The sequence below is a fragment of the Chenopodium quinoa genome, unplaced genomic scaffold, assembly GCF_001683475.1.
Source record: "Chenopodium quinoa cultivar QQ74 unplaced genomic scaffold, ASM168347v1, whole genome shotgun sequence".
Taxonomy (NCBI): domain Eukaryota; kingdom Viridiplantae; phylum Streptophyta; class Magnoliopsida; order Caryophyllales; family Amaranthaceae; genus Chenopodium; species Chenopodium quinoa.
In genome coordinates this window covers 978,947-1,051,035 of record NW_018743503.1, presented here as the reverse complement: position 1 = coordinate 1,051,035, position 72,089 = coordinate 978,947, and the positions used below count along the sequence as shown (strand labels likewise).

Below are 72,089 nucleotides of genomic sequence, written 5' to 3'. Positions count from 1 at the left end.
AACAAAGAGGTAAAGGCTGCAAAAGCTATGGCCGCCTCTGACTGTGATAAGGCAATGTTTCAAATTGCCCAAAATGAAGTTCTGACAATTGATATTCTTTATTATAAGGCGCAGGCTACCGCCGCTATCCGGGCTCAGTTAGAGGCGGCCCAGAAGAGGAATAGCGAGCTGGAGGCGACCATCAACAACCTCAAGACCGAGCTGAGACCTCTTCGCCAAAAGATGTCCTCATACGAAACCTTGGAGAAATCCTTGGCGAGCGTAAAGGAACGCCTGGTGACTCAGGAGAAGAGTCTTACTCAGGAGCTCTCGGAAAAGGCCGAGCAAGAAAAGAAAGAGCTGGTCCGGGAGATGATGGAAGACTCTGCTCAAATCCAGCGCATGACTTGGGGCCGCCTCTTCCCCAATGCCGACTTTGCTTCCTGGGAAAAAACGTACCGCCAGTGTTCTAATAGATATAATCAAGAGATCCTGGCGGCTGCTGAGGAAGAGGCGTTGGAGGAGGAGGAGCAGCCGGTAGTGGCGCTTGTGCCGCTTGGGGGTAATGCATCGAAGAAGGATGCAGCTGAAGCCGAGTCCAGCAAAAAGAGTGCTGACCAGGCGGCAGCTGCTAATAATGAAGATCTGTCCCCTTCATAAGCTTTATGTCTTCTTTCCCCGGCCTGCGTGCCGTTTGTTTGTATTTACCCGGCCAGGGGGCCGGGGCTCTGAATATTTTGCCGGTCTTTAATGACCGGCTTCCTTTTAATGAATATTTTTGTTTTGCTTCAAATTTGTTTAAGTATTGAATATTCTGATATCCAATTGTACACTATACTGACTGTTTTACATGGCCGATAGTTGCAGACAGGTACGGATAGTTAGTTACGCCGCCTATGCCCCTGGACGACTGGTTGTCTGTTTCCAGGCTAGACGATCAGTCGGCCATTTATCCAATCGGTAATCGAACCATTCAAAAGACTGGATCCCCTTTAGGCAGACGGTCCTGTCATTTGTAAAATTAGGCTAGAGACTTTAGGCCGTCTAGGCCGACTGTTCCCCGCCATATTTAATCTAGTGTGAACAGGTGCTGTATGAACACCTTTTTAGTTTCATACTAAATTTTTAAGGAGTGACCAAGTAAACATGATTGTTACCTAGTCGCCAAGTAATTGAGTAGTAGAGGTATCAAGCGGTGGGTACCGGTTGTTCCCCTTTATTCGCCAATGTTTGTTGGCTTTTAACTCATAGGTTGTTAACCTAGCAGGAGTAGTGGTTGAGAGCCCCTGTTTGCTAAAAACAGGCGGACGACTCATACCCTTTAGGCTCCATACTAAGTTTGAGAGAGTGACTATGAGTTAACTTTGGTGTTACTCAGTCGCCGTCACTCCTGCTTGAGTAGTAAAGGTACCAGGCGGCGGAGGCCGGCTGAACCTTTTGATTCGCCAATGTTTGTTGGCTATTAACTCAAGAGGTACCCCCTGCATTTATCCCAAGTAATACAGGCGGTCATCTGACTCAGATGTCAACTGCTACCACTGGTTTGGTTAGTGATAGAGTTATCCTTGTCTCAAAAACGGCTATGTGGTTGCCCTTGGGGACAGTCGTATAGGTGCCGTGTAATTAGTTTATAGAGCAATGTTCCACCCAAAAGGGAGCTGCTCTCTGCGACGAATTTCATCCGAAGGGATGCCGCCGGACGCCTGCTATGATGTTGGGACAGGTCGTATTAGTTTAAAGATTGGATCAGTTGGCTTGGCGCCTGGACTGCTCATTCGGCTTGTGGCCTTGGTTAGTTCTTGGTGAACGTAGGTGCTAAGTAAGAGGAGGGTAGCCGCCTGTTTAGGCACATGGTCGGCCAGGCCCTGATCATTTTTAGCTAAGTATAAGGGGGTGGCTGTGTGCTTTGGAACCAGTCGGCCCTCTTCTATGGAGAGTAGCCGACTATATATCCAGACGGCATGCCCCTATGGTGATAGAGTAAAATATTCAATGGAGAGTAGCCGACTGTAAAGGTACAGGCGGCATGCCCCTCTGAAGATAGAGTAAAATACTCAATGGAGAGTAGCCAACTGTAAAGGTACAGACGGCATGCCCCTCTGAAGATAGAGTAAAATACTCAATGGAGAGTAGCTGACTGTAAAGGTACAGACGGCATGCCCCTCTGATGATAAAGTGAAATACTCAATGGAGAGTAGGCGACTGTAAATGTATAGGCGGCCTGCCCCTCTTAAGTAAGAATAAAAATTAAACATGGAGAGTAGCCGACTGTTTGTCAGTAGGCATGCCCCTCTTAAGTAAAAATGAAAACTGAGTATGGAGAGTAGCCGACTATTTGTTAGTAGGCGTGCCCCTCTTAGTACAAAATTGAATATTAAGTATGCAAACTTTTATTAAGTTGCCCTTGACTATTTATATCATTCAAAAGAAATATTTCTTAAGATTATCTACATTCCAAGTTCGAGGCAACGGTTGGCCGTCTGGTGTTTCCAGACGGTAGGTACCATCCCTGACCTCTTCACAGATTCGGTAGGGTCCTTCCCAGTTGGGAGTTAGTTTGCCAGACTCATTAGCCCTTCCAACTGCTTCCATTTTTCTAAGTACAAAGTCCCCCACTATGAGTGGACGCCTGTGTACTTTTTTGTTGTATGATCTAGTCATTCTCAGGCGGTAAATTTCATGGCGCAAGACAGCATTGCCCCTCCTTTCAGGAAGTGAGTCTAATGTCAGGCGCATGGCTTCCCAGTTTGCCTCTTCGTCATATAGCATTACTCGAAGAGTCGGCTCGTAGTGTTCTATTGGAAGAACAGCTTCCGCACCATAAGTTAGGAGGAATGGAGTTTCTTCAGTCGCCCCTTTTTCAGTCGTCCTAATGGCCCAGAGAACATGTGGTAATTCATCCGCCCATAGGCCGCCTACTCGTTCAATCTTTTTCTTGAGACCATCTGAGATGATTTTATTAAAGGCTTCTACCTGGCCGTTTGCTTGTGGACGACCGACAGATGCAAAGTAGGGTGCAATTCCTTGGTCACCTAACCAGCTTTTGAGAACAGGCGTCTCAAATTGGGGACCATTATCAAAAACCATAGACATGGGAACCCCGAACTGAGTGATGACATTTTTCCAAATGAATGAAATTACATCCTTCGTCTTGATTCCCTTTACAGCCTCCGCCTCCACCCATTTAGTTAAGTAGTCGACTGCAACAAGTATGTACCTCCTTCCGCCTGTAGCAGGCGTATATGGACCAGAATATCCATGCCCCACTTAGGAAACGGTAGTGGGCTATGAATGGTAGTGAGGTCAGTAGCTGGACGGTGAATTAGCTTGCCAAACCTTTGGCACTTGTCACATTTTTTCACCATCTCCATCGCATCTGCTTCTAAAGTAGGCCAAAAGTAGCCCTGCCGCCTTGCCCGTTGAGCAAGCGTCCTACCGCCTATATGGGAAGCACAGTAACCAGAGTGAAGATCATCTAGTATCTCTCGCCCCTTTTCTGGAGTAACACACTTTAAGAAGGGTTGAAGGTACCCCCTTTTGTGAAGTTCTCCCTTTATTATTTCAAAACTGGTTGCTCGTTTTTTCAGTGCTGCCGTCTGTTGATGATCATCCGGCAGGGTACCGTTTGTCAAATATGCCCTGATTGGATCCATCCAGGTTGAGCTTCTGTCTAGGATTCCAATAGGGTCTTCCTCGATGCTTCTCTTCTCCATTACTTCCCAAAAAAACAGTTCGAGGAGTATCACAAGAAGCGGATGATGCTAATTTTGAAAGTGCATTCGCCTGGTTGTTTTCTGATCTCGGCACTTAGGTCAGATGGAAATCCTCAAGGGAGCCAACTGCTTGTCGGACCGCCTGTAAATACTTGATCATGGCCGGATGGGTTGCTTCGTATTCGCCATTGTACTGACTCACTATCAATTGTTAATCGGAACAGGCGTCTATTTTTCTTGCCCCTTCCGCCTTGCACATGCGGATTCCGGCTAGTAAAGCTTCATATTCTGCCTCATTGTTTGAGGCCTGAAAACTGAAGCGTAGCGCATACTCGTACATGTCGCCCTCTGGCGACTGACATATGACGCCTGCTCCACAACCATTTGAAGTAGAGCTTCCATCCACATATACCTTCCAGACTTGGTCTGCAACTTGAGAGTCAGGAGGACGAGTCATCTCAACAATAAAGTCAGCAAAGGCTTGCCCCTTCACTGCTTTTCTAGGCTCGAAGGTAACTTCGAGGCTCTGTATTTCTATGGCCCATTTGATCATTCGGCCTGACGACTCCATGATGGTCAGTGGCCGCTTGATAGGTTGGTCTGTATACACGACGACTGCATGTGCCAAAAAGTAGGGCTTCAATTTTTTAACAGCCATGAAGAGTGCAAGACCAAATTTCTCCACTAAGGGATACCTCAACTCGGCCTTTTTGAGTACGTGACTGACAAAGTAGACCAGGAGCTGACAACCGTCTCTTTCAGCAAGGAAAACAGCGCTTAACGCATGATCAGAGACGGCCAGGTACATGTAGAGTACTTCTTTGGGCAAAGGGTTGACCAGCCTCGGCAAGGAATGCAAGTGAACTTTCAATTTCTGGAAGGCCGCCTCAGCATCCGGCCCCCATTCAAACCTTGCCTTTTTCTTAATTTCCTGGAAAAAAGTATAGGCATTTGTCGCCTGATCGGCTTAGAAATCTTCCCAAGGCCGCTAGACAACCTGTTAACTTCTGAACCTCTTGGATGGTACAAGGCGACTGCATGTCGATGACCGCCTGCACCTTCTCAGGGTTCGCCTTTATTCCTCTCTGATTGATAAGGAATCCGAGAAATTTCCCAAACTCAACTCCAAAGAAACATTTCTTGGGATTGAGCATGACATTGTGCCGCCTGAGTGTGGCGAAAGTTTCTCGGAGGTCCGACAGATGATCTTTCTGAAGTTTAGACTTGACAATCATATCATCAATATATGCCTCGACATTTCTCCTAATCTGATCAAAGAACACAGTGTTTATCATTCGTTGGAAAGTGGTCGGGGCATTCTTAAGACCAAACGGCATGACCGTGTAACAGTATAACCCCTGATCAGTGACGAAGGCCGTCTTCTCCTGATCTTTCTTCCATAAAGGAATTTGATGGAAACCAGAGTAGGCGTCCATAAAGCTCATCAAAGCATGGCCGGCTGTTGAGTCGACCAGGTTATCAATTTTAGGCAGAGGGTAACTGTATTTGGGGCACGCCTTGTTTAAGTCTGTGTAGTCTACACACATTTTCCAGGTGCCATTCGGCTTTTTAACAAGCACCACATTTGCAACCCAGTCTGGGAAGTAACATTGCCGAATGAACCCTGCATCAAGTAATTTTTTAACTTCGGCGGCTGACGCCTGACTTCTTTCTTCGCCATGGTTCCGCTTCTTCTGCCGTACCGGCTTCTTTTTCAGATCCACGGCCAGTTTATGTACCGCCAGATCAGGACTAATGCCTGGCATTTCATGGACTTCGAATGCAAAGATGTCCTTGTATTCTCTCAATAGTTTGTGCAAGTCGTCACCCAGGTCCCTTAGAGCAGTCGTCCCAACCTTGATTGTTCTGTCAGGACGCGAGTCATCTAAGATCAGGTCCGTATGCTCACCATCTGGCTGAGGGCGGAATTCATCCGACCGCTCCTCTGCTAATGATTGCTATTTTCTGTCTTTTCTTGCGGCCCCTGTCTGGGATGCCTTTCTCTTCTTGCCGCCTGCTTCTTGAACCAGGCGCACTCTCCTTTGACATTGTCAAGGTCCATTTTTCTACCGCTCGACATAGTGGCCATAACAGTGGGCTTTGACATCCGAGAGATAGCACTCTTAGGCCATCCTCTGATCTCCCCTTAGGACCCGACTGTTCCATTATCCCTCTCAAACTTGAGCAACATAAGAGATGGGATTATAACATCCTTGGAATTATTCAGGGTTTGGTCGTCCCAGAATCATGTTGTAGGCCGAGAGTTCTTCTACTACCAGGAACCGGACTACCATGTGTCGTCCTTCCCCTTTTTCGCTTAGGCGGATGGGTAAATCCACTCGTCCCACTGGGTGGACGACTCCTCCTCCAAACCCTACTAAAGGGTGGATGCCGGATGTATGCAATCAGTCTGATATTTTAGTTTTGACAGACATTTGCTACTGATGAGATCTGAGGAGCTTCCATTATCTATGTGGATTCGGCCAACTCTCTGGTTGGCCACTTTACATTCAATAACGATAGGGTCGTCATGCGGCCCTCTTACCCCTCCTAGATCTTCTTCAGTAATGACAATCTCAGGAAATGAATATTTGGAGGGCCGTTCTTGATGAACGGAATTTACATCTAGCCGTCTGATATTGTCTTTGTTGCCCCTAATAGTGGGGCCGCCTCCTGAGAAGCCGCCTGCAATGGTGTAGACGACTGCATCATCTGTATCGGAGTTGTCGGCCTGTTGATTCTTTGGCCGACTGCTTTTTCGAGGAAGTGTTCCCCGTATATTTCTTGACATAAGTGTCAAGATCACCTTGCTCAGCCAGGCGGTCCAGATACCGCATGAGACTGATGCATTCATTGGTGTGATGACCAACATCTTCATGATAATCACAGAATTTTTCTTGGTTCCGGTTGTTTGCAGAACCCTTCATGGGGACCGGCTTCTCAATTGAGATCCGTCCCTTGATTTCCTTTAGGATAAATTGGCTATCCTTGTTAAACGCATACTTTGGGAGTATGGTTTGAATTCTTTTTTCTTCTTCTGGGCCGGCTGTTTAGAGGAATCAGCCGCCCAGACCTCTTTTCTCTTCTCGTCTTTTTTGACGACTGTTTCTATCGTCCTTCTCTTTTGTCGGACCTTCTCCCGTCTGACTGTTTTACCGTACTACAAAGATCAGTCGCCTGTATATAGGCTTCCGCTTCAATCAAGCCTCTTGAAGAGTCGCCACCCTCTTTCGGACCAAATCAAATTTGAAGGTCGACCTGTCTTTGAGACCTCTGAAAAAGTCAGTATAGGCTTCTTCATCCGGTAACCCTTGAATCTGTATTCTCATCAGGTTAAACCGCCTGATGTAAGAACGAAGCCCCTCCTTCTCGCCCTGCTGAATTGTTCCTAAATCAAGGTCTGAAAAAGTCAGTATAGGCTTCTTCATCCGGTAACCCTTGAATCTGTATTCTCATCAGGTTAAACCGCCTGATGTAAGAACGAAGCCCCTCCTTCTCGCCCTGCTGAATTGTTCCTAAATCAAGGGTCGTCTTCTTCGCAGGGATGTTCATGGCGAAGTTGGAGGTGAATAATTAAGCAAGCGTCTTGAAGTTATTTACACAACCAGTCGGCAGGTTGCCGAACCATTGTTGTGCGATTCCTTTGAGAGTCGCTGGGAAACACTTGCACCAAGTGGGATCATCCAACCCTTGAAGGTACATCAGGTTGGTGAATGCTATCAGATGGTCTTCTGGGTTAGTAGTGCCGTCATAGGCGCCTACTAATACATTTTTCACTTTGGCCGGCTGAGCGGCTTCAGTAATTTCCTTGGAGAAGGCCGACGGCTGTTCACCAAGTCTAAGCAACCGTAGCTGCCAGTCCATAGGTTGGACATTTTTTGCTGCATGTCCACCAAACGGAGGTGGCTGTAAAAAATACTGTTGTTGCGGTACAAACGGTAAGTTTGGTACCGCCTGGTCGCTATGAAAGTCGGACTGACGGGAGGTGCCGCCTGACTGACCCTCATGATACGACTGAGTATGCCTCATCGAGGTATTTCGCAGACTGTCTTGGAAGTTTGAAGTAGAGGCCGACTCTGACAATCGGTCACTCTTCTTCTGCTCTAGCAGTAGCCGAGCGTCTGTGTATGTTTTCCTCGACCCGTCCGCCTGAATATGACGAACAGAATTCCTATTTCCTGGAGTAGGAAAACGGTATTTTGTGAAATCAAGGGCAGGTGGCTCCCACTTCCTAGATTTAGGATGAGGGGTCGCCTCTCGCCCTTGAACTGGCTTCCTCTTCTGTGAAGTGGAGGGTTTCTTAGCCGACTGCTCCTTGTCCAGAGCAGACGGCTTCTTGTTGATCAACTCTTGAATTTCTCCCTTGAAGTCCCTCATGAAGGTCATGAGTTCGTTCCTTGTGATGGGAGCAGACCCATTAGTCGGCTGCTGCCGAACAGGCGGTGCGCCTGCTGGCTCGCTTCCAGTTTGAAGATGTTCCCGTTACCTCCTTTCAGTATGACGGGTACGTCGGGCCCTTAGGGTCCCGTCTGAAGCTGTGTGAGCTTCAACTTCAAATTCATTCTCAGTATCGTGGTCCGACTGAACTTGAGGGTCGTCTAGGGACGCCTCTCTTCAGGAGTCGGTACAGACGTGGATGCCATCTCAGAAGTACTCTCCCCACAGACGGCGCCAAAATGTTTCGGGGTTTTCTGATGTCCTGCGGGAGAGTTACAATTCCGAGACTGGAACCGGACGCCTGTACCTGCAAAACAACGGAGACTCCTTGTGGTGGGAGCTCCGCCTCCAACGATCAAGTTAGTACTTGATTAAGGAGTAATTAATGCGGAAATTAAAGTGATTGGGTCTCTCTAGGTGAGAGTGTTTAATGTATGTAATCTGCGTTCTCTGCGTAATCTCCCTTAATGAGGATTAAGGGAGGTATTTATAACCTCGGGAAACGTGCCAATCTAGGTTTAGGTTAACCTTGGGCTGATTGGGCTTCCCTCGGAAGTTGGGCCTAGGCGACCGGCTTCTCCATTAGGCATGGAGTATGCCACGTGTCATGACATAATAATTCTAGGGTGGACGAATAAGCGTGTGCCACGTGGCAAGCCCTGAGAGGTCCAACTGGGGGACACTTGGCATGACCTGATTGGCCCACGTGGCGCATTCCGATTGGTGGGAGCAAAATCCCCTAATCAATAGTGATGCCGTTTGGGTTAAAGAATGCGCCTGCTACATTTCAGCGAATGATAAACACAGTTTTCCTCCATCAGATAGGCAAGAATGTAGAGGCGTATATCGATTACATGATAGTCAAATCCAAGCTACAGACGGATCACCTAGCTGACCTCCGAGAAACAATCACCTCACTCAGGCGGCATAAGGTCATATTTAACCCTAAGAAGTGTGTCTTTGGTGTTGAGTCTGGGAAGTTCCTCGGATTTCTGATTGATCAAAGGGGGATTGAGGCTAATCCGGAAAAGGTACAGGCAGTAATTGACATGCAGTCACCCCGCACTGTAAGAGAAGTCCAAAAACTCACTGGTTGCCTGGCGGCATTGGGGTGATTCCTCAGCCGGTCTGGTGACAAATGCCTCTATTTCTTCCAAGCAATTAGGAAGAGGTCAAGGTTTGAATGGGGAGAAGAGGCTGAGGCGGCATTTCAGAAGCTCAAGCAGCATATGCATTCTTTACCAAGGCTAGTGAGTCCTCTGCCCCAGGAGGCCCACTACATGTATCTAGCCGTCTCAGATCACTCCCTTATTGTTGTTCTCCTTGCTGAGAGAGACGGCAATCAACTCCCGGTGTATTTCATCAGTCATGTCCTTAGAAATGCTGAGCTCCAATACCCTATGATCGAAAAATTTGTGTTGGCCCTCTACAAAGCAGTCAAGCGGTTGAAGCCCTATTTCCTGGCTCATCCGGTAACTATATACAGTGATCAGCCACTTAAGTGCCCAATGACCACTCAAATGGGCTGTTGAAATGCAAAGCTTGGAGATAACTTTCGAACCTAGGCGGGCAGTGAAAGGTCAGGCGTTCGCTGACTTCATTGTTGAGATTACTAGGCCAGTGCAACCGGAAAATCCTGATCAAGTTTGGAAGCTGTTTGTAGACGGTAGTTATACAGCAAACGGCTGTGGTGCAGGCGTTATTTACCATGCTTTGGAAGGGGATAAATTTGAATATGCACTACGGTTTAAGTTTCAAGCCTCAAATAACGAGGCAGAATATGAAGCCTTGCTAGTCGGCTTGCGTATGTGTAAGGTAGCTGGAGCAAGGAAAGTTGACGCCTGCTCAGACTCTCAATTGATTGTTAGCCAATACCACGGTGACTACGAAGCCACCCATCCGGCTTTGATCAAATATCTAGGCGGTCAGAGAAGAGGCTGCGTCACTTAACGAATTCCATTTGAGTCAAGTGCCACGGTCTGAAAATAATCAGGCAGATGCGCTCTTTAAATTGGCATCATCCGCCTCCTGCGATGCGCCCGAGGACAGTCTTTTGGGAAGTCATGGATAAAAGAAGCATAGAGCATGATCCCATTGGAATTTTGGACCGAAGCGCCACCTGGATGGACCCCATTCGGGCTTATCTGACAGACTGCTCTTTGCCGGATGTCCTTTCAAATGCCGGATGTCCCTTCAGATGCAGCTGCGCTCAAGAAGCGAGCTTTAAGCTTTGTTATGCACCAAGGAGAACTTCTCCGGAAGGGATACTTACAGCCGTTTCTGAAGTGTGTAACCCCAGGAAGGGGAAAGGAAGTCTTGGAAGATCTGCACGCGGGTTTTTGTGCCTTGCATATAGGCGGCAGATCCTTGGCTAAAAGAACCAGGCGGCAAGGATATTTTTGGCCCACTCTTGAGGCAGACACCATGAACCTGGTAAAGAGGTGTGATAAGTGCCAACGGTTTGGCCGGTTGATACATCGTCCGGCAACGGACCTTGCAGCTATACACAATTCGGTCCCGTTTGCAAAATGGGGGATGGATATCTTGGGACCTTACATGCCTGCTTCAGGCGGTTGGCGCTACATCTTGGTAGCCGTAGATTACTTCGCAAATGGGTTGAAGCAGAGGCGGTCAAAGGCATAAAGACCAAGGATGTGATCTCCTTCATTTGAAGAAACATTATCACCCGGTTTGGGGTCCCTATGTCTATGGTCTTCGACAATGGTCCTCTATTTGAAACGCCTGTGCTCAAGGGCTGGTTGGGGGATAACGGTATCTCCCATTGCTTTGCGTTTGTAGGCAGGCCCAAGGCAAACGGATAAGTTGAGGCCTTCAATAAGATTATCTCAGACGACATTAAGAGGAAAGTTGAAAGGGCTGGTGGTCTATGGGCAGAGGAGTTGCCTCATGTTCTTTGGGCTATCAGAATAACTGAGAAAGGGGCAACCAGTGAAACCCCGTTCCTTATGACATACGGCACTGAGGCTGTTCTCCCTATTGAGCGCTATGAACCAACTCTCCGTATCATGTTGTATGATGAGGAGGACAATTGGGAGGCCATGCGTCTTGCCCTGGATGCTCTTCCAGAGCGAAGGGGCAACACCGCCTTACGACAAGAGATATACCGTCTGAGAATGACTAGAGCCTACAACAAACGGGTACACAAACGGCCCTTAAAAGTAGGGGACTTTATACTCCGCAAAATAGAGGCATCCGATAGAGCAAATTAGCAGGGTAAGCTAACCCCAAATTGGGAGGGCCCCTACCGGATTTTTGAAGAAGTTAGAAATGGCACATACCGCCTGGAGACCCCAGACGGTAGGAGGTTGCCTAAAACTTGGAATGTAGACAACTTAAAAAAGTACTATTTCTAAGAATTGTAAATCTCTTGTAGTTACCGTATGATTAATGGAAAAAGTTTGGTTCATTACATTTCTGTATACCTATGCCATGTCTTGTGCTTAACACAAGCGGCTTTCATCATTTAATTTTTATATGCCAGGTCTTGTGCTTAACACAAGCGACTTTCATCATTTAATTTTCGTGCGCCATGTCTTGGACATTACCCAAGCGGCACATATATCACAAAAACACATCCAGTGACGCCCATACGGGTGAATTCCCTGAAGAGAGCATCTCCCTTCTGGGTGGTAAATTGTTCTAGTGGTCAAAACTCAGGCGGATATAACAAATGAAAATCAAGTCGGTTATTTCTGCCTGAATGATCCATTGCATCAAAGAATAGCTGACTAGCACTCCCAAAAGTACAGCCGGCTTACTCTTTAAAAAGCAGTACCAGCAGAAGCTAGCCCCGAAAAAGGCAGTCGGTACTCCCAGTACATCTAGTCCGCCGTCTGTCCCTTCTGAAGAGGCAGGCGCAGGATAAATATGTTAATGCTAACCCAATTTTACGCAAAAGCATCACATGCGGTTCGCTATCAATGTTAGCAAGGCCCTAAGCTTTGGGCACCTAACGAAAAAAGGCAGCCGGCAATCAAGGCAAAACAAAATCTACACGGGGCTTAGAAGCCGTCTTTTCACCCGGGTTGTACGTGTAAATATTAACGGTCCCTAACCGGGGGCATACGGATAGCCGCCTGGCTGAGTGTAGCTCTACCAGTCACCTATCCGGGGGGCAATATTCCTAACCCCACCCCGTCTCTGTTTCACATGGCAATAGTACTTGAAGAAATCGAAAATTATCCCTAATCAAGGTCACTTAAATGATGGACGATTAATGATCACTTGAGATTACTGTGTTGTATGATTTATAGCACCGTTTTTTGTGCTACGAGGACATGATAGTCATAAATCATTTGCACAGGTACTAGTTTGGAACTGTACCGGATCGACCTATGAGAGTACTTTAAGAGATTTAAAAACCTTCATAAGTACATTTCTTATTATAGCTATCGAAACCTCTTTCCTCGACCATGAGTATTGTAAGTTCTCTTGTTTGAGTACTAGTCATTTTGATGTTGTCAAACATCTGTCGTAATACTGGATTATAATGGCAAGACTCGGGCGGCTAGGTCATCTCAGTAAGGGAAGCTTACAGTACAAGACTGAGAATATGCCCGTGTTAACAATAGGAACTATGTCTTTGTAATTTACAAGGCCTCTCGAGGAGCGAGACTGTGAAAATGCATGGTCGTGCTCAGATGGATTTTAATCATCTGCTTATTGACAGTCAAACTCGAAATCGAGAAACACTTCTGGATGTAATAAGGATGACAAAGAATCTTACCTTATAGTTCATGAAGAGACATTAAGCGACATAGGAAATGGGCTATACACTAACTGCATACTTGTCCTGAAGGACAAGTGGGAGATTTAAAGGAATGGTGTCCTTCCAACAAGTGTATTATTCCGATAGAGGGTTCAGAATAATTAGAATTCTAATTCTTTAGTAAGGTCAAGTGATCGGAATGCCTAGGTGGAGGCCGCTTCTAATCAGTAATATTAATGCATAATTAATATTACGGCTTAATCTTAACTGAACCCTTCGGTTTGCACCCCTATCGAATAACCGATCCGAAACGATGTATCAATTAGAAGGATTAGATGAGTCATTAGAGTAATAAGAACAAAGACGTCGGATGTCGAGCTTAGAGCGTCGAAACCGAGCGTCGCAAGTCATGTCGAGTTTAGAATTCGACGAGATGAGAAATCAAGCCATGCAAGTGCTAGGCTAGCTAAAGTTACCATGCATACCTCAAGCCAAGCATGCATTGCTTACTAGGCCAAGCTTGCAAGCAAGGCTGATGCACGAGGCCGCAAGCATTTTAGCAGCTAGCGCATGCTAGCGTGCTAGTGTGTTGGGCCACGCACCTAGCTGCAAGCATGCAACGCATAGCAGCACGCTATGCGTGCTTGTGCTATGGGATGTGCATGTGTCCGTGCTAGCGAGCAGCACCAAGCAGCAGCATCACGGTATCGCAAAACCGTGCAAGCTGGCTGGGCTGTGCGTGCTTGCGTAGCAGCACTAAGCAACAGCATCACAGCATCGCATGCATGCGTGCTGGCTGGCTGCGCATGTGATGCGTGCTAGCCAGACAAGGGGAGGGGACTAAGGGGTTCGTGTTTGGCTTGGGGAGTAAGGTGATTTGGTCCCCCTCTTTGGTGGTCCTCACCAACTCTCTCCATCCATGTGACACTTGGAGCTTGTTAATTTCCTTGCATTTTATTTTGTTTTGATTAAAATAAAATAGAGGAAAATTCAAATCTCCCACATTGATGGGAGAAGGGAGATCAAGTCTCCATTCCCTATATATACCCAAGTTTTGGGTTTGGAAAAAATTACTTAAGTTGAACTCAATAAGGCATCTCATCATTAGTGAGAAAACCATTAAGTTCGTAATACTCTATTTTTGTTTATTCATTTCCTGACTAACCTTCGGGATTAAGACCGTTCGGGTCGGGTCGAGGGTGTGAGCCGTTGGAGGACGTCGCACTTCATGGCTCGAGCTTTGAAGTAAGACCTCGTGAATTGAGCGAAGCACGTGTCAAGGGTTAAGAATGTCTTTTCTCTTTCTCTCTCTTATTTTGTTAATTATGTGATTACATGTTTAGTTACTTTAATTAGTCGGCGGGTCTTGGGCGGGTTTCTCTTCTGCGTAGCATTGGACGATACGAAACCTAGCAAACCATTCATAAAACTAATAAGTTTGAAATTTAAAGCATACGTGTAAATTTTCAATCATATTGAGCGTTTTATCCACGCATTAAAATTTGTCCCTTTTAGGCGAAAATAAAATGATTCCAAAATCCCAAAAATCAAAAAGTGATTTAGCATGCTTTGGCTTGTCTTAACACTTAATGTTTTAGTGTAAGCAATCCAATTGCCAATAGCTCTAAGCTACTCTTGGTTCGATAAAACGTCGCATCTAATATTTTCTTGACATTTTATCTCCATTGCCATGACATCTAAGGACTCCTTACTTATAACATTAAGCTTAACCAAAATCAACTTGTATACCTAGTATACCTTACGTTCCTAGGGAGATAGTGATGTCTTGCTTTGGCATAGCCCATCACTATTCACATTAGTTCGGTAAGTGTTATCTTGGAATGGCTAATTTGGCTCAATTTTATAGGGACCTAGGGTGTCTATGTTGGTTAATTAAGTAAACTTAATAAAATCATCGTAACATTCGAAATCCTAAACATGCATCGAACATATCATTCATAAATATGAGCATAACTTTATATAGAAAACATGAGTAACAGATGCATTTGGCAAGACCCCTTGATTCTTCAAGTCTTCAACGGTCTTCGTTACATCCTCTTGACTTGTCTTCTTAGAAACGCTGTCTTCGAGACATCTCCAACAATTTTGCAACTACTAGTAAGACTAGGACTAATCTAAATATTAAGTTACAAAAATACGCATCGGCACGCAGACCGTACTTTAGATTTACAAAAATACATAACAGATCCCAGTCCGTATTGACTATCCTAATCGGGCCCCACTAGTTGCCATTTTCATAAAACTTGTGATAGAATATTCATGTTGGGTTTCGTAGAGTCCGACTCTACGTGGAAGGGATGTAGGGTTTCGTAGTGACCCACACTACGCGGAATGAAACCCGCCAAGACCCGCCCCCATAATAAATGCAATTAACAAGCAAAACATAATTAAAAGCATAATAAAGGATAAAAGATTATACTTTTGACGCGTGCTTCGCTCAACTATGAGCTCTTACTTGAACCCCGAAAATACGAGGCCTCCGACGGGACCAAACCCTCGAACCCGACCCGAGCGTCCTAAGCCTTGAAGGTTAGTCGAGGCCCGTACAAATATATAAACTTGGAGTTTTACGAATTTCAAGGTGTACTGAACAATGGAGTTGCCTTTACTTTTCCACTCAAGTGTGTTCATTCCCAAATACCCAAGCTTTGGTATTTATAGGGAAATGAACCCTTGATCTTCATTTCCCAACCAATGTTGGAGAATGAATAATTTTGATAATTAATTTAATTCCAAAATAAATTAATAATCAAATCAATCACAATGCAACAAATGTCAAGGGGAGAGAGAGAGTTAGGTGAGGACCATGAACCTTGAGGGGGGACCATTGCCTTGCTCCCTAAGGCATGCTCCAAGCCTTTGGTCCCCACTCCCTCAAACCGCCTCAAGCAATGGCTGTGCTGGCAGCTTGCTTTGCTGGCCAGCTAGCACAGCCAGCCTAGCATGCCCAGCTAGCACGCATCACCCATCCCAGCACTTGCGTGCTGCTAGCGAGCCACGCCTTGTGCTGGCGCTGGGCGCTGCTGCCTGGCTATCGCACACACACGCACAACATGCACAGTGGGTTGCTTGGTGCTGCCATGCGAAGGCTAGCACGCAAGCCAGCCCGTATGCTGCTGCGATGCAAAGCAAGCATGCATGCCAGCACTCGCATAGCTAGCATGCACTAGCACTTGCACACGCACAGGGCGATGCCTGGCATGGTGCTACTGTGCGAGGCTGCTGCTGCGATGGTTCGAGACACACACGCAAGGCCCAGCATGCGTGCTGCTAGCGAGCCACGCATGTTGGATGGCTTGATGCTTGGCTATGGTGCTAGGCGCACACGCACACGCACATGCACACACGCAATTGGCCAGTACTACGATGGTGCGATGGTGCTGCGATAGTTCCTAGGCACCCATGCAAGCACGCCGCTGTGCTGCTGTGCCATGCGAAGGCACGCACACACGCAGGTGGTGCTGCAATGGGCAGCCTAGTGCGCCTAGCACGCATGGCGCGCCTAGCACACCATGGTGCGCTTAGGCTTGCGATGAGCTAGCCTAGCCTAGCTACGGCTATGCTCGTACTTGTTACTTGTGATTTTGCGATGCTTGGCCTCGACGCCCTAGGCTCGATATCCGATGTTTATGTCCGTAAAACTCCGTCGACTTATTAAATCCTTCGGATTAATTTGTCGTCTCGGATCGATTGTTCGATTGGGTTCGACCCGAAGGGTTTAGTTAAGATTAAGTTGTAGTATTAATTATACCTTAATATTACTGATCGGAAGCGGCCTCCACCTAGACATTCCGATCACTTGACCTTACTAAAGAATTAGCTTTGTAATAATTCTGAACCCTCTATCAGAATAATACACTTGTTGGAAGGACACCATTCCTTTCAAGAGAAACCTGCCCAAGACCCGCCTTTTAATTAAGGAAACTAAGCATGTAATCACAAATTAAACAACAATAAAGAGAGAGAAGAAATGACATTCCTACCCTTGGCACGTGCTTCGCTCGAATCCCGAGCTCTTACTTCAAAACTTGAACACCGCAAATGCGAAGGTCTCCGACGGCTCGTACCCATGAGCCCGACCCGAACGGTCTAATTCCCGATGGTTAGTTGGGACCCGACCAATATAAACTAGAGTGTTACAAACTTAAGGTTTTCTCACTTTTCTAAGGAGATGCCTTTTTAGTTCTACTCAAGTGTTCTTCCCAAATCCCAAAAACTTGATATTTATAGGGAAATGAACCTTGATTTCCCATTCACAATCAATGTGGGAGATTTGCGAATTTCCCATTTGATTTTAATCAAAATAAAAATAAAATTGCAATTCAATCAATAAGTTACATGGCACAAGGAGGATGAGAGATTAGGTGAGGACCATTTCCGGGGGAGGGGGGGACCATAGCCAGCCAACAAGCACACACGCACACAGCCCACATGCATGCGTAGCCAGCCAGCACAAGGCCAACTAGCACGCGATGCTTCGCCGATGCTTAATTGGTGTGTGGTGTTTGGTGTTGTTATGCGAGGCACACGCACACGCACGCACATCCCAACATGCCTAGCACGTTGCTGGCTGGTACGTGTTGCTTGCGATGCTGTGAAGCACTAGGCTGCTGCTATACGAGGCACATGCACACATGGTGCACAACGATGCCTGGCACAGCTAGCACGCTTGGTGCGTGACTGCGATGGCTAGGCGCCAGCACGCTAGCAAGCACGCAATGGCTGCGATGCTTGCGAGCAATGCTAGGCCATGCTTTGCGCCAGCGCCTTACATGCTAGCAAGGCCTAGCCTTGTGATGGTTGAGCGCATGGCATTCTAGCACACACGCAAGGCTGCGATGCTTTCGGTGGCTAGCTAGCATGCATGGGCCTAGCACGCCTAACATGCTAAGCTTGCGGCTAGCAATGCGATGCACATGCTAGCTCGAGATAGCCTAGCCCTCGCATGGCTAGGCCAATGCGAGGCTGCGGCTTAACTCGAACTTTTAACTTTATTGATTTCACGTCTCGTCGAATTCTAAATTCGACTCGACTTGCGACGCTCGGTCCCGACACTCTATGCTCGATATCTGACATCTTTGTTCGTAAAACTGTAACGACTCATCAAATCCTTCGAATTGATTCGTCATCTCGAATCGGTTGTTTGATTGGGTTCGACCCGAAGGGTTCAGTCAAGATTAAGCTGTAATATTATTTGTTCATTAATATTATTGATCGGAAGCGGCCTCCACCTAGGAATTCCGATCACTTGACCTTACAGAAGAATTAGCTTTCTTATAATTCTAAACCCTCTATTGGAATAATACACTTGTTGGAAGGACACCATTCCTTTCAATCTCCCACTTGTCATTCCGGACAAATGTGCAATTTGGTTATAGCCCTTTTCCTATGTCGTTTAATGTCTCTTCATGAACTATAAGGTAAGATTCTTCATCATCCTTAATACGTCCAGATTGAAGTGTTTCTCGATTCTCGAGTTTGACTATTAATAAACAGATGATTTCTAAAATCCATCTGAGCACGGCCATGCTTTTCCCCCAAGGCAAAGCTCCAACCCTTGGTCCCCACAAGCAAAACCGGCCCTCCCTTCCAAGTGGCTGGCTGGCAGCCTGCCTTGGCTGCCAGCTAGCGCCTAGCACCAAGTTTGGGTAGCTTGGCCAGCCAACTAGCGCACACACACACAGCCCGCATGCATGCTTGGTGCGTGGTGCTGCTTGGTGCTGTTATTCTCACAATTAATTTAACCAAACATAAATTAATAATGAGATTTGATAAAACAAAAGGAGTTGGAAAAATAACCACAATCATCCAATGAAAAATTTCCAACACTAACTTGTGTAATCTTGAAAATATTTCATCTTCCAATATGAAGATTAATCAAATTTAAATCACAAGTTTTGAACTTTTAAGACTTTAATCAACTCGAAAAATAATTAAATAAAAAATAGTTCAACATGGAATCTAGAAAGTAATTTTCCAACCAAATAAACAATTAAAGATTGGATCTTAAACATTTTTAGGGACTTCAAAATTACAAATTCACCATAAACATTCACACTTAAAGCAATTAATTTGCAAAAATGTGAAATTACAAGTTTATGTGAAAAATGAACTCACCAAATTAAGCACCAAATATGACTTCATAAACATGCTTAATAAGGGTTATTATTGCAGTAGATTAATAATGTAACCATAGACATAATTAATCAAGGTTTAAAGATTTAAAAAATTTCGTCAAAAACGAAAAATCCCTCGAAAAACATCTTTTTGGGTAGATTTTGGCTCCTGGATAGCCGTCAAAGAGTTCAAAACTGATTTAGAACATCGATTCCACCTAAAATTCACTACTTTTGGGTCGAAATCTTGGTTGTATAGCCAAAATTAGTATAAATACGAGTTTAAAACTAATTAAAACGAGCTTCTAATCTAATTAAAAAGCAAAACCAGAATTTTAAATCCATTTAAATTACGTCAATTAATTATTAGTTACAATAATTAAATGAGCGCGGCTCTAATACATCTATTGGGTTTCGTAGTTCCAACATTACGCGAAATGAAACCCTCCCAAAATCCGCACACAAATTAAAGTAACTAAACATGCATATTAATTAACAATCACATAACTAATTAACAATGAGAGAGAGAAAGACGATCATACCCTTGATGCATGCTTCGCTCCTTTTAGAGCTCGAACTTGAAAGCGTAAAGCTCCGCAAATGCGCAAGCCTCCAACGGCTCTCACCCTCGAGACCCGACCCGAACGGCCCCACACCCAGCTGGTGGCTTGGTGCTTGGTTGTGCTGCCAGCATGGTTGCGTGTGCGAGCTGCCTACCAAGCACACCACATATGCATGTGAGAGAGGATCAAAACACGTTGTTAAATGCATAAAACCTAAACACTCAACTAAACCTAAACTGAGTATAGGGTAAGTCGAGGGTCGATCCACGAGGAATAGGGGGTCAATCACTATAGTCTATGCGTTAAGGTATTTCGAAGAGTATATGAATGTGTAGTTGAGTGAGCTAAACAATCAAAGCAATATTGGATTAAAATTCAATATCAAAAGCATTAGGGATTAGTATCCACATACAATCATGATAGTTCTGCTAATTTAAGGAAAATCTATCAACCAAATGTTGCAAAGGAAAATAGTAAATGCAATTAAGAGAATCCAATAGGTTATATCCTAGAAGTCAAACTAGGTTTCCTCTTTGAATGACTAGCAAAAAGAATCACAAATCAAATTCAATCGATAAATGTAATCCCTAAATCAATGGTTCGTGTCATTAGAGATCACAATGAAATCTAGCCTGAAAATCAAGGTTAGCTACTCCTTAACAATTCAAACACATGCACAATTCTATCAACCAATTTAATTACATCATTTAATCAATCAAATCCAACAATTAGCAATGATATATCATTCATGCATGTTTTACCATCACCCGAGCAAGGAATTTACTCACTAAGCGTGGTGGAAATGAAGAACAAAACTAAACTAATCGTTAAAATCATCATCATCATTGCAAACAAACTATTAAGAATCAAATCAATCAATTAACTTGAAAATGCAAAAAATGATCAAAATCAAATGCAAAAGACTGAATTTAAAAAAAAAAGATTCTTACTAACTTTAATCAAATCAAAGGATTTGTACTTGCATTCAAAGTGGAAGGAAATCAAATGTAGAAATCATCCAATTCCCTCAAGTTTCACTCTCTAAAGTCTAAGAACTTTCTCTCTCTAACTTCTTTAATCTATTCTATGCCTCTCTATGAACTTAATGAATAATCTCTCTCTAGAATAACAAGTAAGGGAAAATAAAGTGGACGTCCAAAAGAAACCCGTACATGTGCGCCCTCACTCCGAAATGTGTGGCCGCGAAGAAAAGGGTACGAAATTGGGAACCCAGGTGGCACGCCCGTGCACGAGGGATGTGCTCCCGCACCTCAAGCCTGCGCGCCCGGTTCTACATTTGATCGTCCATCAATGCAAAAGGTGTGCTCCTAATGATCGTCATTGGGGATGGCAGTCCCAAAATGAGTTTACGGTGGGTTCAACACCATACTTTCATGAGAGCGCAGCATGAGGGCACAAGCATCAAGTCTTGGAGTAGGTCATCCCTTGCTTTGTAAGTTATATAAGAGCTTCCACCTTGCACTTGAGCATCTTCTAATCCGAGGAATCACCATGAAGGGCCTTGGACTCCACCTTTCTCTTGAAAATAACGAAAAACAGCCAAGGAAAAGGGAAAAGACAATAAAAACTACAAAAATACAAGAAAAAGGGAGAAATAACTAGAATGAGATCAATTAGGAAATAAAAGACTAAAAGTAAGGAAAAAGGCATAAAGAAAGCTATTAAAGCAACTAAATCGTCCCAAAATAATGCCATTTGAGTGCCATAAATGGCATTCTTTAAACTCCCCCAAGCTAAACTTTTGCTCGTCCTCGTGCAAAAACAAAAGCAAGTAGGAGTAGGATGAAAGATTTATTTCAATAAAGAAAAGGAAAAGAAGGGGACAAGAATATACACTAACTCACTTATGTAGGAATTAGGGTTATTTTTAGCTACAACAAGCCCTTAAAACCCCAAAGTCGCCAATGAGGATGAGTGAGGTTTCGTAAGGGTTTCCAAAGAGTTTAACCCATAACTCTAGCAACTAAAGTCAAGGTAAAGCAATAAAAATCACGAAATATAAAACACAAGAGCTCTTGAGTTGGACAATTGTAAAGGAAGCAAATGCCAATGAATAAGAGACTTCTTAGACAATAAAGGTATGCATGCTATAAGATGTCAATGGTTGATTGAAACATAAAACATGCTAAGCATAGAGAACTATAGGAGACTCAATCCACCCTCGTCCCCACTAGTCTTACCGCGTTCTCTCCACTAGCTTCAAATCAACCTTTGAGTTAGCTCCTCATGATTCCTCGAAGGAACTGGAAAAATATAAAGAAATGAAAAACATGAGATGGTTATCTCAACGTCTTAGCTATGCACATTCCTATATAGGCTTGAAAACCATCTCCCTCCACCGACTTATGTCTCAACCCTCTAAGGTCTAAAGGACTTTTCAAGGTAGTAATGTCATGGCTTAGGGTATAGGTGGGTGAAAATTTGAAAATTTGGTGGTAATTCCTAAGTGAAGCAAAAGAGTGGTCAAATCTCAAAAACAAGCTTAAGAAGTCACCAATTATCAAACAAAAACAAAGATTCCATCTCCCCCAAGCTTATTCAAGAAATACACCAAACTTTAACTCTGAAAAGAAAAGCAATGCTCCCCCAAGCTTAAACAAAGCATTGTCCTCAATGCTTAAACTCGGAAAACAATCACAACAAAGATATCATTGGTGCAATTCATGACATTTCACACTTATTGAACTATAAAAGCTCTTTCTTTTTTTTCATGTTGCTCTTATTTCTCTTTTTTTTTCATTGTTCAAAATGCAATGCTCTTCTCTTTGGTTTTCTTTTTTTTTTTTTTTTATAACTCTTAAAGATCAAATATTTTGCACCCTTTATTTCACAATTCTTGTTCTTCTTGCATATCACAAACTTGCCAAACATTTGAACTCTATCGCCATAAATCCAAACTATTGACAAAACAAGAGTCGAACCAAAGTAAGCTTCAAAACTAAGGGTAAAGGTCGATAGGCTTGTATTGTGGTTAGTTACTGAAAAAGTGGAAGTAAGCTGAAAGGGGTAGCAAGAGGGTGAATGTAAATCCCAATCAACAAACAATGAAATAAGCATATGCAAGTAAATCCCAATCAACAAACAATGATCGTTCGACCACAATGTCAAGGATCCCAAACACACTAGGTGTTAATAGCATACATCCTCAAACTATTCAACTCCTCCTAAGCTAAAACTATCTTAAAGTAACCAATGAAATAAAATAAAATAAGGGAAAATAGAAAGGACATAAGCATATGCAAGTAAATCCCATGTACCACTAAGGCCATAAATCGAACGATCATTGTTTGGTGATTGGTACATGAGTAGCCATCACTCATGTACCACTAAGAAGGAAATCATTGTAATACACAAGACCAATGTTAATTGTCCAAAAAAAGAGTGATAGAAAAACACATTTTGCAAAAAAATTGCTTTGACTAAGGTTGCTTAAAAGAAAAAGGGAGAAATAAAGAAGGAGTGAGAAGCTAAAAGGACATAAGCATATGCAAGTAAATCCCAATCAACAAAAAATGATCGTTCGACCACAATGTCAAGGATCCCAAACACACTAGGTGTTAATAGCATACATCCTTAAACTATTAAACTCCTCCTAAGCTAAAACTATCTTAAAGTAACCAATGAAATAAAATAAAATAAGGGAAAATAGAAAGATCTCACCTAGCATCCAAGATAAGCAAAGAAAAGAAGTAAAGAAGAGTTCACACTGATGAGTGGCATTTATGCCACCATTTCACCCTCTTTCATTAGAGAATTCCCCCGATTTGTCACTTGTTTAAGCCTTTTCTCACCACTTTTTCTTCTATTTTAGTTACTTTAGCTTCCTCTCGTGTTTTCCATTCCCTTTTATCTTTTCTTCTACTTTTTACCTTTTATTTGTGTGTTTTGATAGCTCCTAGCACTCGTGGGCAAATTTTGGATTGTTAGATGGAGTGGAGATGCTAATGAAGCTTGCCAAAGGAAGAGGAGATGCCACAAGGGAGAGGGCGCGCTGCTACATAGAGCAGCGGGCGCGGGCCTCACAACCGCGGGCGCGCACAGGAGGGATCCTAAGCCACCAGCAGTTTCTAGAGATGGCCAGCCGCGAGCGCGGCGTTATTGGCTGCGGACGCGGCATCGAAGACCCGCGGGCGCGACAATCAGGGCCGCGGACGCGACGATCTGGGTCTGGCAAACTTCTTACCCAGCTTGGAGAGGGCGCGACAGCCTGTTTGGGGAGCCCTCTCCCTTGCCCATTTTCTTCATTATAATAGAAGACTATAAATAGCCTTGAGCTTGAGTTTTCAAGGGAGAACTATTCCATTGGCATAAAAACACTTTTTAGAGAGAGAAAATGCATGTCTCTTAGAGTAAGAAAACACTTAGTCTTCAAGATTTAATCTTTGTAATCAAATATTCAAGCTTTCTTCTAGATTGTTGCAACTACTTTGATGATTGGGTAATATTTCAACTTTTATAATAGTAATCTTTCCTCTTTATTCTCTAGTTGTTAGTTTTATTAGTTCTATTGCTCTTATTTATGCTTTCTTCCATAAATTTCCATGCTTTATTGGTTTCATTGATTTCTCTTTGACTTAGAATTGTGCTAGGTTGCGTTAGTATTGAATACATGTTTAGCTTAGTTGTCATGGCTATTTTCCTTTCTCTAGCTTACATTTTTAGCTAGGGAAGGGGGTGAAAATCATGTTTATTTGAGTTCCTATTGATTATTGTATTGATTTTACCTTGATTTGATGATTTGTGATTAAATATGCTTGGAGTTATTGTGTGCACCTTTAAACCAAATGTTTTAGTCCTAGATTAGTTGCATGAGAATGATCTAGTTTAGGGTTGATTGATTTCATCAACTTGCTTTGAGTAGTTGCATGAGAATGAATTGCTTTGAGTAGAAGTTGAACTCCTTGGTATATTTCCTTATTGATTTTTATTAGTGTCTTATTGATCATGATTGGAACCCCCTCTCCCTAGTGCTTTATGCCATTATTACCTCTATAATCTTGCTCTTCATCTTCATTTTAGAGTGTCTAGTTTAATCTTCTTAATGTTGGTTTAATTTAGTCTCTTTTTGTAGATAGTTTGATCATAGAACTCTTAAAAAACCAAACCATAATACCCCTTTTTGTTACTTGCAATATATCCTAGATTTCGTATTGATTGTGCAAAACCCCCGTTTCCTTGGGATTCGACCCTAACTTGCCACTATCTAAATTAAAATTGATAGAGCTAGGTTAGGAGATAAAAATTGTATATTTGATCTAGGTAGTAGTAACGACCTATTATCCACCGATCACACACCTTTACGTAGCTCCAAGAAAGCTAAACTTGACCTACAAGACAAGATAAGGAAAAGAAATGAAAACAAACCATACTCAAAACCAATATAAGTAACTTCAAAATGAAATCAAGTAATGAGAAAAGAAAAATTAGAAGGCCGGGTTGCCCCCCGGGAAGCGCTAGTTTAAGGTCCCTAGCTTGACCCGCCTTCCAAATCACAGAGGGTCAAAGAAGACCACCTTGTCCAAAGTGGTGGAGAGGGTAAAGTCATTACCAAGCTTGGGAAAAATCACATCATGAGACATATCATCTTGAATCATAGAAACCAGATCAAACTTGTTATGCTTCAACTTCTCTTTCTTTTTCTTGGCAGCTCTCTTTTTCTCCTTGATTTCTTCTTCTTTGGAGTTTTGAGCTCCACATGACCAACACTTGAAAAACTATTCTCGTCATCCTTCAAAGAAAGCTCAAACTAAGAAGGCATTTTAAACTCATTCTCTAGCTTTGAGGACTCCTTGTCTTCTTCACTAAAAATCTTGCTTTCAACACATTTAGGAGTATCATCACAAGCTACAAGCATATCATTAGTAGAAGACACAAACCTGCAAGCATCATCAATCAAGGGAAATTAATTAATGCACATAATTCCTTGCACGTAGGATAGAGACACATGCATCGATTTAAGCTTAAAACTTGCCTTATCATTACCAACACACAAAGTAATAATGCTGCCTTTCACATCAATTAAAGCCCCCGAAGTCGCTAGGAATGGTCTCCCTAAAATGATAGGAATATTGTCATCTTTCGCAATCTCTAGCACAATGAAGTCAACGGGATAGTGAACTCTCCTATCTTGAGGGGGACATCCTCGACTGTACCGTTAGGGAACTTAATAGAATGGTCGGCCAATTATAGGGTCATCTTGGTTAGGAGGAGCTCACCTAACTTAAGCTTCTTGACGACGGAACATGGCATGATGCTAACACTAGCACCAAGATCACAAAGAGCATTTTGGAACAATTTGCCATTGGTATTGCAAGGGATGGAGAAATTCACCGGGTCTTTCATCTTTGGGGGAAGGTCATTATAGATAAGAGCACTACAACATTCCCCAACACTCACCGAATCAACCACATTGCACTCTCTCTTACCACTCAAGATTTCCTTAAGGAACTTAGAATAGTTTGGCATTTGTTGCAAAACATCGGTGAAAGGAATAGAAAGATGAATTTGCTTTAGCATCTCGATGAATTTCCCAAATTGTTCATCCAATTTGTGCCTCGTGAACTTTTGGGGGTACGGAAGTTTGGGTTTGATAACCTCATCTTGCATTCTATCTTTCTTATTGGCCTTCTCATTAGAACTCTCACCCTTCTTGCTAGACACGTTATGCTCTTCATCATCAAATAAGTCACTCACCTTTTCCTTCTCTTGACTCCTCTTAGAAACTCTATCCTCTAGCACTATGCCACTTCTAGTGGTGATATAATAAACCGGTTCCTTGGGGTCAAGACCTTGGGAAGGTAAAGAAGAAGGGCTTGTATTGTCTTTCAAAGCACTAGCTAAATTAGGGATTTGGTTCTCTAGCATCTTATTATGGGTCATCATTTCATTGAATTTCTTATCACTAACCGACATGTAAGTGTTCAACAATTTGGTTTGAACTTCAATGATTTCCTCCAAATTAGACCTAGAAGAAGAAGGTTGAGCATAAAAATTATCACCTTGACCTTGGATTTTTGGAACAAAACCGGGTAGGGGACCTCTTTGAGCATTGTTTTGAAAGTTTCCCCTATTTTGATTTTTCCAATTACCCCATTTTGATTTTGTCCATAGCTTTGATTATGGTTACCATAACCTTGATAATGATGACCATAACCTTGGCTTAAGGTTATGATGACCATAACCTTGGCTTTGATTTTGGACACTATAACCTTGGATGTTATAGTTACCTTGCAAATCTTGGTTTCCTTGGTTCCTATAACCACTACCTTGGTTATAGTTGTCAAAATTGTCTTGGTTGTGATAATTCTTATTCCCTTTGCTTCTTTGATTATCAAACCTTGAACCATTGTTGTTATTGGACACATTATTCACATGCTCATTCACATTATCATCAAAATCATCACATCCATCCGAAAAGGCATGAGGGCAATTAGAAGAATCCCCATGCTCATACGAACCACATGTATCACAAAACAAGCATCAACTAGGCATGTTATTGGAAGTAGAAAGAGGAGTAGAGTTGGAAAATGTACCTCTCCCCTTATTTTGGGAGGGAAGAGTAGGTGTTAGAGATGAAGCACTCTCCAATTTGGCCTTGATGGAAGTCATCTCCTTCCCTAGATTTGAGATTTGTGAGGATAAGTTGTTGATGGCATTAAGGTGATCAACCGACACCGTAGAGCCACTCTTGCTTGTTGATTCTTACTCACCGTCTTGCTAATCCATATAATTCCTCACTACATCTTCAATGATATCCACAACTTCCTCTTCCGTTTTGTTCATGATGGGTCCTCCGGCTCTCCCGCATCAAGACAAGATTTTCCTTGAGGGCTTAAAACACCATACAAGATTTGAATGATTTGGTAGGTAGGAATTCCATGGTGAGGACCCTCCCTTTGGTACTCTTTGTACCTTTCCCAAGCTTCATAGAGGCTTTCATTGGACCTTTGCTTAAAACTTTGGATTAAAGCCCTGGCCTCCGCCGTTTTCTTTTGGGGGTAAAACCGAGATAGAAATTCCTTAGTAACCTCATCCCATGTCCTTAGTGAGTTAGGCTTGACTTCTTTATCCAACCATTCCTAGGCACGCTCTATGAGAGAAAAGTGGAAGAGCTTCAAGAGAATGAACTCTCGTGAGACTCCGTTCACTTTGATATTGTTGCAATACTTTTCAAATTCTTTGAGGTGGTTTAGAGGACACTCGTGCTTGGCCCCACTAAATAGTCTCCTCTCTATCAAAGTCATCATTGCCGGTCTAGTTTTAAAATCATTCGCCGGTGTTGTAGGTGGAACAATCCCGCTCTCAAACCTATATATGCACCCGAAATTCCAAATTCCTTCAATGCCACTCTTGGGTTTTCTCCCATGCTTGCTTGTTCTTCTTCTTATCTTGGAAGACTTGAGGAACGCCTAGCAACTCTTATCTTCGTAATTGTCCTCTCTATTTCTGAATCAAGTGGCACTAGAGAACGACCACGTGCTTTATGCATACAATCTCAAAAGAAAGTATTAGTAACACGGCTACCAATGTAGCCAAAAAAGGAAAAAAACATTTTGCGTATTTCAAATAAAATGAAATAGACATAACAACTATAGCAAACAACTACGCCATTCCCCGGCAACAACGCCAATTGAGAGAGGGTCAAAACACATCAATAAATGCTTAAAACCCTTATCAAAAAAATTTATAACACTCAACCAAACCTAAATCGAGTATAGGGTAAGTCGAGGGTCGATCCACGAGGAATGGGGGGTCAATCACTATAGTATACGCGTTAAGCTATTTTGATGAGTAGTTGAGTGAGCTAAACAATCAAAGAAAAATTAGATTAAAAATCAATATCAAAAGCATTAGGGATTAGGATCCACATACAGTCATGATAGTTATGCTAATTAAGAACAATCAATCAACCAAATGTTGCAAAGGAAAATAGTAATTGCAATTAAGAGAATCCAATAGGTTATCTCCTAGATGTCAAACTAGGTTTCATTTATGAATGACTAGCAAGAAAAATCACAAATCAAATTCAATCGATAAATGTAATCCCCAAATCAATGGTTCGTGTCATTAGAGATCACAATGCAATCTAGCTTGAAAATCTAGGTTAGCTACTCCTTAACAATTTAAACACATGCACAATTCTATCAACCAATTTAATTACATCATTCAAATATAACAATTAGCAATGATCCTAGAGCAATAGATCTCCTCCGTGCGTCCATCAATGCAAGTGGTGCACTCCTGATGATCGTCATTGGGGATGGCAGTCCCAAAATGAGTGAACAGTGGGTTCAACACCATACTTTCATGTGAGCGCAGCGTGAGGGCGCAAGCATCAAGTCTTGGAGTAGGCCATCCCTTGCTTTATAAGCTATATAAGAGCTTCCACCTTGCACTTGAGCATCTTCTAACTTCAGGAATCAGCATGAAGGGCCTTGGACTCCACCTTTCTCCTGAAAATAAAGATAAGAAACCATGTAAAAGGGAAATGACGGTAAAAACTATGAAAATACAAGAATAAGATGGAGAAATAACTAGAATAAGATCAATTAAGGGAAAAAAAAGGGAGAAACTAAGGAAAAAGGCATAAAGAAAGCTATTAAAGCAACAAAAATCATCCCAAAATAATGCCATTTGAGTGCCTTAAATGGCACACGTCAGCATGCAGGCTGCTGCAAGGCAGGCTGGGCACACATACCACAAGCACAGCATGTGAGCTGCTGTTGCAATGCTGCTATTGCTAGCAATCGCTATCTAGTTGCTGCTTCAATGCTTATTCTATGCGTAGCCCACCACGCAAGCATGTGAAACCCCCAGCACACGTAAGCATAGCGTGCTGCTGCTGCTGGTGCAATGCTCGTGCTAGGCGCAGCCCAGCATGCTACTACCTCGCGCGCAAGGCTCAGCTAGCATGTGTTGCGGGCCTTGCTTGCGATGGTGCGGGATGGCTGCTGCCATGCTTATCATGTGCAGCTGGTCCTTGGCAGGCCTTGCCTTGCACGCATGGCTGGCTCGGCCAGCATGCTAGGCATGCTGACCTTGCAGCCAAGCCTTGCCTAGCGGCAATGGCTCTGGCTAGCCATGCTAGCCATCTTAGCCCTCGATTTGCTAATCCACTTTGAGGCTAGGTTTTTCTTGTGCGATGGCTTGTTGTTTGCCTGATTCCTCGTCTTGTCGATTCCTAAAATCGATTTGACTTACGATGCTCGCTTTCCGACGCTCTAAGCTCGGAATCCGATGTCTATGTTTGTAATACTCTAATGACTCGTCTAATCCTTCGGATTAATTCGTCGTTTTGATTCGGTTACTCGATTGGGTGTGTCCCGAAGGGTTCATTTAAGATTAAGCTTTAATGTTAATTATACATTAATAATACTAATCGAAAGCGGCCTCCAGCTAGTCATTCCGATCACTTGACCTCACTGAATAATTAGCTTTCTAATAATTCTGAACCCAATATCGGAATAATACACCTGTTTGAAGGACACCATTCCTTTCAGGGGGAGTTCCTGGAACATGTTGTTGTTGTTATTAGTTGCAGATATGTTTCCACAACTGAAAGATTTCGCAATGAAAAACCATTCATAAAACAAATAAGTTCGAAATTTAAAACATACATGCAAATTTTCAATCATATTAAGCGTTTTATCTACACATTTAAAATTGATTAAGCTTGCTTTGGCTTGTCCTAACACTTAATATTTAAGGTAAGCAATCTAATTGTTAATAGCTCTAACTGAAAGAAATGGTGTCCTTCGAACAAGTGTATTCTTCCGATAGAGGGTTCAGAATTATTACGGATCTAATTCTTCAGTAAGATCAAGTGATCGGAATGCCTAGGTGGAGGCCGCTTCCGATCAGTAATATCAATGTACAATTGATGTTACAGCTTAATCTTAACTGAACCCTTCGGGTCGAACCCAATCGAACCACCAATCCAAGACGACGAATTAATCCGAAAGGATTTAATGAGTCAGCAGAGTTTTACAAATACAGACGTCGGAAATTAAGCCTAGGGCGTTGAGATCGAGCGTCGCAAAATCACAAGCGACAAGTACGAGTGTAGCAGTAGCACCACAATGGTCTAACCATGTGAATGCTAGGCTAGTTCGAGCTAGCATGCACCTAGCATGGCTAGGCGCAAGCCTAAGCACACAAGGTGTGCTAGGTGCACCATCGCAAGCTCAAGGTGCACCATCGCAGCCTAGGCGTGCACATGGCAGCCTATCGCAAAACACCACAAGCCCCAGGCAGCTAGCAGCGTGATAGCCTGGGTGCGCATGGCAAGCTATCGCAAGCACCACAAGCACCAGGCAGCCCATCGTAGCTAGCAGCGTGCTAGCCTAGGTGCCTAGGTGCGCAAGGAAGGCTATCGCAGCACCCTAGCACCACGCACAACACAATCGCAGTGCTAGGCACCTGCGTGTGTGCGTGTGCGTGTGCACCGTCGCCCAGCAGCACGGAGCTGTGTGCTTGTGTGCGTGCCTTCGCATGGCAGCACCAAGCACAGCGAGCTAGCAAGCAGCACTGGCCTTGCGTGTGTGTAGGCACCATCGCAGGCCACGCACCAAGCACAACGCACCTATGCGTGTGCGTGTGCGAGTGCTAGTGCGTAACTGGCCTAGGTGTGCGTAGCTATGCGAGAGGCGATGCCCAGTATGCGTGGCTCGCTAGCAGCACGCATGCTGGGTGGGCAAATGCGTATGGGTGCGATAGGGAGTGCTAGGCAGCCACCAGCGCCTAGCGCCTAGCTAGTAGGCAGCATCGCCTGGCTAGCTAGCGAGCAGCAGCGCCGGGCGTGCAGTGCATGCGAGGGAGCTGCTAGCCAGCCTTGTGCTAGTTGGCTGGGCTGGCTGGCAGTGCTAGCTGGCTGCAAGCCCAGCAGCCCTTAGTGGCGGTTTTGTGAGGAGAGTGGGGACCAAGGCTTAGAGCCATGCCTTGGGGAGCAAGGCAATGGTCTCCCCCCAAGCTTCATGGTCCTCACCTAACCTTCTCTCTCCCCTTGACACTTGTTGCATTGTGATTGAATTTAATTATTGATTTATTTTAGAATTAAATTAATTAGCAAATTATTCATTCTCCCACATTGGTTGGGGAATAAAGTTCAAGGGTTCATTTCCCTATAAATACCAAGCTTGTGTATTGGGAAATGAACAACCTTGAGTGGAATTAAAATGGCAACTCTAAGTAAGAGTAAATCTTTGATTCGTAAAACTCATAGTTATTTTGTCCGGGTCTTGACTAACCTTCAAGACTTAGGACGCTCGGGTCGGGTCGAGGGTACGATCCGTCGGAGATCTCGTGTTTTCGGGATTTTGAAGTAAGAGCTCTTTAGGAGCGAAGCACGCGACAAAGGTATAATTCTTGTTCTTAATCTTGTTTGATTAAGTTTAATATGCTTGTTAATTGTTTTAATTAAGGGGCGGGTCTTGGTGGGTTCCTTCCGCGTAGTGTCGGGTCACTACGAAACCCTACAGCGGTATCGGAGCCACGCTCCGTTTAATTTTTGCAATTATTTTTTAATTAAGGTGTTTTTAAAGAATTTAATTTTCTGGTTCATGTTCTTCTATTTAGATTTGATACTCGTTTTAATTAATTTTAAAATTCGATTTTATTTTCGATTTGGCTGTCAAACCCAAATTTTGGCTCAAAAATAGTGATTTTTGGGTGGAATCGACATTCTGGAACAGCTTCAACCCTTTTAGGGCTGTCCAGAGGCCAAATTCAAACCAGAAATCCAATTTTTCTGGGGTTTTCGTTTTTCAACGAAAATTTTAATTCTTTTTAAGCCTTGATTAATGCAAGCATTACAAGGTTAGATTAAATGCACATTTGCATCACTAATCTACTGGTTTTAAAATATCCTTGAGCATAATAATGGAGTTTTTATTAGTGCTTAAGTTGATATATCAATTTTTCACATAAACTTGTTTTTCACAAAGTTTGCAAATAAATTGCAATAAAGTATGAAAACTTGGTGTGATCTTGTAATTTTAAGTTCCCAAATAATGTTAAAGTTCTAATCTTTAAAGGTTTAAATGATTGGAACCCTAACCCTAAATTCCATGTTGAACAAAGTTTGGATTTTTTCATGTTTGATTGATTAAAATCCATCAAGTTCAGTTACTTGTGAGTAAAATTTGATTAATCTTCATATTGGAAGATGTAATCTTGGTATTTTACACAAGTATGCAAGTTAGAAATTTTTTTATCATTGGATGGTTAATTTATTTTTCCAACTCCCATTTGTCAAATCCATTATTAATTTTCATATTGGCAAGATTAATTTTGGACATAGCTCATTTTGTTTTAAGCATAAAGTTAGACCTAATTTTGTTCAAAATTGAAATTTTGGATAATTTAGGCTTGTGCACGAATAAAATAAATTTTATTTAAGTAGGACTTATTTTTATTTTATTTTTCCTCAAATTGATTCTAAAATGTAATTTAGAATTAATTTATGCCACACATAAATCAGAATCAAAATCCCGAGAAATGCACGCAAATCGATGCAAAACCGCAAGCGTCACCAAGGCTAGTCAGGCTGCCTAGCAGCCCACATGTAGGCTGCTTGTGGTGTGTATATGGTTGTGTATCGTTGGTGCGTGGCTGTGTGGCGAGGAGGCTTCTGCGTAGTGCGTGTGTTGGTGCATGGGCCTTAGGCTGCTGGTGCGCTTGTGCTGCTGCTGGGCAGCGAGGCAGCAAGCCCCAGCCAGCGAGCCCACTGCTGCCTGCGCCAGCAAGCTGCTAGCATGCGTAGCATGCTGCTGCTGCTAGCAAGCAAGGCAGGCTGTGCTAGGCACACTTGCTAGCTGCCAGCACCACACACCATGGTGCAGAGCCATGGGCTGCCTAGCAGCCATGGTGCGCACCCACTAGGGGTTTTGTGGGAAGTTATTGCTTAATGGTTTGAGCTATGCAATTTTGCAAATTTTTCAATTTTTAAAATATTTTGGTAATTATTTTAACAAGGCTAAAAACCTCGATTTTCGATTTTGCAAAATTTTGACGAATTATGGGTTATGCCGACTTAATTAATCGGATTAATTAAGTACGGATGCGGGAATTTAGTGGGAGCTTAATTAGTTGCGTAAGGATTTTGCGTTTAGAAATAATGGATTAAACAACTTTGACTAGTTTTAATTAGGCGTGTTAATTGGATTAACCACCTAAGTTAATTACTAGTTTTGCGTGTTTAATTATGTATTTCGTAAAATTGCATGGGCCATTCACAAATAGTGAATGGGTGAATGGAAGATTGTTATTCAAAACAAGTCTTTGAAAATGGAAACTAGTGGGGCCCGACTAGGATAGAAAATACGGACTGCGTTCCGTTATGTATTTTTGTAAATCTAAATACGGTCTGCGAACCGTTAAGTATTTTTGTACTATTAGATTGATCTTAGTCGTTCTAGCTAGCTTCTTTTATTTAATTTTGGCCAAGATGTCTCAAGACGGCGTTTCGACGAAGACGAGCCAAGATAAAGACCTATGGAAATTGAAGATTTCAAGGGGTCATGCTAGTTACCAAATGCATCTATTTTATGCCTTATATATTGTTGTTATATATGATTGCTAGATGCATGTCTAGGATTTCTATTAAGTTGCGACGATTAGTTAAGTTCACTTAAATCAACCAACATAGAAACCCTAGGTTCCTTAATAATATTGAGCTAAAATTTGTCGTTCCAAGAACAACACTTACCGAACTAATGCGCGTACGTGATGGATTACGCCAAAGCGAGGCATCACTACTTCCCTAGGAACGTAAGGTATACTAGGTATACAAGTTGTCTTGGTTAAGCTCAACGATATCAGTAAGGAGTCCTTAGATGTCGTGGCAAAAGAGATAAAATGTCAAGAATGCATTAGATGCGACATTTTATCAAACCGAGAGTAGCTTGGAGCTATTAGCAATTGGATTGCTTACCTTAAGATATTTAATGATTAAGACAAGCCAAAGCATGCTTAACCATTTCTTGATCTTTGGGATCTTAGAATCATTTTATTCTCGCCCTTAAGGGACAATTTTAAATGCGTGGATAAAATGCTCAATAAGATTGAATATATGCATGAACGTCTTAAATTTCAACTTATTGATTTATGAATGGTTTTTCACTTCAAATTCTTTCAATTGTAGAACAATGTTTGCAAGTAACTCAAACAACAACCAAATGTGCCCGAAACTCCCCGAAAAGTTAGCTATCAAGCTTAACTTAACAAACCTTGAAGATTGGGAAGAAGAACTCAGGAGAACTCTCCGGAGTTGTTCCAAAGAGTATGTTCTGGATACTTCCCTCCCAACCCTCTGTTCCAAGAAACTCTTGAGTGACGCAACTTATTGTGCATAGTCAAGAGATTGCAAATTAGTGTCACAACTCATGGCTAATTCCATCCCGCAAGAATGGAAAGAAAAACTTCCTTTCTCTTTCCCGGACTTGTTCCTTGGAGGACTAAGGGATGTTGTCGGTGTGAGATTCTCTAAGAGTTTCAACGACAACAATGATGGACTCTTTTTTGAAGTGACTAGGTCACTTACAGACATGAACGTAAAGCCATCGGATCAAGGTTGTCTTGCGAAAGAGAGGTACCATCTTTGGTCTACAGTCTGCAACACCAAGTTGAGACCGGGTATGCCCCTCCGACCCCATGTGGCAAGAATGACTAAGCTCTTCAAGCACATGGAAATCCTCGGAATTCTACTAGAAGATGGAATGGCTGGTCATATTATGCTCACTTCACTCCACTCAGGATATGATGCGCTAAAGGCATATATTTCTGAATCAAAGGAGACACATTCCTTGAAGAAGGAGGGATTTCAAGATTAAGGCTAAGATGCGTTGCTTCTATTGTGGCGGGCAAGGCCACTTCAAGAGAGAATGCAAGCTCTATCGGTAAGAGGAGGAGAGGAATGGAGCATCCGCCTCAGGTATCTTCCTAAACACTTGTGATTTAAGCTTATCATAAGGTATTGGATACCAAGTATGACTCACTCTATGTTGCCTTTTCAGGGACCAAGTGTGAAGCTTATCAAGTGTTGGTGCATGGACAAGAAGACGATGAAGATGGTTTTTCGTTCGTGCTTGCATGCACTATTTTGTCTATGACATGTAATTAAACTAATTCTAGTTTTTCATCATGCCTTTGAACATACTATGATCCATGGTGTTGGACACCTAGGAATTTTGGATGTAAGACTTTAACAATAGTTGTTTCAAGTTTGTCTTACAAATTTATGTTCAATTAAATTGCATGTTTTTACATATGATTAGACAAAAGTTGATACCACTAGCTAAGACCATCGAGTCGAATCAAACCTACTTGTGGCATTGTCGTCTTGGCCATATTAACATCAAGGGCATCAAGAAACTTCTTCAATAAGGTGTTCTTGACTCATTCGACTTAGAGTCGTTTGAAAATTGCGAAGGATGCTTATTAGGCAAGATGATAAAACAGCCATTCTCCAAGTTGGGAGAAAGGGCAAGTGACTTATTAGGTCTAATACACACGGATGTATGTGGACCAATGAGCACACCCGCAAGAGAAGGTTACCGATATTTCATCACTTTCACCGACGATTATAGTAGATATGGCTATGTCTACTTAATGTCGAATAAATCTGAATCCTTTGAGAAATTCAAAGAATTTCAGAAAGAAGTTGAAAATCAACTTGGCAAGAAAATTAAATCACTTCGATCGGATCGAGGTAGCGAATATTTGAGCCGTGAATTCGGCGATCACTTGAAAGAAAATGGCATTCTTTCAGAGTTGACACCTCCCGGAACTCCTCAATGGAACGGAGTGTCCGAACGGAGGAATCGAACCTTGTTAGACATGGTTCAATCAATGATGGGTCTTAGTGAACTCCCTATCTCCTTCTGGGGACATGCGCTACAAACTGCAGCACTAACACTGAATAGAGCTCCGTTAAAAGCGACTCCATATGAATTATGGACTAAGAAACCTCCTAGGTTGTCTTTTCTCAAGATTGGGGATGCGAAGCATATTTCAAGCGATTAATTTCGGACAAACTTCACCCCAAATCGGATAAGTGTTTCTTTGTGGGATATCCAAAAGAAACCAAAGGGTATTACTTCTACAATAAATCTGAGAACAAAGTATTTATTGCTCGTGATGGTGTCTTTTTGGAGAAGGATCACCTTTCCAAAATGACAAGTGGGAGGAAAATCGAACTCGACGAAGTTCGAAAGGATGAGTAACAATGTCAACCTGACAAAACTGACAATCTAGATACTTTGGAAGCATCTAAGAAGATTGGTCAGAATCAAACAGACAATGAAAATGCTAAACCGATTACCCTTCGTAGGTCGCAACGGCAAAGATCTCAACCAGACAGATACCTCGGTATCGTCTTAACTGATGAACAAGACATCCTTGTCATGGATAGTGAAGAGCCGACGACATACAAGCAAGCTATGACGAGCCCCGACTCTTCAAAATGGCAAGAGGCCATGAAATCCGAGATGGACTCCATGTCTGAAAATCAAGTCTGGGACTTGGTGAATTTGCCCGAGGGTTATACACCCATTGGTTGCAAATGGATCTTCAAAGTGAAGACAGACAAGGATGGAAATGTATCAATATACAAAGCTAGGCTGGTGGTAAAAGGTTATAGACAAGTCCACGGGATTGACTATGATGAAACTTTTTAACCAGTTGCAATGCTAAAATCCGTCCGGATCATCCTAGCGATTGCTGCATATTACGATTATGAAGTATGGCAAATGGATGTCAAAACCGCCTTCCTTAATGGAATTTTGGAAGAAACTGTGTATATGACACAACCAGAAGGTTTTGTCGATCCAAGCAATGCTGGAAAGGTTTGCAAGCTGAAGAAGTCCATTTATTGACTAAAGCAATCCAGTAGAAGTTGGAATCTGCAATTTGATGAAGCCATTAGCAAGTTTGGTCTTATCAAGAATCCAGATGAATCTTGTGTATACAAGAAGGTCAGTGGGAGTGATATTGCATTCCTAGTCCAGTATGTCGATGACAAACTTCTCATTGGAAACAACACAAAATTGTTGGAGTCCGTAAAGGGCTGGTTGGGAAAGTGCTTTTCAATGAAGGACTTAGGAGAGGCACAGTACATATTAGGCATCAAGATCTACAGGGATAGATCTAAGAGGATGATTGGATTAAGCCAGAGTAATTACATTAACAAAGTGTTGGCTCGATTCCACATGGAGAATGCCAAAAGAGGGCATTTACCCATGTCCCATGGCATAACTCTCAGCAAGAAACAGTGTCCACAGACACCTGTTGAGCGAGAAAGAATGAATCAGATCCCATATGCTTCGCTAATCGGATCGGTCATGTATGCCATGATATGTACAAGGCCAGATGTATTGTATGCCCTGAGTGCAACGAGTCGATACCAATCGAACCCAGGAGAGGCGCATTGGACTACGGCCAAGAACATCCTTAAGTACCTGAAAAGGAACAAGGATAAATTCCTGGTGTATGGAGGCCACAAAGAACTGGTTGTTGAAGGTTACACCGACGCTAGCTTCCAGACTAACAGAGACGACTTTAAGTCACAGTCGGGGTACATATTCTGTCTGAATGGAGGAGCATTTAGCTAGAAGAGTGCCAAGCAGAGCACCACTGCAGACTCTACAACTGAAGCCGAGTACTTGGCCGCTTTAAAAGCTGCCAAGGAAGCTGTTTAGATTCGTAAGTTCATTAGCAAACTTGGTGTTGTACCCTCAATCAAGGGGCCGATAGACCTCTATTGTGATAACAATAGAGCTATCGCTCAAGCCAGGGAGCCGAGAGAGCACCAGAAGGTCAAACACGTGCAAAGTGAAACACAACAAGCACATTGAGGCGATGGGAATCAAGCATGTTGGAGACTGGCTTTGAAATTCCCTGTACATTGAGGCGATGGGAATCAGCTCGATTTCCGACGTTTGTATTCGTAAAACTCTGCTGACTCATTAAATCCTTTCGGATTAATTCGTCGTCTCGAATCGGTTGTTCGATTGGGTTCGACCCAAAGGGTTCAGTTAAGATTAAGCTGTAATATTAATTATACCTTAATATTACTGATCGGAAGCGGCCTCCACCTAGGCATTCCGATCACTAGACCTTACTGAAGAATTAGCTCTGTAATAATTCTGAACCCTCTATCGGAATAATACACTTGTTGGAAGGACACCATTCCTTTCAATCTCCCACTTGTCCTTCCGGACAAGTGTGCATACAGTGTATAGCCCATTTCTTATGTCACTTAATGTCTCTTCGTGAATTATAAGGTATGATTCATCGTTATCCTTATTATGTTCAGAAGTGTTTCTCGATCTCCGAGTTCGACTGTCAATAAGTAGATGATTTCTAAAATCCATCTGAGCATGGCCATGCATTTTCACAGTCTCGCTCTTCGAGCGGCCTTGTAAACAACAAAGACATGTTTCCTATTGTTAATAGGGGGATATTCCTAGTCTTGTACTATAAGTTTCTCTTACTAAGAGGACCTAATCTCCCGAGTGTTCCCGTTATGATCCCTAGTTACGGCAGACGTTAGGCAACATAAAAAAGAATAGTACTCAAACAAGAAAACTTCACAATACTCATGGTCGAGGAAATAAGTTCCGATAGCTATAATGAGAAATGTACTTATGACAATTTTGAATCTCTTAAAGTACTCTCATAGGTCTATCCAGTGCAGTTCTAAACTAGCACCTGTGCAAATGATTTATGACTACTATGTCCTTGCAGCACAAGAAACGGTGCTGTAAATCATACTACACACTAACCTTTGGTGTTCATCAATCGTCCATCAGTTAGATGACCTTGATTAGGGATAATTTTCAATTTAAATATTTAATGTTCACTTAACAGGTGTTTTTTTTATCCAAGACATGGTCTTGATACCCTGTTTTGAATATTTTCATAAATCGAATGGAATTATTATTTAATTTTAAACCACAATTAAATTGCAATGGAGTGAATATAAAACATAAAATTCTTTACTCCATAAATGAATGGTTTTAGTACAGTGTCTTACATTAAAACGACCAGTTTAATTAAAACACATGTACAGGGAATTTCAAAGGCAAGCTCCAATGTGCTTGATTCCCATTGCCTCAATGTGCTTGTTGTGTTTTACTTGAGGCAGAGGTTTAGTCAAAGGATAGGCCACATTATGGTCCGTTTCGATCTTACAAATTCTGATTTCACCCTCGGATTTCCATTCCCTTATCATGTGAAATCGCCTTTGAACATGTTTGACCTTCTGGTTCTCTCTTGGCTCTCTAGACTGAGCGATAGCTCCATTGTTGTCACAATAGAGATCTATCGGACCCTTGATGGACGGTACAACACCAAGTTCACCGACGAACTTGTGATCCAAACAGCCTCCTTAGCGGCTTCTGAAGTTGTCAAGTATTCGGCTTCAGTTGTAGAATCTGCAGTGGTGATTTGCTTGGTATTCTTCCAACTAAACGCTCCTTCATTTAGGCAAAATATGTACCCTTACTATGACTTGAAGTCGTCTCTGTCAGTCTTGAAGCTAGCGTCGGTGTAACCTTCAACAACCAAGTCTTTCTCGCCACCATAAACCAGGAATTTATCCTTGTTCCTTTTCAGGTACTTCAGGATATTCTTGGCCGCAGTCCAATGCGCCTCTCCTGGGTTTGATTGGTATTGGCTCGTAGCGCTTAAAGCATACGATACATCTGGCCTGGTACATATCATGGCATACATGATCGACCCAATTAGTGAAGCATATGGAATATGATCCATTCTCTCTCGCTCAACAGGTGTCTGTGGACAGTGTTTCTTGCTGAGAATTACGCCATGGGACATGGGTAGATGCCCTCTTTTGGCATTCTCCATGTTAAATCGTGCTAGTACTTTATTAATGTAAGTACTCTTGCTCAATCCAATCATTTTCTTAGATCTATCCCTATAGATCTTGATGCCCAATATGTACTATGCCTCTCCTAAGCCCTTCATTGAAAAGCACTTTCCCAACCAGCCCTCTACGGACTCTAGTAATTTTGTGTTGTTTCCAATGAGCAGTATGTCATCGACATATAGGACTAGGAATGCGATGTCACTCCTATTGGTCTTCTTGTAGATACAAGACTCATCTGAATTCTTGATAAAACCAAACTTGTTGATGGCTTCATGAAATCGCAGATTCCAACTTCTGCTTGCCTGCTTCAGTCTATAAATGGATTTCTTAAGCTTGCATACCTTTCCAGCATTGCTTGGATCAACAAAACCTTCTGGCTGTGTCATATACACAGTTTATTCCAAAATCCCATTTAGGAAGGCGGTTTTGACATCCATATGCCATATTTCATAATCATAATATGCAGCAATCGCTAGGATAATCCGGACAGATTTTAGCATTGCAACTGGTGAAAAAGTTTCATCAAAGTCAATCCCGTGGATTTGTCTATAACCTTTTGCCACCAGTCTAGCTTTGTATATTGATACATTTTCATCTTTGTCTGTCTTCAGTTTGAAGATCCATTTGCAACCATTGGGTGTGTAACCCTCGGGCAAATTCACCAAGTCCCAGACTTGATTTTCAGACATGGAGCCCATCTCGGATTTCATGGCTTCATAGCTTGTTTGTATGTCGCTGGCTCATCTCCATCCATAACTAGGATGTACTGATCATCGGTTAAGATAATACCAAGGTATCTGTCTAGGTGAGATCTTGGGCGTTGCGACCTAAGGGTAATGGGTTGAGCATTTACATTGTCTGTTTGATTCTGACCAATCTTCTCAGCTGCTTCCAAAGAACATAGATTGTCACTTTTATCAGGTTGACATTGTTGCTCATCCTCTCGAACTTCGTCGAGTTCGATTTTCCTCCCACTTGTCATTTTGGAAAGGTGTTCCTTCTCCAAAAAGACACCATCACGAGCAACAAACACTTTGTTCTCGGATTTATTGTAGAAGTAATACCCTTTGGTTTCTTTTGGGTATCCACAAAGAAACACTTGTCTGATTTGGGGTGAAGTTTGTCCGAAATTAATCGTTTAGCGTATGCTTCGCATCCCCAAATCTTGAGACAAGACAACCTAGGAAGTTTCTTAGTCCATAATTCATATGGAGTCTTTTCAACAGCTTTTCACGGAGCTCGGTTCAGTGTTAGTGCCGCGGTTTGTAGCGCATGTCCCTAGAAAGAGATAGGAAGTTCACTAAGACCCATCATTGATCGAACCATGTGTAATAAGGTTTGATTCCTCCGTTTGGATACTCCGTTCCATTGAGGAGTTCCAGGAGGTGTCAACTCTGAAAGAATACCTTTTTCATTCAAGTGATCGTCGAATTCATGGCTCAAATATTCGCCACCTCGATCCGATTGAAGTGCTTTTATTTTCTTGCCAAGTTGATTCTCAACTTCTTTCTGAAATCCTTTGAATTTCTCAAAAGGTTCAGATTTATTCGACATTAGGTAGTTGTCAATGAAAGTGAATTCTTAGATGTCTTAGTTAGCAGTATCAACTCTTGTCTAATCATATGTCAAAATCATGCAATTTTCATTGAACATATATTTGCAAGACAATTTTGAAACAACTATTGTCAAAGTCTTACATTCAAAATGACTAGGTGTCCAACACCATAGATAAATAGTATGTTCAAAAGGCATGATGAAAACTAAGATTAGTTTAATTACATGTCATAGATAAAATAGTGCATGCAAGCACAACCGAAAAACCATCTTCTTCGTCTACTTGTCCTTGCACCAACACTTGATAAGCTTCTCACTTGGTCCCTGAAAATGCAACATAAAGTGAGTCATACTTGGTATCTAATACCTATGATAAGCTTAATTCACAAGTGTTTAAGGAAGATGCTACATTCCTCTCTTCCTCCTCCCGCAAGAACTTGCATTCTCTCTTGTAGTGGCCTTGCCCACCAAAATAGAAGCAACGCATCTTTTCCTTGACCTTCTTGAACTCCCTTCTCCTTGCTCTCAAGGGCCTCTCGGTCACTCCACAGGCGGTGGCTCGGCTAAGTAGTTGCACCACCTCCATTAAGGAGCATGTCTCCTTTCCCGCAGCTATATGCACTCTAAGTGCATCATAGCCCGAGTGGAGCGAAGCAAGTAAGATATGCCCCGCCATCTCATCCTCCAATGAGATTCCGAGAAGCTGCATGTTTTTTAAGAGCCTAGTCATTCCAAGCACATGAGGTCGGAGGGGCATGCCGGGTCTCAAATTGGCATTGTAGACCTTTGTCCAAAGCCGACGCCTTTCCTTAGCAAGACAACCCACATTCGGTGGCTTTATCATCATGTTATAGATTGACCTAGTCAAATCAAATACGAGTCCATCATAATTTCCATTGTCACTCTTGGTGACTCTTACATTGACAACGTCCTCAAGTGCTTTGAGGAACATGTCGGTAAGGTAGGAGGAAAGGCTTTCCTTCTAATCTTCCGGGATGGAATTAGCCATAAGTCGTGAGACTTTCTTGCAGTTGGAAGACCATTCTTCATGAGCCTCATCGGTCATGATCCCCTTAGAGAAGAACACTACAAAAATAATGAGAAAAGGCAACATCTAAAATTGCAACACTAAAAAGACCATTGCCCTTGATAACCTAAGGCAACGAATATTAAATGTTACTATGAACCAGAATAATACTACTAGATCCATGTGCAACAATTAAAAAAGTGTTGTTATAGACCAGTAAAGACAACAATCACCTATAATGTTACTTTTCTTTTACCTAAGGCAACAAGTTTAGAAAATGTTGCTGGAAAAGATAACGACAATACAATTGTCGCCTAAGAATGTACACTACAACATTTCACCACTTGTGCCACGAATTATTCCATGGGAATTCAATTTTCGTAACATAATTTGATATTGCCACGGGAAAATAAATTTAACCAGTAAACTTAAGTGACAACAAAATATTATGCCACGAGAAAATGAAAATGTGCGGCTAATTGAAACTTGTGTCACGGCTGAATAATTTTCCCGTGGCTAACAAACATTTATGCCAAGAGTAATTTGTTCTTGTGGCAAATTGTCACTTGTGCCATGGATAAATCTATTTTGTGACAAACAAACACTTGTGCCACGAGTATCTTATCCCTTGTTGCATTCAAACACTTGTGCCACATTAAAATTCTGTATAGGTATAATTAAACACCAAAATATTAGCACAACCCCAAAAAAAAAAATATCTAAAAATTCACAAATCCCAATAAAATTTAGATTAGAATATGAAACTTTGAGTTTAATATTTTAAGATTATAGGCTAATCACAAAAAAGTCACTACCTAGGTAGGTGATTTTTCAAACCGATTTGAATTTAAAAATATATTTCATGAGGTATTATTTAGCGCAGTTTTGAAAAGTAATTTCCGCTAAATTCATTTTCCCACTAAGTTTTAGGAGGTACGACCTATAAAGAATTGGGAGAGACTAAAATCTTAAACCTAGGGCGTGTTAGGCTAAGTTCTTCAAGCGGATCTAGTATGAGTTTGGTGAGATCCGATAAAATTCGGGTAGGTTTTTTTTTTTTAAAAAAAAATAAAGATTAAATAAAAAAAATGCTTAATTAATAATTATTATACACATTGAGCAGTAAATGCCTTGTTTTTATAATCAAATGTACTGGGTTCGAAACCCAGCGCACCTTTTTTTTTTTCTTATTAACTTATCTCTAAATCTGCAAAATCCCAATTAGATAGATCAAACGTCAAACCCTAACTTCTTTCTCTTCTCTCTCCTAATTCTCATTGAAGAAAGCCAGAAACGAGATATCTTCTCTCTCTACTCACCACTTAACGGAGGTCGGCGGTTCAACTCCACGGTTACCACCAAGCAGTGGCTCTTCGTGATTTTGTCGATCGCCTGAAATTTTTTTACTCTATATCGGTAAGTTGATATTAATTAAGTTTCTTTTCACGAATTTAATTGCTCTTTGCGAATTGTTTGATAGTTTTGATATCTTGCCCAATTTCTTAATATAATCTTGATAGAAATTATAGTATGAAATTGCGATTGTTTAAATTCGTGAAAGAAAAACCCAATGACTGCTCGGTTTTGCTTTTTTTTTCTTTTTTTTTTTTTTTTTTTACAATTTGGGATGTAAATTCGTGTAATTGCGATTGCCCTATTTTTATAGTTTATATTCATGAATTTGATTGCTCTTTTTCAATTTGTAATTTGAAATTTTAGTGTGAAATTGTGATATGAAGTGATGGTTTAATTTGCTTGCAATCGCGAATTCAAATATGAAATTATAGTTTTGATACTCATGATTTTAATGATGGAGTATAATCATATGCAGCTTTACTAGTGTTGTTCAAGGCACTGGGTTTTGCTGTGATTGTGTCAGAAAGAGCATGTGTCATAAACTCACAAAACATCCTGCTTAAGGATGATAATCTTATTGCCGCATTTTACTTATTGTTGGACTTTAGATATAATTCAAATGCTATATTGAAATTAAGCTCTTACACTTTGAGTATTGGCCGATTACTTGGTTGTGCTTTAGAATTGTTATATGAAATTCCAATTTGAAATTGTACTGTGCAGGGAAAGGGGCATGGAGGGGTGCAGTGGTGTAGGTAAGGGAGATGGGTGAGGAACAGTGTGCAGGGTGCAGTGGTGTAGGTAAGGGAGAAGGGCGAGGAACGTACAATGTACAGGGAAGGGGCATGGAGGGGAGTAATGTGCAGGGAATAATATTGATTGCAACCTCAAATTATCTGAACTTAATATAAGTTTTTGAAAGTTTTTAAAGGTTAAAAGATTAAGCCATAGTCTATTTTAATAAGAAAAGTGATTTCAAAGACCCTTTAAATTTTTAGAAATAACATTCTTTCATCTCAATGATTGATGTCAGTGTAAAAAACAAAGTGAGTTATAAAAGTAGCTAAATACACCTTTATAAGATTGAAATTCAAACTAAACTTGTTTCACTACAACTAATCATGATTTATTTTGAATATGAAAGTCAATCGACAAAAATAAATGAGTGTGTCTATTAAAGATTGAAGTTAGTAGCCTTAGCAATGGTAGTAATCTAATGCCAAAGAGTCTTCTAAAGAGTCAGATCACCGATGTATAGCCTAAGATGTGAACATTTTTTTATTGCTACGTTTATTTTAAGTTGTCTGCTTATAAAATTGAACTAAATATCATTCCTTAGGCATGCTTGGATTGGGGGTAATATATTAAGGTGGTAATAAAAGTCAAACATGAAAAAACATAAGTAATTAGAAGTGTTGTTATAGGAGGTATGATGTTTACAAATGACATAAGGTAGTTGTTGCATGAGGAAAAGAGAGAGATGGAGGAACTATTACCCTCATAATGAGGGTAATAGTTACACACCCTCCCCCTAGTGTAACTATTACCCCTAAAATGAGCCTCTTTCTTCCCCTCATATCTCACGATCACTACATAATGATTCTTACAAGCTTACCATCACTATCTCCTTCTTCTCTATTTACTTTCATTATGCATAGTTTGACTTTTAATACCCTATTAATACATTTTCCTCAATCCAAGCACGCCTAGTTAAAAATCTTCTGGTTGTTGATCTTGTAGCTATAAATCTTTAGAATGGATATTTATAGAGAGTGGATGGAATGTGATAATTTAATTAGTGATTTATATATAAATATAGCTAATGAGTTACTTTGTTTTCGTTGTTTTGATTTCTTTCCTTTTTTTTTAGGGTTGTGTGTGTGTGTTCTGCCGTTTGATGGTTCTTGTAGCTATAGCTGTTGTGAGTTTGTGACTGGCTGTGATGATGGACTTAAGGTAAGTAAAGGTGGGTAGATTAATTAGGATCAACAAAATAACTCGCTCTATCTAATAATTAAGAGCAACGACCCAAATCTTGTTGTCTTTCGAGCTACCAACAAGAATGATTTCCTTGATAATTATGGATACGAGTCATACAACTATCTTACTTCTTTGTATCAAGAATGTATTAATATACCTGTAAGGTTGCACATCACTACCATTTTTAAAAGGTTGCACTTTTAAGTGCTAAAGGGTATCTATTTCTAACGTTTAACAATGCACTCTAGACAATAAATTGATCGTATTTCATAGGGTAATCGTAGTGTAATCTTTGATTTCCATGTCTTCCTTACCAAGGTTTATCTTAGGCTGTTAAAGTGTCTTAAAGATCATAGTGTACATGGATTATTTTCTACAAGCCAATTTCTACACTCTACTTTGCCTCTCATGTCCAGTAAACTTAGTTGGAAGTTTTATCTTTTTACTACATTTTTAATAAGGTAAGTTATAAGATTAGTTATTTGGCTATATTTAATCATATGACAAATGATTTCTATTTTTTCTATTGTTTCATTATGTATTTTGTCTCACTATCCCTCCGATCTTTTTTTGTTGTTCTTTCCACTATTGACTTTTTTTTGTCTCACAAAAGGATTCCGGAGAGGAAATAGAATGGGAGGAAGTATTATTTACTCTTTATTTTCCTAATTATGCATGGTGAATATCTGATGTATTACATTACTAACTGGTGTTTGTCTACTTCCTTCCCTTGGTCTTGGATGAATGTAAAAATTGCTTTATGAATTTTGATTTTTGTATGTTTTGCTTGCCATATTAGTAAAATGTTTTAATTCTATATTTTTGGTTATAAATTCAATTATTTTTCTTAGTTTTTGAAAAATTATTATTCTAACTTTGTTATTTGATTAGTAATACAGGGCGTACAAGTACATGGAAGAAGATATATGTTAAAGACAAAAACGAAGAGTTGATCTATTAGCATTTTAGATTGTTTATAGTAATTTGACCCATTTCCCTCTTTAAGGGTTACATTCCTTCCCCGATGTACAGAATTAGATATAAACAAGTATACATTTAGTATTATTAGAAATTTACTAGCTTAGATCATGAATTACAAGTTATTTAGGATTTTTATGAGTATTGTGTAGTAAAATTTTATTGGATATTGTTTTTTGGATTCTAATTAATGAGTTCACATGAATTTTGTTATAAAATCAAATTTCTTATATATTGATGTTCTGCTTCATCTTTGCTCATTTGATTTAAAATTTTATATTTAATCGCTTTAATGGTGTTGCCTTAAGATATTTGGAAACACTTTTGTATTGTTACTAGCTGATACATCGACTGAAAGGTTGTTGCACATTATGGCATAAGGTTACAATTTCAAATTGTCTCCTAAGGTGGCAACAATTTTCATTTGTTGCCCTTGTAAAAGTGTTGCGTTAGGTATCATTATACCCTGGCTTTTAAAATTGTTGCCTTTGAACTAAAATGTGTTGCCTTATGAATAGACAACGGGGGCATAAACTATGCCTCTATGTGTTGCCTTAGCTACAAGGCAACACTTTTTTCATATTAGGCAATGGTTTTTCATTGTTATCTTTGCTTTATTTTGTTGTAGTGAAACTTGGAATGGGAATGTCAAGAGTGTACTCCAAGGAACAATTCCGAAGATTTCTCCTGAGTTCCTCCTCCCACTCCTTGAAGTTTACCAAGTTTAGGCAAAATGCCAACTTGTTGGGGAGTTCCGGGCACATAGAATTGTTGTTGATTGAGTTACTTGCTGACATTGTTCTACAATTGAAAGAATTTGAAATGAAAAACCATTCATATAATCAATAAGTTTGAAATTTAAAAGCGTTCATGCAAATTTTCAATCTTATTGAGCATCTTATCCACGCATTAATAAATTGTCCCTTTTAGGCGAGAATAAAATGATTCAGAGATCCCAAAAATCAAAAAGTGATTAAGCATGCTTTGGCTTGTCTTAACACTAGATATTTTAGGGTAAGCAATCCAATTTCTAATAGCTCTAAGCTCTCGGTTTGATAAAACGTCGCATCTAATGCATTCTTGACATTTTATCTCTTTTGCCACGACATCTAAGGAGTCCTTACTGATATCGCTGAGCTTAACCAAGACAACTTGTATACTTAGTATACCTTACGTTCCTAGGGAAATAGTGATGCCTCGCTTTGGCGAAGCCCATCACATACGCGCATTAGTTCGGTAAGTGTTGTTCTTGGAACGGTAAATTTTAGTTCAATATTTTAAGGGACCTAGGGTTTCTATGTTGGTTGATTTAAGTGAACTTAACTAATCATCGCAACATTTGAAATCCTAGACATGCATCTAACATTCAAAAAATATATATAACAACAATATATATAAGGCATAAATTGATGCATTTGGCAACTAGCATGACCCCTTGAAATCTTCAAATCTTCAAGGGCCTTCATCTTGGCTCGTCTTCATCGAAACGCCGTCTTGAGACATCTTTGCCAAAATAAAAATACTAGCTATTATGACTAAGATTAATCTAAAGTACAAAAATACTTAACGGTTCGCAGACCGTATTTAGATTTTACAAAAATACATAACGAAACGCAGTCCGTATTTTCTATCCTAGTCGGGTCCCGCTAGTTGCCATTTTTCTCCAAACCTGTTTTGAAACAATCTTTCATTCACCCATTCACTATTTGTGAATGGCCCATGCATTTTACGAGATTAAACAAGTAAACACGCAAAACTAGTAACTAACTTAGGTGGTTAATCCAATTAAAGCGCCTAATTAAAACTAGTCAAAGTTATTTAACAAATTAGTATTACTAAGGTGCAATTTGTTCGCGTAATTAGCTAAGCTCCCACTAAATTCCACATCCAACTTAATTAATCCAATTAATTAAGCCGGTTAACCCATATTTGGCAAAATCAAAAAAATTTGCAAAAGCCGGAAAAATCGAGGTCTAACCTCGTTAAAATAATTACATAAATAATTTAAAACGGCAAAATTTTCGCAAAATACATAGCTCGAAATTAAGCAAAAACAGCCCACACAATTCCTAGTGGGTTGCGCACCATGGCTGCTAGGCAGCCCATGGCATGTGCGTGTGGTACTGGCTGCTAGCAAGCACGCCTAGCGTAGCCTGCTCTGCTAGCTAGCACCAGCAGCACGCTACGCATGCTAGCTGCTTGCTGGCGCAGGCAGCAGTGGGCCTGCCTGGCTGGGGCTTGCTGCTTCGCTGCCCAGCAGCAGCACAAGCTCCCCAACATCATGCAACAGCACGCAATAGCCTACTCGCCACACAGCAACGCAGCATCATGGCATAGGTCCTGCGCGCACCATAGGCAGCCACATGCGGGCTGCTGGGCAGCCCGACTAGCCTTGGTGAAGCTTGGTGTTTTTGCATCGATTTGCGTGCATTTTTCTCGGGATTTTAATCTCGATTTGTGTGTGACACAAAATTAATTCCAAATTTATTTTAGAATCAATTTGAGGAAAAATGAAAATAAAATAAGTCCAACTCAATTAAATTCAATTTTAACGGTGCACAAGCCTAATTTTTCAAAATTACTTTGGAACATTTTTAGGTCTTTCTTAATGCTTAAAATTGAAGGAGCTATGTCCATAATTAATTTAACCAATATGTAAATTAATAATGGATTTGACAAATAGGGAGTTTGAAAAAATAGATTAATCATCCTATGATAAAATTTTCCAATTTTTTTATACTTATGTAAAATAACCAGATTACATATTCCAATATGAAGATTAATCAACATTTACTCACAAGCATTTGAACTTCAAGGATTTTAATCAACCAAATATGAAAAATCCAAAATGAGTTCAACAGGGAATTTAGGGTTAAAGTTCCGATCATTTAAACATTTAAAGATTAGATCTTTAACATACTAGGAACTTAAAATTACATATTCACAACAAGTATTCACACATTAATGCAATTTATTTTGCATAATTGTGAAAAACAAGTTTATATGAAAAAGAACATATCAACTTAAGCACATATTATAACTCCATAATCATGCTTAAAAGATATTTAAATTGCAGTAGATTAGGGATGCAATAATGCATTTAATCTACCCTTGACATGCTTGCATTAATCAAGGCATAAAAGATTTAAAATTTTCGTTGAAAACGAAAAAACCCTCAAAAAAATGGGTTTCTGGTTCGAAATTAAGCTGCTGGACATCCCTCAAAGAGTTTGAAACTGATTCAAAATGTCGACTCCACCCAAAAAACACTATTTTTGAGCCAAAATCTGGGTTCAACAACCAAAACAAGAAAAATACGAGTTTTAAAATGAATTAAAACGAACTTCTAATCCAATTAGAAAAGCAAAACCAGAATTTAAATCCACTTTAAAACACCTTAATTAATAAATAATTTCAATAATTAAAAGGAGCGCGGCTCCGATACCGCTGTAGGGTTTTCTAGTGACCCTCACTACGCGGAAAAAAACCCCCCAAGACCTGCCCCGATAACTAAAGCAATTAAAGCATGCAAAACATAATTAATACATAATTAAAAGAAAAAGGGATAAAGAATTATACCCTAGACGCGTGCTTCACTCGCCAATAGAGCTCTTACTTCAACCTTGCAAATGCAAGGCCTCCGACGGTTCGTACCCTCGAACCCGACCCGATCGTCCTAAGCCCCAAAGGTTAGTCAGGACCCGGATAAAATATAAAATTTGGAGTTTTAAGAACTTAAGGTATTCTCAACAATGGAGATGCCTTTATAGTTCCACTCAAGTGTATTCTTTCCCAAATGCCAAAGCCTTGGTATTTATAGGGAAATGAACCCTTGGATTTCATTCTCCAACCAATGTGGGAGAATGAGAAAATGTGATAATTTATTTAATTCTAAATTATATAATTAATCAAAGCAATCACCAAGCAACAAGTGTCAAGGGGAGAGAGAGAGTTAGGTGAGGACCATGACCATGGGGGGGGGGGACCATTGCCTTTCTCCCTAAGGCATGCTCCAAGCATTGGTCCCCACCTCTCACAAACCGGCATCACCAAGGGCTGCTGGGCTGGAAGCTAGCTACCATGTCAGCACGCACTAGCTGGCCTAGCTAGCACGCACATCCCCAGCCAGCAACATGCGAGTTGCGTGCTGCTGGGCTGCTAGGCGCTGAGCGTTGCTAGTGCTGCTGCTGCCTAGCCATCGCACACGCACACGCACACGCACTAGGCGATGCCTGGCATGGCGCTGCTGTGCGATGCTGCCAGCACGCTGCACGCTACGATGCCATCCATGCACACGCACACATGCATAAGCCTAGCCATGCGATAGGCTGTGATGTGTGTTGCGGTGGTGCGACAGCCCTAGGCATACACACACGCAAGTGCCTAGCACTGCGATGGTGTTGTGCTTGTGCGATGGGCTGCGATAGTGATGCTATGCCATGCGAAGGCTACGATGGCATCTAGGCAGCCAAGCACGCATGCTGCGGTGGTGATGTGCCATGCGAAGTCACGCACACACGCAAGAATGATGCTGCGATGGGCTGCCTTGTGCACTTAGCACACATGGCGTGCCTAGCACACACATGGTGCGCCTAGGCTTGAGATGAGCTAGCCTAGCCTAACACTTCACATGGCTAGGCCAATGTGATGCTACGGCTATGCTCGTCCTTGTTGCTTGTGATTTTGCGAGGCTCGATCTCGACGCCATAGGCTCGATATCCGATGTCTGTATTCGTAAAACTCCGACGACTCATTTTATCCTTCGGATAAATTCGTTGTCTCGGATCGGTTGTTCGATTGGGTTCGACCCGAAGGGTTTAGTTAAGATTGAGCTGTAATATTAATTATACCATAATATTACTGATCAAAAGCGGCCTCCACCTAGGCATTTCGATCACTTGACCTTACTGAATAATTAGCTCTGTAATAATTCTGAACCCTCTATCAGAATAATACACTTGTTGGAAGGACACCATTCCTTTCACTATGCTCGCGTACACTCGTATACAGTCGCACGCATTACCTCGGCAGCCACATATCCTCAACTGTTTACATTATTGAATAAGATTCATGCATATTAAAGAAAAATATGTGTATGCACAAAATACTGAACAAAAATACATATTTTAATTTATGGATGCAGGAAATGATCTTAAGGGGAACAGACACAGTTGTAATTCTCCTAGAGTGGACTCTAGCAAGGATGGTTGTGCACCTTGACATTCAAGCCAAGGCTCAAGCCGAAATCGATAATGTCGTCGGATCCAACAGGCAAGTCTCCGACTCAGACCTCCCCAACCTACCATACCTCCAAGCCATTCTCAAGCAAACCCTCCAAGTCCACCCACCAGGCCCATTTCTATAATGGGCTCGTCTCTCTACCCACGACACCCTCGTCGGTTCCCACTTCGTTCCAGCCGGAACCACCGCAATGGTCAACATGTACGCCATCACCCACGACGAGAAGATCTGGTCAAACCCTAATGAATTCAACCCTTAGAGGTTCATGGAGGAGGATGTACCAATCATGGGTTCGGACCTAAGATTGGCACCTTTCGGAGCAGGACGTCGTGTCTGCACTGGAAAGGCAATGGGTTTGGCTACTGCTCAGCTGTGGGTTGCTCAGATGCTTCAGAACTTCAAGTGGGTTTCGACCGAGAAAGGTGTTGACTTGACCGAGTGCCTTAAGCTTTCTATGGAAATGAGGAAGAAAGGAATGGTGTCCTTCCAACAAGTGTATTATTCGGATAGAGGGTTCAGAATTATCAGGAAGCTAATTCTTCAGTGAGATCAAGTGATCGGAATGCCTTGGTGGAGGCCGCTTTGGATCTGTAATATTAGTGAACAATTAATATTACAGCTTTGTCTTGACTGAACCCTTCGGGTCGTACCCAAACGAACTGCCGATCCGAACCGACGAATTAATCTGAAGGATTTGATGAGTCACTAGAGTATTACGAACACAGATGTCGGATATCGAGCCTAGGGCGTCGAGACCGAGCGTCGCAAAATCAACAAGCAACAAGTTTGAGCAAAGCCGTAGCATCACATTGGCCTAGCCATGTGGTTGCTAGGCTAACTCGAGCTAGCACTGCACCAACGCAGCACCAAGGGTGTGCGTGGGTGCGTGGTTCGCTAGCATCGCACTATCGCAGCACCATGGATGTGCGTGTGTGTGTGCCTTCGCATGGCACATCACCATCGCAGCATGCGAGCTTGCGTGTGTGCGTGTATCGCTAGCACTAGGCGCACAACATGCCTCGCATAGCTGGGCGCTTGCGTGTGCGTGCCTTCGCATAGCAGCACGCTGTGCTTGCTTCCGTGTGTGTGTGCCTTCGCATGGCAACACCAAGCAGCAACAACGAGCTGACGCCTCGCCCAGCACTAGCAGCCCAGTGCCCAGCACTGCTATGCGCCCAGTAGCATGCGTGGCTCGCTAGCAGCACGCATGTGCTGGGGCGTGCTGGCAGGGGCAGGCTGGCTGTGCTAGCTGGCCAGTAAGGAAGGCTGCCAGCCATGCCTTGTTCTTGAGGCGGTTTGGAGGAGTGGGGACCAAAGCTTGGAGCAAAGCCTTAGGGAGCAAGGCAATGGTCCCCCCCATGGTTATGGTCCTCACCTAACCTCTCCTCTCCTCATGCCACTTGTTGATTGTTAATTGCATTGTTTTAATTTATTTTTGATTTAAATAAATTAGATGAAAAATACAATTATCCCACATTGATCATGAATGGGAGTGCAAGTTGCATTTCCCTATAAATACCCCATGATTAGGCATTTGGAAATCAATTTGAGTGGAACTCAAAAAGGCATCTCTTATTTTTGAGAAAACCTTTAAGTTCGTAAAACTCTAGTTTTATACTTGGTCAAGTCTCGACTAACCCTCGAGACGAAGATCGTTCGGGTCGGGTCGTGGGTACGAGCCGTTGGAGGCCGTCACGCTTGTGAGGCCTTAAGCTTCGAAGTAAGAGCTCGGTTTACGAGCGAAGCACGCTTCAAGGGTATTACTTCTTTATCCCTTTTCTTAATTATTGTTTAAATATGTTTATGCATGCTTTATTGCTTTAATTATTGGGGCGGGTTTCTCTTCCGCATAGCGTTGGACACTACGAAACCCAAGGCTGTTCCCAGGATTGGTGCTTAAATCATCAACTAAAAGTTGTTATGTAGTACGTGCTTTGTAAAGCATTAGTAGTACAACTTAAGATTATGGAAGTCTAACATAAGTGATTTTCTCCATGATTTTGCACATTGCTAAATGGAGAAATATTCACATTAAGTTAAAGCCTTTCTTCCCTTTTTTCTTCTTCTGGAGATAGTGAATACATTCATATGCAACCTGAATATTATCTGTGATCAATCGCCCCTGAACAAATCCACTCTGCGACTCGTGAATAATGAACGGAAGAACTAGCTTCAATCTATTCGCTAGAAGTTTGGTGACGATTTTATATAAAACATTACATAAACTAATAGGTCTATAATCATCAGGAGACTCACATTCTTTCTTTTTCGGAATTAAAACAATATGAGTCTGATTAATAACACCTATATCACCATTATTGTTCAAAATATCAATTACTTTTCCAATCACATCCATACCTACAACATCCCGGAATTTCTGAAAAAAGATCGTAGACATACCATCGGGCCTAGTGGCCTTTGTCGGATGCATTTGAAAAAGTGATGTGCGCACCTCCTCGGCATTGAAAGGAGCTGCCAGATTGCTACATTGTAGCTCAGTTATGATTTTTCCCACTTTCTCAATGACAGGGTCCGCCCCAAGAGACTATTTTCAGCAAATAGTTCCTCAAAATAATTTACGAATACCTCCGTAATCTATTCCTCATCCTCGAACTCTGTGACAGCCGCATCTTTTATTTTTTTTATGTTGTTTCGGGTAGCTCTTTATTTAGTCTTCGTGTGAAAAAATGTGGTATTTTTATCACCATGTTTAAGCCAATATAGCCTTCTTCGTTGCTTCCAAAACATCTCCTCCCTTCTTTCAAGTTCATCCATCCTATCATTAATTGCTCACATTTGGGCAATAACTTCCTCTGTTTGGGTTTCCCCTATAAGATGCTCCATTTTCCCCTTGCAAGCTTGTAGTTCTTTCACAAAATCCCCAAATTTATCTCTACTCCACGCACTAAGCCTTGAGGAAGTAAATGTAATTTTCGAACTAATTCTTCCATCTTCCTTCCCCTTAACATTCTACCACCAAAGCACAATCAAAATTTGTTTTTTTGCTTTATTTTCTCAAACTCAAAAGCTTTCAAACGTGTCTCCAAAAGAAACATAATTCGGGGGCCTTCAAGAAACACTATTCGTTTCAAAGCATTCATTGCAGGAGTGCCCCCCAAACCCCTACAATTCCAAGAGATAATGTAGCTCATTGATCACCGGAAGCCCATTGAGTGGGGCTCGCCACATTTTCGTTGGAGTTTCCTACAACCCTCCTTTTTTTGCTTTCCACACTATCGTCAAACATATTGCTTTTTTCAATATTGCCCTCTCTTATGTCCTTCCTTTTCTCTCGAGCAATATTCACAATCTCATTCATACTATGATCCGAATCTCTCATAGTACGCATCCAAATTTTCCTATGATTCTACTCCCTTGTGTTTATGTTATCCTCCTACACAAGGACCTCGCTGCCTCCCCCTACCTTTTCTCCACTCGAAGAAATGAAAGGCTCACTATCCCCTTCCCTTTGATTTTTTTTTTCTCCCCAACCTTACCAACTCACCCCACATCTCCTAATTTATGCAGCACCTCTTCTACACGAACAACCTCAACCACCTTCTTCTTTGCAGATGGTTTTGGTTTAGTGACAAACAAAGTTATGGCGTAGCTACCCCCTTTCCCTTATTTGTCATCCCTCATTCCTACATTTTACTTCTAGGGAGACGCCTTTAACCAATTCCCAAAAGGAAGCTCAACTTCTTCAATCTCCTTATGCTCCTCGTAGTCTTTGACCCCGTGTCCCATCATCTCGCAAAAGAAATAAAAGAGAGGTGGTTTTTCATATTGAACCGCGAAAGCTTCTTCAATCCCACCCCTCAATTTTAGCTTCACCTGTTGAAACAAGGGCTTGCGAACATCCACCATTACTCAAATTCTAATGGACTTGTCAATCCCTACTTGAACAACCTCATCTAATTTAACAAAAGATTCCAATTTATTACCAATTTTTTCAACATTGGCTAAGTTTAATCTTCCTTTTAAGGAAAGATTATAGACCCTAATCACATAGGAAGGTGGAAAAGTTCAATGTCCAAAGGGTTCACCATATCAACTATATCACCAAGGATCAAAGCATGTCTGTCAAAGTTCCATGGCTGTTCATCCAATACACCACTAGTAGAAAAAATGCTATTTGTAACCAACAATTTTTTATTAGTTACAATACTATATTTGTAACCAACATTAGCTAAGTCTGTTACAAATAGGATAGTATTTGTAACGGACAACATAATGTTGGTTACAAATACATCCTAGTTGTAACGGACAACAGAATGTTGGTTACAATTACATCCTATTTGTAATGGACAACTTATAGTTGGTTACAAATAGGAAGGATAACCGCCCAAAGCCCATAACTCCCCTAACCCTAAATACCATATAGCCACCCCTTTGGTTTCTTTCTCATCTCTATTCTTTCTCCTCCTCCCCTCTCTTCTTTCTCTCTCCTCTCTTTTCTCTCTATCCTCCTAATCTCCTCTTCCTTCGTTCTTTTCTCCTCTCAAATCTCTCTGTCCTCCTCCCCTTCTTTCTGTTGGGTTTCGTAGAGTCCGACTCTACGCGGAAGAGAAATCCACCCAAGACCCGCACACTAATTAAAGCGACTAAGCATGCAATCACTAATTAAACAACAATTAAGAGAGAAAAGGAAAAGACATTCTTACCCTTGGCGCGTGCTTCGCTCGAATCCCGAGCTCTTACTTCAAAACTCGAACCCCAAAAATTCGAAGGTCTCCGATGGCTCGTACCCACGAACCCGACCCGAACAATCCAAGTCCCGAAGGTTAGTCGGGACCCGATCAATAAAAACTAGAGTTTTACGAACTTAAGGTTTTCTCACTTTTTAAGGAGATGCCTTTTTAGCTCCACTCAAGTATATTTCTCAAATCCCAAAACCTTGGTATTTATAGGGAAATGAACCTTGAATTCCCACTCTCAATCAATGTGGGAGATTTGCAATTTTCCCATTTCATTTTAATTAAAACAAAAATAAAATTGCAATTCAATCAATAATTTACAAGTGGCACAAGGAGGATGAGAGATTAGGTGAGGACCATTTCCAAGGGGGGGGGGGACCATAGCCTTGCTCCCCAAGGCAAAGCTCACACCCTTGGTCCCCACAAGCAAACCGCCTCTCCCATCCAAGTGGCTGGCTGGCAGCCTGCCTTGGTGATGAGTGGCATATATGCCACCATTTCACCCTCTTTCATTAGAGATTTCCCCCGGATTTGTCACTTGCTTAAACCTTTTCTCACCTCTTTTACCTCTATTTTAGTCACTTTAGCTCCCTCTTGTGTTTTCCCTTCCCTTTTGTCTTTTCTTTTAGTTTTTACCTCCTTTTTATGTGTTTTGATAGTTCATAGCATTCGTGGACAAATCTTGGATCGCTAGATGGAGTAGAGATGCTAAGGAAGCTTGTCATAGGAAGTGGAGATGCCACAAAGGAGAGGGCGCGCAGCAGCGTAGGGCCGCGAGTGCGAGATTGCTAGCCGCGGGCGCGGACAGTGCAATTCTGAGCCAACGAGAGTCTGGAGATTGCTGAGAAATGTCGAGCCGCGGGCGCGGTACAAAGGGCCGCGGGCGCGGCATAATAGTCCCGCGAGCGCGACTCTTAAGTCCGCGGGCGCGGTGAGCTGGGTCTGGCGAGCATCGTACCCAGCATGGAGAGGGCGTGGCTGCCTGCTGGGAGAGCCCTCTCCCTTGCCCATTTTTTCTTATTTTTACAAAAGACTATAAATAGTCTTGGGCTTGAATATTGAGAGGGATTCACTATTCCATTGGCATCAAAAACACTTGTAGAGAGAGAATCCATGTCTTTTAGAGAGAGAAAACATTAGTCTTCAAGATTCTATCTTTGTAATCAAATATTCAAGCTTTCCTCTAGATTGTTGCTACAACTTTGATGATTGGGTAATCCTTCAACTTTTATAATAGTAATATTTTCTCTTATTTCTCTAGTACATAGTTTTATTGTTCTTATTCATGGTTTCCTCATAAATATCCATGCTTTATTAGTTTCTTTGATTTCTCTTCGACTTAGAATCATGATAGGTTGCATTAGGATTGAATACTTGTTTAGTTTAGTTGTCATGGATATTCCCTTCTCTCTAGCTTAGACTTTTAGCTAGGGAAGGGGGCGAAAATCGTGTTTATTTGAGTTCCTATTGATTATTGTTTGGATTTCACCTTGAGTTGATAATTTGTGCTTAATATGCTTGGATTTATTGTGTGCACCTATAACCCCAATGTTTTAATCTTAGATTAGATGCATGAGAATGATCTAGTTTAGGGTTGATTGATTTCGCCAACTTGCTTTGAGTAGTTGCATGAGAGTGAATTGCTTCAAGTAGAGTTTGAACTCCTTGGTGTATTTTCTTATTGATTTTCTTTGGTGTCTTGTTGGTCATGATTGGAACCCCCTCTCCCTAGTGCTTTTTGCCATTGATATCACTACAATCTTGTCCTTTGTTTTCATTTAGAGTGCCTAGTTCAATCCCTTCTTCTTTAGTTTAATTTAGTCTTGTTTTTGGTAATTAGATTGATCATAGAAATTTTCAACATCAAACCATAATAACCCCTTTTTGTCACTAGCAATTTATCCTAGATATCGTGTTAATTGTGCTCAACCCCCGTTTCCTTGGGAATCGACCCTACCTTGCCACTATCTAAAGTAAAATTGATAGAGTTAGGTTAAGAGATATAAATTGTAATTTTGATCTAGGATAGTAGACCAACGACCTATTGTCCCCCGATCACTTGGCTGCCAGCTGGTGCCTAGCACCAAGGCTGGGCAGCCTGGCTAGCCAGCTAGCACCCCACACGCATTGCCAGCTCGCATGCGCAGCTAGCCAGTGCATGCGTGCTGCAAGCGAGCCACGCATGCTGGGCGATGTTACTAGGCGAGGCAGTGCGAGCTGCTTGCTGGGCGCTGCAATGCGAAGCACATGCACCCACACGCACAGCCCAACACGCTGCTAGCTGGTGCGTGGTGCTGTGCGAGGCACACGCACACACATGCACAGCCCAGCACGCTGCTCGCTGATGCGTGGTGCTGTGCAAGGCTGCCAGCGCCTAGCATGCTACCAAGGCCTAGCCTTGCGATGCTTGTTGGGCTAGCTGTGCGGCAGCACCTAGCATGCTAGCAAGGCCTAGCCTTGCGATGGCTGGGCACATGGCATGCTAGCACACACGCAAGGTTGCGATGCTTGCGGTGGCTAGCTAGCATGCATGGGCCTAGCACGCCTAGCATGCTAGGCTTGCGACAAGCATTGCGATGCTCATGCTAGCTCGAGATAGCCTAGCCCTCGCATGGCTAGGCCAATGCGAGGCTACGGCCTAACTCGAACTTGTAACTTGATTAATTTTGCGTCTCGTCGAATTCTAAATTTGACTCGACTTGCGACGCTCGGTCTCGCCGCTCTAAGCTCGATATCCAACGTCTTTGTTCGTAAAACTCTGACGACTCAACAAATCCTTCGGATTGATTCGTCGTCTCGGATCGATTGTTCGATTGGGTTCGACCCGAAGGGTTCAGTCAAGGTTAAGCTGTAATATTAATTTTATATTAATATTACTGATGAAAGCGGCCTCCACCTAGGCATTCCGATCACTTGACCTTACTGAAGAATTAGCTTTCTAATAATTCTGAACCCTCTACCGGAATAATACACTTGTTGGAAGGACACCATTCCTTTCACTTTCTTTCCCATCTCTCCCTCTCCTATATCCCTTCATATCTTTTCCATAGCATCCACAAGCCCACTCCGCCACCCATGAGCCGTCAACAATCGAGCTTCACCGTCAGCCCAAGAACATATATCCACCGTTAACCGTGCACACACTGCTTAACAATCGAGCATCCACTATCAAAGTAACCCTCTGTTGTCAACAAGGTTTTTGAATTTTAGATCTTATTTTAATTTAGAATAGACATTAGATCTAGTTTTCTACCTTTTAAATTTCTAATTGTAATTATTTTTTTGATGTAATTACAATTTTAATTTATATTGTTTAGATAATTGTATAATTATATATTCATTTCGAATATTTGGACATTTTTGTGTATATAATTTCTATTAATTTTTTATTTTATTGTTTAATTTTTTGGATAATTGTGTTTTAATTTCGTAATATGTGTGTTTAATTTTTAGGTATTTTATTTGTATGATAGATCTGTTTTGTTTTTTTTGTTTGTTGTGTGTGTTTGGTGGTGGCATTTGGTGTGTGTTGGACTGTTGCTGTTGTTTGTGGCGTTCGTGGGGTGGGGAAGAAGGGGTACGGGTTAGGGTGGTGGGTTTGTGGGTGTGTGGGGGCAGTGGGCCGAGGCCATCGGTAAAACACAATTTTCTTGTAGTTGGTGGTGGTGTGGGTAACGGGGTTAGGGCCTGCCGGGTCATGATGGTGGTAGTGAGAATGTCTCGAAGTGTGGGATAGTGGGTCGTGGTTGAGCAGTAGGGGTGGGTTTGGGTCACAGGTAGGGTCGCAGCCTGCAGGGTATTGTGCATCTCATATTAAAGTTCAACGAAACATTTCTACCTAGCATTATTTGCTAGGTATTTTTTTTAATATTAAAAATAATCATTTGTAACTGACAAATTAATTTTTCCGTTACAAATAGGCACATATTTGTAACAGACATATCAATTTTTCCGTCACAAATAGGCATCTATTTGTAACGGACAATGTGTGTTATAAATAACTGGACTATTTGTAACCCCTGCAGTTGTAACCCCCAGTGTTGGTTACAAAAAGTCCGTTTTTATTAGTTACAAATAGCATTTTTTCTACTAGTGAACGTTTCTTATCCCTTCAATGGTAAAATTGAAACAAGAAACGGTTTTTACCAATGTTCGAAATATCGACTTCATGCTTAGGTTGCCAAAATTGACATTAACATTACGGGTAGAGATGGTTGTGCTTGGTTTTCGTAAGGTTTCCGGTGTATATCAAATCAATGATATTCGTTATAGAGATAAAGTAGAAACTAAAAAGATTGTACTTAAGCTTGTGGCCTAAAAATTGCTTTCTCAAGGTAAGTAATGTTCATCATACATCATTGTAAATTAGGTGTACACAAAAGTTTTTTAAAATCTAAATGTTATTCCTTACAAGTACATGATCTATGTTGTCATAGAATTTTAAAATAGAAATTAATTTATTAATAGTGGTTTATTGTTATATTATTCAAATTTTAATACATTTTTAGTATAGAGAGAGATAGAGAGGAATAAAGATAACACATGTGATAAAGTAATAGAAAGAGAGAATGCATGTGCAAATAAAGAAATGTTGTACTATATATAAAACTTTCTAAAATGATAATTGTTGCAATATTTGTGGAACGGAGGAAATATGATGTACTAGATGTACAAACTCCATGATGAATGTCATTATCTTATTTATTAATTAACTTGCCAACGGTGGCTATTGTTATTAGGGGTATGTCTCTTCACCTTATTGGACCTGAATTTATCTGTACTGCACTTATTGGAACTTATTAGACTTGATTGAATTTATTGAAACTTATTTGATCTGATTGAAATTATTAAAACTTGTTACTCTCTCCATATTTAAATAAGTAAAAGGTTTTGACTTTTTGCACTATTCCTATGGAGTAATTCACTTTGATTGATGTTTCTGATTTATACATAAGAGTAAATATAGTCTTGTGAGTACTTGTTGGAACCGTCTCACTAAATAGTTAAAAAAGTATTCAATTGTTGTAATTATTTACTGATAGATAATTAATGATATTATCAGTCAAAGTTTTACATTGACATATGTGCACAAGAAATTTTTTTCACTTATTTTAATACGAAGGGAGTAGACCTTTAATTAGAGCAACTTCAATGACAAGCTAATTATCAAGCTTGATAAGCTTTTAACCTAATTATCTTTCTAGTTAGTTTGAGCCGAAATGGCTAGCTATTAAGTACTAATCTACTAATGATATAAACATTATTAGTTCAATGTAATCGTTGAAAAAGTTACTTATTACACTCAATTCTCCTATCTACGTGTTATTATGAGTTCATGGGCATTTAGGCTCTATTTGATTTATCTGATTTTGTCTGAAGTTAATTTATCTAATATATTATTTTGTTTGAACTTATTAAATTTTTTTTTAATTTGTCTAAAAATATTTTTTTACGAAATTATTTTGTGTGAAATTGTTTTGTCTAAATTTATCTATTTTGTTTGAATTTATATTGTTAGAGAGAGTGAGGGATTGCTCAAGTGGTTAGAGCTCTCCTCCCGATTTTAGGTAATCCTAGGATCAATTTTCATCACTCGTCCTTCTTGTGGCTCTCTAATCACCAAAAAAAATTATTGTCAAATGTATTTCATTACGTTACAAAACAAGATCCCACATAAATATATTTTTCATTACGTCACAAAACATGGTCAAAAGTTCTACACTCAATGTATTAACACAAAAACAAAGGTAGTATTATTTTGTTAGAATTATATATTTGAACTTAATTTTTTTTTTTTTTTTTAAATATCTTCAAATACGATGAGACAAACATCCTTTATAACCAAAAAAAAAAAAAAAAAAATTGATACAAACATACCCTAGTCAAGCAGTTAATAAAGTGAACTGCTAAACAACGCTCCCATTTTACGAGGTATTGCTCTCTTTTTGACATTGAAGGACGATATTGCCCTTTGTGTAAGTTGGAATATATAATGGTCCATTTTGAGACATATGGGCATTATAATATTATTCCGACCCCTCCACTTAGTACCACGTGGTTAAAAAAGTTCCCGAGCCCACCACATCCGACCCCACGACATCCAACCCCACCACATTCGATCCACCATCAAAAATTCGATTTTTTCTTAAAAAAAATTATTAAGCTTTAGCGACGGGTTTAGGACGATGGACGACGACAACAGTCACACATCGGAGGCATCGTCGGAGGATTCTGTAGGTCCTCGTACTTTTTTTTTAATTTTTGAAATAAAAACATCCGCCTAAAATATCCGTAACCACCTTGGTGGATCCGCTTAAAATTTCCAGATCCACCAAGGTAGATCCTTAAATTTCAAGCGGATCCACCTAGGTGGATCCAGAAATTCTGGGCGGATTTTTTTATTAATTTTTTTTTTGGTATTTTAATCAAATTTTTTTTTAAACCCATTAATCAAATTTTTTAATGTAATCTTTGTATTATTATTATTATAATTTTTATTGTGATTATTATTATTTTTGTGATATTTTGAGTAATTAGTATTAGTATTATTAGTTAATATTAGTTAATGTTGGTTTATTTACTATTTGCTTATTAATAATGTTTTAAATATATTATTGTGATCAATCTTATTATTTAACTTGTGATTAGTGATAATATAATATTATTATTGTTTTAAAATTATTGTTATTAATATTATAATAAAAATAATATTGGACAATTTTGTGTGTTTTCTTTTATTTTTATAGGATTTGAAATCTGAAGACGGCGGTGATGGTCTGAATTATAGTGTGAATTTTTTTACGGACATGTTAATTCTAATGTGTGATGATGAAGTTAAATGGCAGATGTTGTTTCCATGAATTTGGGATTTATTTTTCTTAAATCGTCTTACAACAAAACTAGAGATGGTCGGCGTATCGTTATTTGAAATGTGATCGGGGACAGAAGTGAAAGGAATGGTGTCCTTTCAACAAGTGTATTATTCCGGTAGAGGGTTCAGAATTATTAAAAAGCTAATTCTTCAGTAAGGTCAAGTGATCGGAATACCTAGGTGGAGGCCGCTTCCGATCAGTAATATTGATGTACAATTATTATTACAACTTAATCTTGACTGAACCCTTCGGGTCCAACCCAATCGAACAACGGATCCGAGACGACGAATCAATCTGAAGTATTTGATGAGTCGTAAGAGTTTTACGAATAAAGACGTCGGATATCGAGCTTAGAATGGCGAGACCGAGCGTGGCAAGTCGAGTCAAATTTGGAATTTGACGAGACGTGAAAAAAATCAAGTTACAAGTTCGAGCCTAGCCGTAGCCTCACATTGGCCTAGCCATGTGGGTGCTAGGCTAGGCAAAACCCCTCGCAATGCTAGCCGTAAGCCTAGCATGTTAGGCGTGCTAGGGCCATGCGTGCTAGCTAGCCATTGCACGTCGCTAGGCTTAGCCTAGCACTGCTCGCAAGCATCGCACCCTTTTGTGCTTGCTAGCGTGCTGGCGACTAGCCGTCGCAGCCACGCACCAAGCTTGAGCATTGCGCAGCACCGCACACAGCATAGCAAGCAATGCGTGTGTGCGAGGCTGTGTGTGCTAGCTGGCCAAGCATCGCATCGGAAGGCTAGGCATTGCTAGCATGCTAGGCGTTGTCGTATTGCTAGCAGCAGCATCGCACAGCACCACGCACCAGCCAGTATCGTGCTAGGCATGCTGGGCTGTGCGTGAGTGTGCGTGTGCCTCGCAAAGCAGTGCCCAGCACCACGCACCTAGCAGTCGCAAAGCATTGCGTGCTGGCTGGTCATGTGCTTGTTGTGTGCGTGTGTGCTGGCAGGCTGGCCAGGCTGCCCAGCCTTGGTGCTAGGCGCTTGTTGGCAGCCTTGGCAGCCAAGGCAGGCTGCCAGCCAGCCACTTGGCATGGTGGTCCGGTTTTGCTAAGTGGGGACCAAGGCTTAGTCATTGCCTTAGGTTGAAAGGTAGGTTGGTCCCCTCGGTGGTCCTCACCTTCTCCCTCTCCTCCTATTGCCATTTTTAACTTAGTGATTGAATTGCTATTTTATTTTTATTTTGATTAAAATAAAATGGGAAAATTGCAAATCTCCCACATTGATTGTGAATGGGAAATCAAGGCTCATTTCCCTATAAATACCGAGGTTTTTGGATTTGGGAAAAACACTCGAGTGGAACTAAAACGACATTTCCATTTAAAAATGAGAAAACTTTAAGTTCATAAAACTCTAGATTTTATTGGTCGGGTCCCGAATAACCTTCGGGACTTGGACTGTTCGGGTCGGGTTCGTGGGTACGAGCCGTCGGAGACCTTCGCATTTGCGGGGTTCGAGTTTTGAAGTAAGAGCTCGGGTTCGAGCGAAGCACGCACTAAGGGTATGAATGTCTTTTCCTTCTCTCTCTTAACTGTTGTTTAATTTATGATTACATGCTTAGTTGCCTTAATTAGTGGGCGGGTCGTGGGCGGGTTTCTCTTCCGCGTAGAGTCGGACTCTACGAAACCCAACATCGGTATTGTAACGGCGCTCACTTTAATTATTATGACTAATAATTAATTTAGGTGATTTAAAATAGTTTTAAATTTCTGGTTGTCCTTTCTAATTGGATTAGAAGCTCGTTTTAATTAGTTTTAATTTCGTATTTTTTTCTAATTTGGCTGACGAACCCAGATTTCGACTCAAAAATAGTGATTTTAGGGTGGAATCGACCTTCTAAATCGTTTTTGATACTTTCAGGGATGTCCAGAAGCCAAAATCCACCCAGAAACATGTTTATCGAGGGGTTTTTCGTTTTTGACAAAAAAATTTAAATCTTTAACCTTGATTAATTATTGCATGTTGAAGGTAGATTAAATGTATGGTTGCATCCCTTATCTACTGCAATTATAAACCTCATTAAGCATGTTTATGAAGTCATAATTGGTGCTTAATTTGGTGTGTTCATTTTTTGCATAAACTTGAATTTTTCACATTGTTGCAAATAAATTGCTTCAAGTGTGAATGTTTATGGGGAACTTGAAATTTGAAGCCCCTAAAATTTCAAAGATCCAATCTTTAATTGTTTATTTGGTTGGAAATTTGATTGCTAAATTCCATGTTGAACTAATTTTTGGATTTAATCAGTTTTGTGTTGATTAAAGTCCTTAAAGTTCAAAACTTGTGATTAAAGTTTGATTAATCTTCATATTGAAAGATGTAATTTTTCATTTATACACAAGTTAAAGGTGGAAATTTTTCTATTAGATGAATGGGTTTATTTTTCCAACCCCATTATTTTTGTCAAATCTCATTATTAATTTATATTTAGTTGAATTAATAATGAGTGTAGCCCTTCAATTTTTATAGCATAAAGAAAGACCTAAATTGTTTTAAGTTGGTTCTAGAATAATTTAGGCTTATGCACCATTAAATATTGGATTTAATTAAGTTGGACTTGTTTTATTTTCATTTTTGCCCTAAATTGATTCTAAAATAAATTTGGAATTAATTTTTATGTCACACGTATAGCGGGATTAAAACCCCGAGAAAAGGCATGCAAATCGAGGCGAAAACACCCAAGCGCCACCAAGGCTAGCCGGGTTGCTTACGCAGCCCACATATGGTTGCCTTAGGTGCGCATAAGGGTGCTCCACCTCGAGTTGATGCAGCTGCTGTGTGGCTGGGCTTGTGTGCGCTGCTGTGTGCTTGGCGCGTGGTGGATGGCTGCTCGCCATGCTTATGCGTGCTGCTGGGCAGCGAGGCAGCAAGCCCTAGCAAGCCAGCCACTCGCCTGCCAGCACCAGCAGCAGCCAGCATGCGTAGCAAGCTGCTGGTGCCAACAAGTGTGGCATGCGTTGCTGGGCAAGCATGCCAGCACCTAGCACATGCAGCCGCATCTCCCAAGCGCTGCAAGGCAGCCATGGTGCGCATCCCACGATTTTGGGGTGGGCTGATTTCTTGCTTGAATTAGGCTATCGGGTTATGCAAACAAAAAATTTTACCGTTTTAATTTTATTGAATTATTTTAACGAGGCTAGGCCTCGGTTTTTCCAGCTTTTGCAAAATTTAAATTTTGACAAAATTTGGCTTAACCGGCTTAATTAATTGGATTAATTAGGCTGGATGCGGAATTTAGTGGGAGCTCCGTTAATTGCATGAACTAATTGCATCTTAATCACATAAAATGTTAAACAACTTTAACTAGTTTTAATTAGGCGCGTTAATTTGATTAACCACCTAAGATAGTTATTAGTTCGCGTGTGTTATGCATTGTTACTTGTTTTTTCGTTGTAAAATGCATGGGCCATTCACATATAGTGAATGGATGAATGGAATATATATTGTTTCACAGGTTTCGTGAAAATGGCAACTAGTGGGGCCCGATTAGGATAGTAAATACGGAATGCGATCCGTTATATATTTTTGTAAATCTAAATACGGTCTACATACCGTTGTGTATTTTTGTACCTTAATATTTAGATTAATCCTAGTCGTAGTAGCTAGTAATTTTATTTTGGCGGGGATGTCTCAAGACGGCGTTTCTATGAAGACGAGCCAAGTCGAAGACTCTTGAAGATTTGAAGATTTCAAGGAGTCATGTTAGTTGCCAAATGCATCTTATTTCATGTTTGCTATATATAATTTTTCTTATATATGCGAATGATATGTTTGCATGTCTAGGATTTCAAATGTTACGATGATTAATTGAGTTCACTTAAATTAACCAACATAGAAACCCTAGGTCCCTAAACTATTGAGCTAAAATATCTCATTCCAAGAACAACACTTATCGAACTAATGCGCGTATGTGATGGGCTACGCCAAAGCGAGGCATCACTACTTCCCTAGGAACGTAAGGTATACTAGGTATACAAGTTGTCTTGGTTAAGCTCAACGATATCGGTAAGGTGTCCTTAGATATCGTGGCAATGGAGATAAAATGTCAAGAAAGCATTAGATGCGACGTTTTATCGAACCAAGAGCAGCTTGGAGCTATTAGCAATTCGACTGTTTATCCTAAAATATTAAGTGTTAAGACAAGCCAAAGCTTGCTCAATCACTTTTTGATTTTTGGGATCTTGGAATCATTTTATTCTCGTCTAAAAGGGACTAATGTTAATGCGTGGATAAAATGCTTAATAAGATTGAAAATTTGCATGAACACTTTAAATTTCAAACTTATTGGTTTATGAATGGTTTTTCATTTCAAATTCTTTCAATTGTAGAAACATGTCTGCAAGTAACTCAAAGAACAACTCTATGTGCCCGGAACTCCCCGACAAGTTGGCTTTTAGCCTTAACTTGGTCAACTTCAAGGAATGGGAGGAGGAACCCAGGAAAACTCTTCGGAATTGTTCCTTGGAGTACACTCTTGATACTCCCATTCCAAGCTTCTTCTCTAAGGGAATCATGAGCGATAAGGCTCATGATAAATGGTCTTCCAATTGCAAGAAAGTCACACATCTAATGGCTAATTCTATCCCGGAAGATTGGAAGGAAATGCTCTCCTTCTATTTTCCGAATATTTTCCTCAAATCATTGGAGGATGTTGTCAATATAAGAGTCACCAAGAGTGAAAATGGCAACTATGATGGACTCGTGTTTGATTTGACTAGGTCACTCTCAAATATGAAGATAAAGCCACTGGATGTGGGTTGTCTTGCAAAGGAAAGGCGTCGGCTTTGGTAAAGGGTCTACAATACCAAATTGAGACCCGGCATGCCCCTTCGACCTCATGTGCTTGGAATGACTAGGCTCTTCAAACACATGCAGCTTCTCAGAATCTTATTGGAGGATGAGATAGGGGTATCTTGCTTGCTTCACCCCACTCAGGCTATGATGCACTTAGAGTGCATATAGCTGCAGGAAAGGGGACACGCTCTTTAAAAGATGTGGTGCAACTGCTTAGCTAAGCCATTGCCTATGGAGTGACCGAGAGGCCCTTGAGAGCAAGGAAGAGGGAGTTTAAGAACAAGGAAAGGATGCGGTGCTTCTATTGTGGTGAGCAAGGCCACTACAAGAGGGAATGCAAGCTCTTCCAAAAGGAGGAGGAAGAGAGGAATGTGGCATCTGCCACAGATATCTTCATTGACACTTGTGTTTAAAACTATCCATAGGTATTGGATACCATGTGTAACTCACTTCATGTTTCTTTTTCAGGAACCAAGTGAGAGGGCATCACAAGTGATAGGGTATTGGATACCATGTGCATCGACAAGCAGATGACAAAGATGGTCTTTTGGTCGTGCTTGTAGGCACATTTATTTTGTCTATAACTTGTAATTAAACAATTGTTGTTTCTTATGCTTTTGAACATACTTTTGATATATGGTGTTGGACACCAAGTTATTTTGATCACAAGACTTAATCAATGGTTTGTTAAGATTTCTTGTTTATATGTTCTATAAAATTCCATATCATTAGACAAATTTATGATACCGCCAAAAGGGCTAAGACAATCGAGTCGAATCAAACCTACTTGTGGCGTTGTCGTCTTGGCCACATTAACATCAAACGCATCAAGAAACTTCTTCAAGAAGGTGTTGTTGACTCATTCGACTTGGAGTCGTTTGAAAATTGCGAAGGATGTCTATTAGGAAAGATGATAAAGCAGCCATTCTCCAAGTTGGGAGAAAGGGCAAGTGACTTATTGGGTCTAATACATACGGATGTATGTGGACCAATGAGTACACCCGCAAGACAAGGTTATCGATATTTCATTACCTTCACTGACGACTATAGTAGATATGGTTATGTCTACCTTATGTAGAACAAATCTGAATCTTTTGAGAAATTCAAAGAATTTCATAGTGAAGTTGAAAATCAACTTGGCAAGAAGATAAAATCACTTTAATTGGATCGAGGTGGCGAGTATTTAAGTCATGAATTCGACGATCACTTGAAAGAAAATGATATTCTTTCAGAGTTGACACCTCCCGAAACTCCCCAATGGAACGGAGTATCCGAACGGAGGAATCTAACCTTGTTAGACATGGTTCGATCAATGATGGGTCTTAGTGAACTTCCTATCTCTTTCTGGGGACACGCACTTCTAACTACGGCACTAACACTGAACGGTGCTCCGTCAAAAGCTGTCGAAAAGACTCCATATGAATTATGGACAAAGAAAACTTCGCGGTTGTCTTTTCTTAAGATTTAGGGTTGCGAAGCATATGTCAAGAGATTAATTTCTGACAAACTTCACCCAAAATCAGACAAGTGTTTCTTTATGGGCTACCCAAAATAAATCAAGGGTATTACTTCTACAATAAATCCGAGAACAAAGTGTTTGTTGCTCGTGATGGTGTCTTTTTTGAGAAGGAACACCTTTCCAAAATGACAAGTGGGAGGAAAATCGAACTCGACAAAGTTCGAGAGGTAAAGCAATAAAGTCAACATGACAAAACTGACAATCAAAGTGCTTTAGAAGCAACTGTTGCCATTGGTAAGAGTCAAACCGACAATACAACTGCTCAACCTATTACCCTGCGTAGGTCGCAATGGCCAAGATCTCAACCAGACAGATACCTTGGTATTATCTTAACCGAAGATCAAGACATCCTAGTTACGGATGGAGATGAGCTAGTGACATACAAACAAGCTATGACGAGCCCCGACTCTGTTAAATGGCAAGAGGCCATGATATCCGAGATGGACTCCATGTCTGAAAATCAAGTCTGGGACTTGGTGACTTTGCCCGAGGGTTAAACACCTATCGGTTGCAAATGGATTTTCAAATTGAAGACAGAAAAAGATGGAAATGTATCTATATACAAAGCTAGATTATGATGAAACCTTTTCACCAGTTGCAATGCTTAAGTCCGTCCGGATCATCCTAGTGATTGCTGCATATTACAATTATGAAATATGGCAAATGAATGTCAAAACCCCCTTCCTTAATGGGATTTTGGAAGAAACTATGTATATGACACAGCCGGAAGGTTTTGTTGATCCAATTAATGCTGGGAAGGTATGCAAGCTTAAAAAGTCCATTTATGGACTTAAGTAGGCAAGCAGAAGTTGGAATCTGCGATTCGATGAAGCCATTAGTAAGTTTGGTTTTTATCAAGAATCCACATGAGTCTTGTGTCTACAAGAAGGTCAGTGGGAGTGACATCGCATTCCTAATCTTTTATGTCGATGACATATTACTCATTTGAAACAACACTAAATTGTTAGAGTCTGTAAAGGGCTGGCAGGGAAAATGCCTTTCAATGAAGGACTTGGGAGAGGCACAGTACATATTGGGCATCAAGATCTATAGGGATAGATCTAAAAGGATGATTAAATTGATCCAAAGTACTTATATATTTAAGGTACTGGCACGATTCAACATGGAAGGGGCCAAGAGAGGGCACCTACCCATGTCCCATGGCATAATTCTCAGCAAGAAACAGTGTCCACAAATACCTGATGAGCGAGAGAGAATGAGTCAGATTCCATATGCTTCGCTTATTGGATCGATCATGTATGCCATGATATGTACTAGACCGGATGTATCGTATGCCTAGAGTGCTACGAGCCGATACCAATCAGACCCAAGAGAGGCGCATTGGACTGCAGCCAAGAATATCCTAAAGTACTTGAAAAGCAACAAGGATAAATTCCTAGTCTATGGTGGCTAGAATTATTTTATTATTGAAGGTTATACTAACGCGAGCTTCCAAACTGAAAGAGACAACTCGAAGTCGCAGTCGGGGTACATATTGTGCCTTAATGGACGAGTGTTTAGTTGGAAGAGTGATACGTAGACCACCACTGCAGATTCTACAACTAAAGCCGAATACTTGGCAGCTTAAGTAGCAACTAAGGAGGCA

The 72,089-nt window shown here is 41.2% G+C and overlaps 1 protein-coding gene, 1 long non-coding RNA gene and 1 pseudogene across 2 annotated transcripts; 2 read left to right on the top strand and 1 right to left on the bottom strand.

Moving 5' to 3' along the window:
• Positions 1-25,325: 25,325 nt before the first annotated feature.
• On the bottom strand, positions 25,326-26,491 carry LOC110739561. Its single transcript, XM_021920017.1, has 3 exons — positions 25,795-26,491; positions 25,570-25,666; positions 25,326-25,455 (listed from the first exon to the last, which is right to left on the bottom strand). Exons 1-3 carry the CDS (start codon positions 26,489-26,491, stop codon positions 25,326-25,328), a joined length of 924 nt encoding a protein of 307 aa, XP_021775709.1.
• Positions 26,492-43,965: 17,474 nt separating this feature from the next.
• On the top strand, positions 43,966-47,414 carry LOC110739512. Its single transcript, XR_002514838.1, has 2 exons — positions 43,966-44,457; positions 47,269-47,414. It is a non-coding gene; the product is annotated as an uncharacterized LOC110739512 (long non-coding RNA).
• A 5,087-nt stretch (positions 47,415-52,501) lies between these two features.
• LOC110739560 lies at positions 52,502-55,158 on the top strand (annotated as a pseudogene).
• The last annotated feature ends 16,931 nt before the right edge of the window (positions 55,159-72,089 follow it).

Bases quoted from the DNA above. Each gene is read 5' to 3' on its own strand.
- LOC110739561 (XM_021920017.1), bottom strand. From the start codon at position 26,491: ATGTCGGTTAGTGATAAGAAATTCAATGAAATGATGACCCATAATAAG. The intron at 25,667-25,794 runs GTGAGCTCCTCC...TCATTGTGCTAG, and splicing joins CGTCAAGAAGCTTAAGTTAG to AGATTGCGAAAGATGACAAT. The intron at 25,456-25,569 runs GTGTGTTGGTAA...TGATGCTTGCAG, and splicing joins AAAGGCAGCATTATTACTTT to GTTTGTGTCTTCTACTAATG.